This window comes from Beta vulgaris, chromosome 6 (assembly GCF_026745355.1).
Source record: "Beta vulgaris subsp. vulgaris cultivar EL10 chromosome 6, EL10.2, whole genome shotgun sequence".
NCBI lineage: Eukaryota > Viridiplantae > Streptophyta > Magnoliopsida > Caryophyllales > Amaranthaceae > Beta > Beta vulgaris.
This window is the reverse complement of record NC_079207.1, coordinates 49946037-50018125: the sequence shown is the minus strand read 5'-3', so window position 1 is coordinate 50018125 and position 72089 is coordinate 49946037. Positions and strand designations below refer to the sequence as shown.

The window sequence follows — 72089 nt, the reverse complement described above, 5'->3', positions numbered from 1 at the left end:
CTCTCTTGTTTCCCTTTGGGGGTCTTCCTTTTGTCTTTACCACCTCATGATTTTCAACTGTCTGTCTTCGTAGTTCTTCGTCTTCGATTTCTTGTTGATTTTCTTGATCAGTCTTGAAAACTTCTTTTACCAATTTGTATAATTCCTTCAACGAGTTGTCACATAATTTTCTTGCTTCTTCATTTGATTGACATATTGACACTAGGTTGTAGAAATTCTTGGTTATTGCATGTCTCCATGGTGTCCATAACAGTGCATTTTGGCTTTGGTCCTTGTCTGCTGTAATAACATTTTCTTAGTCAATTATTTCATTTGGCGAACAAAACTTTTCAGCTAGTTGATAAAGTGTTTCAGTTGGAGCTTTACTTTTTTCAGCTGGCTAACTAAATTTATCAGATAGTTGATAAATTGTTTCAGGTGGTGTCTTAATTGTTTCAGTTAGTTAAGTGATAAACCCCACACCCCCAAAACCCCCCTCCACCAAAATCCCCCTCCCACACACAAACAAAACCCGCAAAACCCCCAATTAATTTTCTGTTAGTAACATTAATTGATCAGTTAGTTATACAACTTTTTCAGCTGGAGCCTTTTATTTTTCAGTTGAGTAACTAAATGTTTCAGTTGGAGTCTTCATTTTTTCAGTTGGAGTCTTTATTTTTTTCAGTTAGTTACATTAATTTGTCAGTTAGTTATATCGATTTATTTCACTAACCTTGGACATTCTCCCATACTGCTGACTTTGCAAGTCTTGTCCATCTCTTAAGGATATATCGTTCTGGGATTTGAAATATGTTGAACATGTGCATGACCCTTATGATGTGAAAGCAAAGCATCCCGGTCTCTGTGAAGCATTGACATGAGCACACTACTTCTGTTGTAGCCTCATCGTATGCTACCGTATGTGAATTGCTGAAATCTTCTTCTGGTGAGACTTCAAACAACTTCAGCTCTGAGTTTTCTGTTGCAAATGCTCGTAAAAAGGATGCCATTGCCCACTCATACTCTGTTTCAAAGTCATTATACAGTGCTAGTGTGTATACATCAGCTGCATGTTTCAGAAGCTTTGACTTGGATTTGACAGCTTTGGGACGTTCGGTTCTGTTCCGGAAGTTGTCACTAGTTTCCATCATTTTCGTGATCGAACCATTCCTTTTTCTCGTGTCCATACATTTCCATCATTTTCATCCATAATTCTTCAAAGCCTGATTCATTTTGACACCCCATCAAGCAGTTCTTGAACATGTTCTTGAAGTCTTCATTGGTCTTAAGGGATCCGAAGTGGCTTACAAAGCTCTTCTATATGCCAAAGGCAAAGCCTGTGTCTTGAATTTGGGAAAACCTGTTTTAAGATAGTACATATTATGCTACAAATCATTTTCATTTTCATTTGAATGTTTGTGAATCTAACTGAAAGAGTAAAGAAATAATATGAAGACCAACTGAAAAATAAAGAAGTTGAACTGAAACAGTGTAAATGCTAACTGAAAATTTTTAGTCTGATTGGAATAGAATGAATCATTAGACTAAAGGAAGTAATATGAAGCCCAACTGAAAAATAAATAAGTCTAACTGAAACAATGTAAATGCTAACTGCAAATTTTTAATCTAATTGGAATAGAATGAAATGAAAGAATCATTATACTAAATGAAATAATATGAAGACCAACTGAAACATAAATAAGTCTAACTGAAACAGTGTAAATGCTAACTGAAAAATTTCATTTGAATGCTTTTTAGTCTAAGTGAAAGAGTAGATCTTTGAAATGAAACAATAAGACATGCAACTGAAATGATAAGAATAATTACAAATTGACATCTTTGTATTCAGTTGTGTTATTTTATGTTATTTATACCTTTTCAATTGCATTGCCCATGGCCTTATCTTGATCAGTGAAAATTGTCTTTAGCTCTTGTTGGCACATTGCTCTCTTGAATGTTTCTAGTAGTCATTCAAAGCTCTCTTCCTTTTCATTAGTTATGAAAGCGCATGCAAACATTGTTGTTTTCCAATGGCAGTTTATGCCAACAAATGGTGCACATATCAGTCCATATTTGTTTAACCTATAAGTGGTGTCGAATATCATAACATCTCCATAGGCTTTGAAGTCCTCCAACATCATGGAATCTCGCCAAAAGTAGCTGACAATGTTGTTATGTTCCCCAAATTTCAGCCTGTAGAAGAATGCAGGATCATCATCCGTTCTTTGCTAAAGTAGGTCCAACACACTCTGCATATCCTTTCCTTCAACCAATCTTGTTCTATACTGTGTGATATAGTTTAGATGGTCCCTTTTTGTGTGGCCCACTACTTCCTCTGATCCAGCCTCATGACACAAAAAGTTGTATGCATGCATTGGCTTTATGCCAGATTCAACCATTGTTTCTATTAGTTGGCCTTTTTGTTCAGTTATCTTCCTTTCTGATTTCAGATGATGTATTTCTTGTTGTATTACGAACTCATGGTTGTGCTGCAACTCATGAGCTACTACAACAAAGTCTTGGCCAGGTTTTTCTTGCTTAAATCTGACCATGGCTTTGCATGCTGTTCTTGTCTCATTGACTACTCTTTCTTTTCTTTCCTTGGTTGGCTGCTCAACATCTGGTATCTGAACATGATCTTGTTGTGTGTCTTGTTCTTTTGGTTCTGTTATTTTGTTTGTTGATTTTGAGGCTCCTTCCTTTGAGCAAACCAAGTAGAATTCGTATATAGAATTATCAATTCTCCTCCTCCTTAGAGTTTGTTTCCTAATACTAAATCCTAATGCTCTTGAGTGTGCTTGATACAAGTTGTAACCATCTTTGTGATCTGTAACATGTCTCCCTATTAAACTGCTACTGATATTCTCGTCATTGATGTACTTGAGATATTCATGTTCAGCTGTTGAGTTCATTGACAAAAAATAAGGACACTAACTGAAAGAACAGAAGCACTAACTGAAAACTAAACAAGTGTAGCTGAAAATAATTGTAATAGTATTAAATGAAAGAATCATTATACTAAATGAGATAATATAAAGACCAACTGAAAAGCAAATAAGTCTAACTGAAAAATAAAGAAGTCTAACTGAGAAATAAAGAAGTCTAACTGAAACTTTTTAGTCTAATTGGAATAGAATGAAGTAAAAGAATCATTAGACTAAATGAAATACTAAGTAGACCAACTGAAAAATAAAGAAGTCTAATTGGAAATTTTTATTCTCATGGGTTATACTAAATGAAATCATATGAAGACGAACTGAAAACTAAATAAGTCTAACTGAAAAATATAGTTGTCTAACGGAAAAATTAAAGTATCATTGGTTATACTAAATGAAATCATATGAAGACAAACTGAAAACTAAATAAAGCTAACTGACAAATATAGAAGTCTAACTGAAAATTTTTAGTCTCGTTGGTTATACTAAATCAAATCATATGAAGACCAACTGAAAACATAATAAGTCTAACTGAAAAATAAAAAAGGCTAACTAAAAAATAAATAAGTCTAACTGAAAAAATATAGTTGTCTAACTGAAATTTTTTAGTCTTATTGGTTATACTAAATGAAATCATATGAAGACCAACTGAAAATTAAATAAGTCTAACTGAATAATAAATAAGACTAAGTGAAAATTTTTAGTCTCATTGGTTGTACTAAATGAAATCATATGAAGACGAACTGAAAACTAAATAAGTCTAACTGAATAATAAATAAGGCTAACTGAAAACTAAATAAGTCTAACTGAAAATATTTAGTCTCATTGGTTGTACTAAATGAAATCATATAAAGACCAACTGAAAACAGAATAAGTCGAACTGAAAAATAAATAAGGCTAACTGACAAATAAATAAGTCTAACTGAAAAGAGAAGTAACGTTAACTGGAAAAAGATATAACTGGGACAATGTAAATGAAATAGACTTTTGTAAATGAAAATTCAGACATACTAACTAAGACAATGTAAATGCTAACTGAAAATGAGTAAATGCAATTGAAAATTATTTTTGTTGCACCTGTTTCTTTGTCGTCTTTTCCAGGTGATCCTCCTTCTAATTTCTTTCTTTTTTTTCCTGATCCGCTATCTGTATCAAACAATTTTTGATATGAATTTATAAGTTGAGTTACTGTGTGAAAGTTGTTGATTAATGTGAGATCTTTGTTACCTTTTTCATTCGTTAGTTCATTTTTTAATGAACTTTCGATTTGTGAGTTCAAATCTTCGATTGACATTCTTTCTCTAACTATTGAGAAGTCGAATGTCGAAGTGAGATTTACTTGCAGGGAGAAAGCAGATGCGTACAATAATTTCCCGTTGAACAATGGCGGATGAAGCTGTTGTTTTTGTTTCTTTTTTGTTTTTTTTTTCGGCCATTATAAAACGCGTGGTTTTTGTTATATCGTTGTCCGACGAGAGTGTTGTGTCGGACGAGTCCGACACAATACATTCTCAATATTTTTTTATACGTTACTTTAATATAAAATTTAAATATAGTGTAAATGGATCTTATTTTAATATATATATTAAAAGTTATAATTAATTTACTATGCCTAAGTATTTCAATGCGAACCCAACTCTATTTCTTCTTATCCTAAACTTTATATATGTATTTTTTTATGAATCTTGAACTCTGTTTTTTATCAAAAATAATGAAATGTCACCTATAAGCGTAGAAAATGGCGTCTAATTAGGACTCCAAATGTCGCGATCTCATGAGCTAACATTTGTACTCTACTTTATATTAGTTACTAGTATTAGGACCCAGGCAAATGTCGGAGCTTTTTCGTGAAGAAGATGTAGAGTTTTTTTTAATATTGATACCCCTATATTTTTGCTCTTATTTTTGTCTAACATAGAACAACTAAAAATTATATGATTTTGTCATTATCTAATTCTAATTGAATCGCTAATTTTAATTACAGTAGGTTACTTTAATATGTTAGTATAGCTAATATTTCCTTTTATACGTTACTTTAATATTGTTGACCCTAAGTTTTGAAGATGACTTAACCACAAAAGACATACTTGTATTATTTCATGTGTGATGCTGCTAGATTATTCATTGAAGAACAAAGAGAATACTTGATCGAAGATTAAAGAAAGTAGAATTAATCAACATCGAAGTGAAGATGTACCTAAAATGAAGAATCAAGCTTGGAATGAAGATTAGAATACATTAGGGTGTATTATATTCTTCATGTTAAGGTTGAGTAAAGGTACTAAGTTATGTTCCCATGACAGGAACAAATACTAGCACAGCTTAGGAACTACAATAGGGAACTGACTTAGAAACTAAATTAGGAACACCTGAATATAATGGATGTTAAGCGCCTAAGTACTGTTAAGCATGTAAAATAAATTTTAAGAGTCCTAGTTTATTTAGGCTTAAATCCACTATTTTAGGGAATAAGTTAGGAAAAGATTTTTAATTAGTTTATTTTAATTCGAAAATAAATAAAAAGATATTATTTTAAAAATATTATCTTTCCTATTTTAATTAAAATCTGATTTTCTTTTCTAGTTATTTAAAATAGATGGAAAATTTATTTTTCCTAAATTAGATTATTTTTTAAATTGTTTAATTATTCCCCAAGTAACCACTTATCACGTAATTTGCATTGTTACACGTTCTAAGTGAGTTAGTGGGTTAGTGGGTTAGCTTCTTAGTTTCCAAGTAAGTTAATTAATGGAGATCATGGGATTAGTGGGTTAATTAGTGGAAAATTAATTCATGGCTACTTACTATAAATAGGCGCCTAATTCCAAGATAAATTTGTGTCTGACTTTTATTAGTCACACCCACGTGTGTCTGACATTGCTTAAAATCCTAAGTTGTCTAAGTGTCAGTTTCGTGTTCCCAAGAGAATTCATACTTACAATCGTTTTTTTTACTCTTCCATTGTTATCAGAAATTGTATCTGTTTGTTTAATGGGTTTGAGTGAACTCATGTAAGTGTGAGAAAGCTTTGAGTGAAACAAGAGAAAGGGAAAAAGAAAGTAACTTCGAGTGAAATTTGAGAGAAACAACAGTTAGAGGGAATTGTTGTTGGGAACATAAGCTTAGGAACTTAGGTTGTGGCTCTAGAGAGTTAATAGGTTTGTAACAGAGTTGTTGGCCTATTATAGTTAAAAATTTGAGTTAAAATCCCTTGTGGTCGAGATTATTTCTTCCTAATTGGGCCTAGGAAGTTTTTCCTCGCTAAAATCTCTTGTGTTTCCATTGTGTGTTCCCTAGCTAGCTTTTAATTCCGCAAAAAATTGTGCTTATTCTCTCACTATAATTCACCCCCCTCTTATAGTGCTCATATTATACAATAATTGGTATCAGAGCGGAAACTCTAAAATACAGGAAACCATGTTGAGTTCAAGATCTTGGAAAATATGAATACTAGAGAGAAACTGGAAGAAGGGTATTCTACTCAGAGGCCACTGATGTTCAATGGCAAGTTCTACACCTACTAGAAGAACATAATGGAGATCTTCATCAAAGCTGACAACTATCAGGTATGGAGAGTTATAGAGGTGGGTGATTTTGAAGTCACTACCACTAACTACAAAAGGAGGTAATCCCTAAATCCATAACTGATTTCGAAAAAGAAGATCTCGAAAAAATGGAAATTAATGCTCTTGCTATTAAACTGCTTCATTGTGGTCTTGGATCTCATGAACACAATCGTGTCATGGGATGCAAAACCGCAAAACAAATTTGGGATCTTCTTGAAGTCACTCATGAAGGTATGAGTGAAGTTAAGAGATCAAAGATTGATTGTTTAATGAATCAATATGAGCTTTTCCAAATGATATCTAAGGAATCCATTCAAGAGACGTTTACATGCTTTACTAATATCATTGATGAGATAACTTCTCTTGGAAAAGAAATTACATCTGAGGAACGGGTACAAAAGATCCTAAGGAGTCTTCCTAAGGATCGTTGGATGGCTAATGTTACGGCCTTACAAGAAACTAAGGAATTTACGAAGTTCAATCTAGAACAACTTGTTGGTTCCCTTATGACTCACGAGCTACACTTGGATACGGAGAATGGTGACATGTCTAAACACAAGTCATTGCCTTGAAAGCAGTTGAAAGTGATGACTCGGAAACTGTGAAGAAGAATCTGCTCTTATGGTCCGAAAATTCAAGAGAATTTTTAGGAACATTAAGAATGGAGATTATAAAGGTAAAAATAAGAAATATATAAGTGTGGCAGTTCCGATCACTTCATCAGGATTGTCCTCAATGGAAACAAGACAAAGGCAAAGGAAGGGAACGAAGCAAAGATAGGAACAAGGAATACAAGAGTTCCTATACCAGATCTGACATAAAGAAAGTTATGGTTGCTGCATGGAGAGACACTAACTCCGAGGAAGAAGATGATCCTCAATCCTCTGAAGATACAACAAACTTTTGTCTCATGGCTATTCCCGAATTTGACAAAGAGATTGAATCTCTCGAGGCAAGTTTAGACACTATTAAATCTCGTCTTAAATCTATAAGTAAAGAGCAATTATTTGATTTTATTGTTGATGTTGTAAATGATTGCAAAGATGAGTCTACTAAATTGAAGCAAAATGAACATGCTTTAGTAATTTCAAAGGAACATATTTTTTGGCCTAAAAGTATTCGAACTGATATTGAAAGGAGATTTTTTGAATTGTTTGATAAAAATCTTATGTTAAATGAAAATTTCGACAAAGTAAAAAATGAGAACTATTTATGTAAGCCTTGAGTTATCTCAATTAAAAGAATTTGTTCCTGAAGTGAGTTCGTTTGACATTAAGTCCGTTCCCTTACAAAGTTTTAGATCTGAAATAAAAGAACTGAAAAATAAAATCTCGTTTTTAGAAATTGAAAACAAAGAACTTGAGGGGGAATTGAACTTAAGTAGGAACAAGAAAAAATATCTTCCCATTCCCCATTGGATTAAAAATCCACAAACAAAACGTACTGAAGGTCTTGGCTTCAATCACAAAAAGAAATTTGAAAAACCAAAAAAGAGAGTTGATTTGCCACGTGATAAAGTTTGTATGTTTTCTGGGAACACTGGTCATTATAGGAACTCATGTCCTATAAGACTTGGTCTTTTTAAAAAGAATTTGGAAGCAAGTAAATTAAATTGGAAAAAAAAACCTATTGTTCCTGAAGGAAAGGAACCCAAGAAAGATTGAGTTCCTAACTCTAACAATTAATTTTGTTGCAGGCTAGAGTGAGGGGGAACAACACATGGTACCTAGACAGTGGTTGTTCTAAGCATATGACTGGAGATAAATCAAGATTTCTCTCACTCTCTGCCTATGATGGTGGAAGTGTGACTTTTGGTGACAACATGAAAGGTAACATAGTTGTCATGGGCAAAGTTGGTGAGTCACTGTCATATTCCATAGATAATGTCTTTCTAGTTGATGGATTAAAGCATAATTTGTTGAGCATTTCTCAATTTTGTGATAAAGGAAATTATGAGAAATTTAATAGTGAAAAATATTTGATCATCAACAAAAGCACAAAGGATGTTGTTTTGGAAGGAACAAGGAGAGGGAACATATATATTGTGGATCTTAACTAAGTTCCCAAAAATAATTTGGCATGCCTTAGTGTTATTGATGATTATCCTCTCTTATGGCATATGCGTCCTGGACATGCTAGTTTTTCTTTGCTTGACAAACTTCGATCAAACGACCTAGTCTTCGGTCTACCTACAATTAAGTTTCAAATGGATCGTGTTTGTTATGTTTGTGCTAAAGGTAAGCATGTTAGATCCTCTTTTAAATCAAAGAATGTGGTAAGTACCACAAGACCATTAGAATTGATTCATATGGACTTGTGTGGACCATTGAGGATTCAAAGTAAAAGTGGTGAGAAGTATGTGCTAGTTATTGTTGATGACTTCTCTAGATTTACTTGTTCTTTCTAGCAAGGACGAGAGTTATGATGAGTTCCTTGTCTTTGTAAAGAAAGTTCAAAATTTGAGTGGTCAAAAACTTTTGCACCTTAGATCGGATCATGGCAAGGAATTTGAAAACTATAAATTTGATGACTTAAGTAGGAAACATGGTTTGGACCATGATTTTTCACTCCTAGAACACATCAACAAAATGGGGTTGTGACCCACTTTATATCTTGATATAAGAAAAAATCCTCCTACCCACCATTTTTGCTAAGTTGATAGACAAAAGGCAGAAGACCTCTCTCCCAGACATGACTAGTTTTGTAAGCAAGACTCTTGTGAGGTTTCATGAGAGAAAATTTTTCTAATAACCATAAATGAAGGGCTAATGGACATCCCTTCACAAAGCTTTGAAGGTTTATTTTGAGTTCATCTAAGCCAAGGAACATTTCCCCCAAAATAAGTGGTCCAAGACGACCCCCGCTAACAATTTGAGGAATAAGTGAAAGACATCGAACATGGCATGTATTTAAAGACCATTTAGTGAGGGTACTTCCCAAAATCATAAGAATGCAAGCATTTTCTCTAGCAATCCTATAGTTGGCATTGTTAGAAAATTGCCAAGTGCCAAATTGGAAAGTCAATAATAAGTTAACAAGAAATACGTCACCATATTATATGTAGTTTCCATGAAGACTTTTGGGAAGATGTAAAATCGTTGATAAATCTCCCGAGATCCTGGTAAGAGATATAGGTGTGATAACTTGATCATTGGATGGTAAGCCAAGTAAACCTTCAACCTCTTCAACAAGAGGCACAATCTCGCGGTCTCCGAAGAATAAGACATGGCGAATTTCATCCCAAAATTTGGAAGCAGCATAAATCATGTCGTAACAAATAGAAAGTGAAAGCAAAGGCATAAGCACCTTAGTGAAGCGGGAAGAGGAAAAGGATTGCTTTGGTTGCTCCAAGTTTCTTGTGATCCCCGAGAGTTGTTTTTTCTCCCGACTCTGCATTTCATTAACTTCTTCATAAGTAAGAACCATTTTTGGTGAAAGGAAAATTTAGAGAAAAGATTGGAGTAGTGGAAGTGGTGCATTTGAAAATGAAGAATCTGCCCCTTTTATAGATGGAAAAGATGATCATCCATGATTCGTGCCATGGACAAAAGTTTTGAGTATTGTCCACATGATAATAAGCAGCATCCTTCACAATGGTTAATGACCAAGCATTTGTTGTATGGCAATATTTACTAAAGCCGAACATAAAAAAAAAAAATGTGTCAATGATGAATCAAGAACGTTGATACAATCCCTTTTCCTAATGCCATCCAAAATAATGACCTTGATCAATCTATTTTATATAGTGATCATCATTTTCTAATAAAGCAAATAAGCATTATGCATGAAAAATTTTCTGAAAGATTTCGGAAAAAATAGATAAAATTTTGCCATATGAGGTTTCGTCCACCATAGAAAATAATAACCTTTGGGGAGCCCTTTTAAGTGACGTGACCTGACAATGCGTCACTCTATGGTGACATGACCTGACAATGTCATAATTCAAGGTGACATGATAATACATAGAGTCATAAAAAGTAGGAAAAATTGATAGGAACAATCCCAACTATGGGTGTTCCGCCATTTTCGGTCCCAACTAAAGATTATTTTTGAGCGGTCCCAACTATGCATCATTTTTTGCCGAAATTGGTCCAAAGTGACTGATTACTGTTAAACAGGTTAAAAAAAAATTTCTTTTGAATTTCTTAACTCGATTTCCTTTTTCATTTTTCTCTCTCCTATCTGCTTCCACCCCATCTGTAACACCCCAAAACTTTGATTCTAAAACTTTATAAAATATTCTCTTTCCATTAAAATATCTGACCAAACCTTTAGGGTGTTACCGCCGCATCTATTGTTCAAAATAAATGCAAGGCTAATTATTAGAAATAAAAATTTAACTTACAAACCAAAGTATCAAAATAAACCAACTAAGTTGTCTAATTTAAACCAATCCAAAGCTAACAATCCCAAATAACAGTACTATAACATTTATTAAACTAGGTGAACTTAAAAACTATAAATTCACTCATTCCTGCAACGTAGTCCCTTTCACCAACTTGCACAATATGAATAGGAAGGGAACAAAGGAAAACAAAACCACAAAAATTAACGAAAGCTAAGTAATTACAACTTCATCCCGTAAAATAATAATAATTATATTTTAAAAATAGTTTTTATAACATACATAATATAATACAATGCAGACAAGTATAACATAAAACAGACATGTATAATGTAATACAAACAAGAATATAACACACTTAGTCAATTTATATACTCCAAGTTTACATGATTCACACGACATCAAATTTAATTATTAGAGGGGAATCAAACGTCAGTAGGCCGGGACTAATCCCAGTAACCACCTACTTCAACATGGGTCGTCACCCAATCATTTAAGAGCAATGGCCAATATCGTTTTGCAGAACGTCCCTAGTGTGCACACCCGGCCCCTCACTAATCTAATGGGTATCCGCAATGCGCACCAATAGTATTAGGAGGAAGACAATAAAGAGTTATAACAGAATAAAAAATCAAGTACTGTTCATCACCTATGGAGGATCCAAGTTCACAGGATAATTCCCTCAATATTATTTCCACTTTACGTGATTAATATATTTTAATAGTTATGGCACAGCAAATATCACATTAACATTAACATGAACGTCTTTAGTTCAAATAATATTTTCACAACTTAGCCACTTAATAAAATTATAATAATAATAACGTCCATAATTTATAGTATCCAGTACGTCCATTATTAGAGTCTCATAGAGTCATAATATATATTAACTCATAATACCATTCGTTACATCATTAACACACTAGTTATACCCATTAAGTACATTGTCAATATTAGTATAATTTTAATACGATGGTATAATTAGGTACATTAAAAATCCAAATTCATAACAACAATACCAGTAGATATATATATTATACGCAGGGATAATAGTACTATAGTAATAATAATAATAATTTTAGTCATAGAAAGTACTATACTATTCCTGTCACATAATATACATCTAACATAAACATGGAATCACATAACCACATGTATTACACATAGCACATACAATTCGTAACGTGATTCTAGTTGTTGATGGACATTGTGAATTACCTCAAACGCTTCCTAAGTATAGCAATATCAACTAAAAGTCGCCTTCTACGAAATTTCCGTCTACAACAAATAATATTACTTAAAGTTAATAACTTGATATAATATCCCGAAAGAATAATTAATCAAAAGTTACAAAATTAATAATAACAAAATCCGAAAACAAGAGAAACAACTAAAAAAAATTCTACTAGAAAAAACGTGACAATGTCACTCGTGGAAGGAGAAAAAAAATTTTACAAGAGGTTTTGATGTGTGACAGCAAAGTCACAATGCCTCGTGACTTTTGCTGCACACACTGACACCAACTTTTTTTTTTTTGGTTTAAAGAAAATCAAAGCTTGGAGTAAATAAATCAAACAACTTACTGGGTACGCAGAACCAGAGAAAAGAGAAAGAAGAAGAAAGAAGAAAAGAGAAGAAGAAGAAAGAAGAAGGAGACTGCCGGCGTCGGACTCCGGCCAAGTCGTTAGAATCGCGGTGTCGGGTTTTAAAAATATTTTTTTTTTCTGGTTGAAACCTTCAAAACACAACAATGGTGATTTTAGATCTGAAATTTATAACTTACCAAAAAGATGAAGAAAGTGTATTACGTGGAGATTTTTGGGTGTTTGTGGTATATATATATTATGTAAATCTAGGGTTTCACTAAAAGATAAGTATTTACAAAAATCTAATCCTTTTCCAAAACCAACTCAAATTATAATTTCAGAATTTTCTTTTCTCTCTATTTTTCTTTTTGGACGAAAAAATCTAATTTGAAAAAAATCTGATTTCGAATTTTTTTTTATATAAAAGATAAAATCAGATTTAATAAATAAAAACAGTTTCATAAAAATCTGATTTATTATGATTTTACTTTATTTTTCAGAATTTTATATTTATAAAATCTTATTATAACAAAATAAATTTTATAAAATAGTTACAAAAATTTGGGATATTACACCATCCCACCTTATCCCCCCCACCCCTCCCCAACTCCTTTCCTCTCCCCTCCACAGCTGCAGCTCCCAACACCCTCCCCCTTGCCAGCACATTCCCCTCCCCCTCCCCTTACTCGTATCACAAACAGAAAAGAGGAGCTCCGGTAAGCTGAAGTAACCCTCACCCATCCCCCTTCAAATTACCCCCTCGCATGCTCCGGGTCTCTCTCTTTCTCGTCCTTGCGCCTCTCTATCTTCTTCTCTACACCTGCAGAATTTCGAAACCATGGTTTTAGATCTCTCGCTTGAGCTGCAAGAATTCGAGGATGGGGTAATAGGAAGGGGGGTTACAGAAATTCGTCAAGTGCGAAAATTCGTGGAAGGGGGCTGCAGGATGCCGGCTGCGAGGGTTGGGGGAGACGGGGGGCTGCGGGAGATGGGTGAGGGTAGGCGAATTCGAAGGGGAGGGGTGGGGGCTGGGAAATCGACTAGGAGGGGGTGGGGCTAGGGAAATCAACGGGGACGGGGTGGGGATCGGTTGGCTGGGGGAGGGGTGAGGGCTGCGATGGTGGAGTGGAGGGGAGGGGTGGTGGTTTCTGCAGTGGAGAGAGAAAGTGTTGGTGGTGTTGGGTGGTGGGGTGATGTGTTGAGTGGTGGCCGGGGTGATGTGTTGGGTGGTGGCGTGATGTTAAATAGGTGGTGGTGAAAAAAAAAGAAAAAAAGCATTTTACCTGTTGTAGCAGGTCATTGACCTGCTAGGACCAATTTCGACAAAAATGATGCATAGTTGGGATCGCTCAAAAATAATATTTAGTTGGGACCGAAAATGGCGGAACGCCCATAGTTGGGACTGTTCCTATCAATTTTTCCTAAAAAGTAAGTGATGGTGACTTGACAACTTGTTTGTCATCAAGACCATAAAAAAAACTGTAAAAAACTGGAATCGACCTGTTGATTGCCGGAATTTCTCACATTAATAAAAGACAAATTCAGAAGACTAAAAAAAAGAAGATGATGACGAAATCGAATTTTCAAAATTTAGAAAATCAATTGGGATTTTCTACCTAAGACGACATTAAAGTCGCATTTCAAATTTTAGAAATTAATTGGGATTTTCTACTTAAGATGACGATAAAGTCGCATTTTCAAAATAAAATTAATTGGGATTTTCTACCTAAGACGACGATATACTCGCATTTAAAACTTTTAGAAAATTAATTGGGATTTTCTACTTAAGACGACGATAAAAACGCATTTTCAAAAGAAAATTAATTGGGATTTTCTACATAAGACGACGATAAAGTCGCATTTAAAACTTTTAGAAAATTAATTGAGATTTTCTACTTAAGGCAACAATAAAGTCGCATTTTCAATTTTAGGAAATTAATTGGAATTTTCTATTTAAAGACGACGTCAAAGTCGCATCTCCTATTTTAGAAAATTAACCGGGATTTTCTATTTAAAGCGTTAGCAGAAATCATAAGTCATGATAACTATTTTTTACGGAGAATATGTTATCTCAAAAGAGATTTTCTGTCGAAATTTTGTGTCTTTTCAAACATTGGCCATCATTTCTCCAAAATTCGACCAATGTAGGGCATTCTGTAGATACCAAATTTCGAACCCCTATTCGGATATAACCCTTTTTTCGGCTAAATAAAGGTTTTGAAAAATAAAAATACCAAAATCATCATGCATCGTGGAGCGCGAGTATCAATTCATCGCACGATTTTTTTTTTTACATATTAATCATACAGTTTCGGCTTAAAAGTATAATTTCGTGAGTCATAGTCAATAACTACAGCCACCGTTTTAATAAAATGATTAATAATATAATTATGCTCGTCTTCATTAAGTTAACGAGTTTTCGTTAATTGTCTTAAGTTAGTCTTTCAGAAAAATGAAAAAACGAGTCGCGATTAGGCGTCGGGATTTTAGTCGTATCCTAAAATCGGCATTAATCAGTTTTTTTGATGGTAAAGTCATTTTTCATTTGATAAAGAATAAGAATATACTCCTTCCGTCCCAAAATATAGTTCTTGTTTCTATTTTGGGAGTCAAATTTTAAAAACTTTGACCAAATATTATTACTAATGTAAAAAAAACATATTCATGAGGGGTCTTCCTAAATTCTTCTTAATGTGTAAATTCGTAGTATCAACTTTTTATATTTTTTTTGAATAAAAAATAAAAGATATCTTAGATCAAAGGCACGTCTTGGAAACTGTGCAAAATAAAACAAGAACTATATTTTGGGACGGACGGAGTATTCTTTATCTACTAAACACATCCTTTATCCATTAGTTAGAGAATAAGAATCATGAAAAGATCTGAGAATAAGAATATTTGTGTTTCCAAAGAGATATGATGATGTCATTAGGGTGAGGTCATTAGAATAATGTCATTAAAGTGATTAAGGATGAAGAAAATCAGATTTTTTGGATGAAAAATCTGATTTTCTCCCTCTTTGAAACTAGTGATGGCCACTGGTGCGAGCTGGACGGGACGGACTGTGGGCTGTAGCGGGCTGGGCTGAGATTTCATGGCCCAGGACCAGACCGTGAAATTCATGGTTGGGTGCGCTGGTCCGTGGGCTGAAAATCTTGGCCCACACTGCTCTGTTAACGGTTCGAAGCGGTTCGTGGGTCTGGTGCACTGGACCGGGCTGGCGGACCCACATGAAATTTTTTTTTAAAATTATTTAATCATTGAAATTATTCATTATTGTTACATAAAATCATTAAAATAAATAAAAATATATACAAATATTAATATTAATGAATAATTTCATTATTTTAAAATTTGATTGAATTATAATGTATGCAATTTGATTAAAATATATATAATTTGAATAAAATATACATAATTTGGTTCAATATTTACTTGGATTGGTCTGGTCCGGTTCATGGGTCGGGCTGCACCGGTTTCGTGGTCCGGGTTGGGCAGTTTTAGTAGCGGGTTTTAGTGGGCTGGGCTCAAGAAATCTGGCCTACAGACCACCCACCAATTTCACGGTTTGGGCTTTTTATTGGCCCGACCCACACGACCCACGAGGTGGGCTGGGCTGGATGGGCTGGATTGGCCCACACTATTGGCCATCTCTATTTGAAACCCTATTTCACCTCCCTCATTTCTCTATAAATACCCTCCAAAATTCTCTTCAAAACCAAGTTGAAAAGAGTTCAACTTAAAGTCACTGATTCTCTCATCTTCTCCACTACTCTTCTCCTCCCTAGTCTTTCCATCTAAGTAAAAGTCTTAATTAGTAAGTAAAATAAGTTCATCAAAAGGAAAAAAAACACAAAAAGAGTTTAAGTTAGCAATTAAGAAGATTTAGAAACTCACTTAGAAATTAAGAAAAAACACAAAAAAAAATATGGAAAATTTTGCAAAAAGGGAAGTGCGTCATTGAGTTAGCAAGATAAAGTTGAAGTTCTTGTTATTTTGATTATCTTCTTAATCATCTATTAACTCTTTCCTTGTTTTCTTCTTATCGTTTTTTAATCTTTTGAGTGATTTGGGTATGTGGAAGTCCTATTAGGTTCCCAACCTTAAATCACCCCACCTATAATAGTCACCTCTAATGGGGTGACTCTTAGGAAACAATGTGATTATGTGATTTTCCTTAATCAAGTGGTTATTCATCACCAAAAATAATTTTATAAAAAAATTCAAGAGTTATGCAAAAACATCTCCATATAAAAATGTGATGCTGTAATTATAGTCAGTTTTACTTTCCTATCTTATTTCATTTTTTCATCCGCATTAACTAATTAGTTCATAGGATTTAATATTTTTCCTATGAAATTCAAGATGTTTCCAGCAACTGGGCTTTGGAATTTATAAAAAAAATTGTAAATAATGAAAAATCATACAAATTTGTTGTGCAAAACTGATTTTGTCTAGTACCACCTAAGCTTGTTCTGTCAATAAATTGAAAATAAAATCATTTAGATAAAACTAAAAACATTAAGTTTGAATAAAACATCAGTAGCTTTTCAAAAATATAAAAATCATATTCATATGAATTTTATTCAATTTTACATCATTTTTACAAAACTATTCACGTAAATCACTAAATTTCAGAAAATCGATTTTCTCTAAAGTTAAGAAAATAAATAACAATGGTCTTAAAAGTATCCAATTCAAGTGAAAATTTCTAGTCTAGTTCCTCAAAGTGTCTAGAATGTTCATACCAAATTTCAATTCAAAATAAGTTTAATAAGATGGATCTCAAAGAACAAGTTGAATAAAAGTCATGTTTGACCAGTTTGAGTATAAAATTCACTTTAATTCAAGTGGTCACTAAAAACTTGTGAAATTTTGATACAACATAAAGAACTCACTGATCTATCCATAGATGTATCATATGTTTATTTTAACACTTTTTACACAAAGTTATGGTTTTTGCAAGTCGGTACAAGAACAAAAAGGCAATTTGGAAATTGAAATAAAGTGATTAACTCAACTTTGATAAAAAAAATGTTTTCTTTTCATACGAAAACTAGTATTATGACCCGTGCATAATGCACGGGAGTATTTATTATTTTATTATATATTTAAAAGAAGTCACATAATAACATTGATTTAACTTTCCATATTACACAAAATCATAAAACATAAAAGTATGAGTGGTGATGAACAAAAATTACAAATGAGATTTCCAAATCAATTTATATGTTTGCGAACACTTCCTTATAGACGACATTTGGCGTATTTGCACACAAACAATGTTCTTCATCCAACAAAAGGATCTCGAGACCTTTTTTCCTCGTGACTCTTGAAATGACAACATAAAATTGTCCATGGTTGAAAACAGGTATCGAAAGATACATGCCTACATGAGACAGAGTTTGTCCTTGAATTTCTTTGATAATCATAGCAAAATAAAACATTAATTAAAGGAAATTGCCGTCTATGAAATCTGATAGGAAATTTAGTGAAGTCAGCCGGGATCAGTGTCATTCTTTGGATAAATATTTTTTCTCCGACATTGTTTCTGGAAATAACAGTAACTTTCCTTGCATCGTGCATACTGCACGAGAAATGTTTTGTCTTATAAATTGAAGATTTTAAGAATTTTGTCCAAAAATCATGGTGGTGAATATTAACTTGTGATTTATGATTTCATAACCATGTATTAGGATTATTTTAGAAACTGACTAATAACCCGTGTGTTTAGTAGCTATGTAGTTAATGCCATGGTGGATCATATATTTTATTTAAAATTTGATAGAAATAATATTTGCTCTATCTATTACTTCCCATAGAGTCTCAGTTAAAATCACAATTCGCACCACCAATAACACTGAGTCATACGTCGGCTTCCGCAACTACTTATGGAAGTCTTATTCTACCTTCTTGCACCATCGATGAATCATATTTGGCCACCCACTGGTAGCTGCCCACTTAGTCATAATTTTAATTTTATACCCGTGCAGCTGCATGTGGAGTTTTTTCTTTTATAAATTTAAGATTTTATGTTATTTTTCCTAAAATCAGGATGAAAAGATTTAACCCGTTCATCTATCAAATAGATGATATAAAAGTTAGGAATAAAAAAAATAAGTATATACATAAATTGTAAATTTTAATTTGCTATTAGACTCGTGCAAATTGTACGGGAAATTTTGTTCCATAAATTTAGGATTTTATGTTGTCTTTCGTAAATCATTTTATAAATAGTATCTTGTGATTTTATGTTTTATAATCATGTTTTTATAATATTATTGTGGATCACGTGACCCATTATTAATCTTTTAAAAAAAATTGATTGAATTTTTTTCGCTTTGCCTACTACTTCATTTAAAGGATTAGATTAGATCACATAATTTGACCACATCTCGTACTCAGCCATTGAGCCACTTTTGTTCCTGCTACCTATAGAGTTCCTCTCACCTCCCTATCTTGTTGCCTTGCACCATCATTGCATTAGGCCACCCAGTGGACACCATTGTTTGCAATAATCTATATGTATCCTTTTTTTTCATTCACTTTGCATACATTTTTTTGTTGATTTTGTAATTTGTTGATGAGTTTTTGTTAATTTGCAAGGAGGTAATGTATCCTACTGAGTTTTAATTAATAAAATTAGAAAAGTTTAGATGGCTGTGGTGAAGAACTTCAAGTTGTGGTACCAATGTAGCCATTGGCTTGGAATTAGCTAATCTTTAGTTTTATATTTGAGAACTCATGTTTTAAGTATCTTGTATTAGTTCGTCTTTAATTTTATTATGGTTTCACACATTTTTTATGAATATGGTTTAAATCTCGAAAAAATGGATCGGAGCATTACTTAAAGAGTGAAACTTTTTATGAAGTTTTGAATCCATATATTGATCATTGATTGACATTTTGTTGTGGACGGTGGTGACTCGCCAGCTGTAAAATCCTCGATCCGCCACTAAATGTGTTATACAATTTTGACTTATGACTTATGACTTATTTCGAATAATAAGTATACTACTCTCTCATATTATTTTCTTAATACATACTTATTTAACTCATCACCTAATTGACTGCTAACTTTATTTAACTTAATAGCTGCCTATCTTTTATCTTGTTGAGATTCAAAGAGTTCCCTAATGATATTATTTAACTGACATGGCATATATGTGGTAAAGAAATCAAGCTGCATGAAAAATGTCTTATGTGTTTTTTTTTTTTTTTTTTGCAAAATAGCCCGTAATCACAAATCAACATATGATAGATCCTTATAATTTTCTAATTCCGATAAATGAATTATTCATAAAAAAAAGTTAAATTTTCAAAAATAAATATTGTATGTAAATCCCAGCTCCCTAAAATACATAATTAAATTGCATTCTTTACTACTTGTTTCCTTTTTAGTCAATAAGCAATACGTCAATTATATCATATATGCAAATTATTTCCTTGATTGATGGAAGCTACATAAGCAAGTTATGATTTTTTTTTTTTTTTTTTGCATAATTTGGAACTTGGCTTTGCTCATAAACGAAGTTCAATCTATATGATGATAAATCCTTCCCTAACTTTGCTCATTATATCATATAGTTTGAACTTCGTATATACATCCTTCTAGAGGTGAATTCTCCTATTAAGTAGTACATTTTGATTTTCGAACATTATAGTATAATTTATTGTTAACTAATATGCAAAGTCCGAATCATAATATAAATTATCACATAAATAATTTTGGATAATATAAAATCCTTGGTATTAAAAAGGCAAGATCGCGTGTGCAATAATATAAGTAAAATAATTATTTTTGTTAGATTTAATTTATAATCACATAAGTAGGAAACTATATGCTTTCCTAATGCCTCATATGAATAAAGGGCAATTTATTATCGATTTTGCTCCTAATTTTAAAATATTATTATACTTTATTTATGAATAAATGATAGATATCATAGTATATCGTATAAAATGTACCGATTAAATTATACTCGATTGTTTTTACATTATTCTGTCATGACTTCAAAATAATTATTTTGAGTTCGTATGTAATAAAAATAATTTATCTAAATGATCTCCTTATGTATCTCCTACTTTATCTACAGTTTCTGCCAATCTCTACAATTATACGGAACATATAGAATATTTGTAAGAAAGCTAACATGTATGTGGTAAATTTTTCCTTCCTTGCTAGCTATCAAAGGAATATGATTACCTTTCACGTTTTTTTGTCAATATAAGCTTCCTTTTTTCCTAGTATGATGTTGATATATTTATTTTGACAATAGCTCATTTAGTATTCCACATACTGATGCAAGAAGAGAAAAGTGTATGGTTAATATGTCGAACCATTATTAGATTTATTAACACTATAGTTCAACCTATCTAATGAAAAAGTATTGGCTTAACACATTGTTTTGTTAAGAGCTAAGGTTCAAATAAAATGACAATTTGCACTATTACTTGCACTCGTTAATGCAAGTATTGTCACTCCTGAATTTCGTAGTCTTGCTCAACTCTCTCTTTTCTGATATAGTATCAATTAACCCATATGATGTTCGGGTACACTTCATTGACTGGACATCGCGCATGTTATCTAAGATAAAAGATATTCGTGACAATTAATTATTGTTGAACTAATAACACTTATAGCTTTTGCCATCCTTGTTGTATTATAACTTTATACATCTAACTATTATATATAAGGAAATTCTACTAATCAAGTTTGGATTTATGAATGTTTTAACTTATATAGTATGATTAATATGATTCCTTAAATTTCTTAACAATATAATCATCAATTTTCTTACATTTGAAATAAACCTACCCTTTTGAACTTATTAATCATTATTAGACCTTAATCAAATTTATTTGAACAAAATTATACGAATTGATTAGACCTTATTTTATGAGTACGTCGAACTTTATTTTTTTACTTATTTTTGCTAAACTGACTTTTTCTAAACTTATCCAAACTTATTAATTTTTATTAGATTTCATGTGAACTTATATGAATTTGACTGAATTTATTAAAAAAAAATTTTGTTATTAATAATAAAAAAAAAAAATAGAATGTTATTGTATCGTATTCTGTACCACTTTGGTTGTTCTTTTATTTAAGTTTGTCGAACCATTTATTAGATTTTCTAACACTCTAGTTCAACCTATCTAATGAAAAAATATCCGCTTAACCCATTACTTCATTAAGAGGTTCAGATAAAATGACAATTTGCACTATTACTGACACTCGTTAATGCAACCATTACCGCTCCCGAATTACGTAGTCTTGCTCAACCCCTCTCTTTTGTGATATGGTATCAATTAACCCGTCTGATGTTGGTGTACACATCATTGATTGAACATCGCGCATGTTATCTAAAATAAAAGATATTCGTGACAATTAATTGTTGTTGAACTAACACTTATAACTTTTGCAATCCTTGAGACCTTTACTTGTTACATATTTCAATACTATTAGTCTCTTTTTACTTGATACATTTCTTTATTAAGTAATCATGACCCACCAAAATTTACCAATACTACCTTTTATTTTTTCATATATCTTCTTACTTATAACTCCCAAATATCTATTTCTATTATTATTTTTTCTACTCTCATAAATACTTGTACCCACAACAAAGTAGTATATATATATATAATATAATATTATTAATATATATATATATAAAATTAAAGATGAATCAAATAGTTTTTAGACCCATGCATAATGCAAAATTATTTTTTAAAATGTAAAATATGAAATTATAGTTTTTTATAATATACTACTTTGGTAAAATATCTCAAAAATTCTCCTTTATAGATTGACATTTTGGTCCATAATAATATGATATAGATACTTCATGTCATCTATCCTAATACCATTTTTTTTGAATTTTGAATCATCTATTATATTAATCATATACTTCCTCCGTTCTGAAATAAGTGAAATACTCCTATAAAAAAAACTCTCATATGAAAGAGATTAGTGTTTCATTTATTTCATAACGAAGAAGTATATGTCTTTTTTGATATGGTATAATATCGTCATGTTAAGACTCTGTTTTTTCAGCTTTATTTTGTTTAACTTAACTTCTTTTTACTGAATTTAACTTATTTTTGTTGAACTTAACTTATTTTTGTTGAAGTTATTTTTTATTGAATTTATTTTTGCTGAATATGACTTGTTTTGCTAAATTAATTTTACTAAACTAAAATTATTTTTGTTGAACTTATTATTATTGCTGAACTTAACTTATTTTTGTTGAACTTAACTTATTTTTACTAAAATTTATTTTAATAACTCGATGAGAACATACTCTAATTAGCTAAATATTTGCAATTTAATTTGTTTACCTTTTATTTAAAACGGTTAGTATTTTTTTTTTTTGTTTGACAGGTGGAAGTTGACTATAAAAAAGAAGTATGTTATTAAGATAAACATTAAGAAAAAAAACCTTACCCATAAAACTAACCATAAGAAACGGATAAAATTTCCTGTAACATAATCGCCAGTTTTTTTACCCAATACTTCCCTTTGTTTCTTTGAACCTTACTTCCTAATTTCTAAACCATGAAAAACATCAAAATCCCATTGCAGAAGCAAACCTAATCTACTTTCATTTTATGTTTTGAAAAAATTTCTCCATACTACAAAACTGAACACCATTTCTCATTATATCCTTTGCATAATCATGAAGCAAACCCATTTAATTTTTTTCGGCTAGTCGATCTTCTAAAAAACATCCAATTCTTAGTGGTGGAATGATTTATACACTCCAACAAAGAAAAATACATAACTCAAAGAAATAAAGAACATGCATGTATGTGAAGGCTAATATATCGACCATATCAAGTGAATCAAGGGTTGATTTTGGGGGAAAATTTTGTATATGCATGTATACGAAATTGCATTTTCATCACCTATATAATTAGGTAAGTTTATATTTTATATCTTTTATCATTAAATATGGCTTTGTGAAGAACTCTTTTTCTTCACTTTTTTTCAATCTACAATTTACCCATCATTATATAATAAAGAACAATTAAGATGTATGCTTCGATAATTGTAATCTGACTATCATTTGTATGCTTGAAAACAAAAATAAACAAAAACAAAAATGTTTATATAATATTGATATATATGAAATTACAATACTGATAGAACGACTTTACTTTTTTTCCCCATAAGATAGTCATGAACTATATAATTCTTGTAAAAGAAATGATGAACTATATCATTAGAAATGCTTGGGTAATTTTCTGTAAATGATAATTCTAGAATGATATATTGCATTTATATCGACATAGTATATAGTAGTATAATACAACCTATTGCTATCTAGGATATATAGAATATAGTACAACCTACCACTACGTAGGATAGTTACAAATGATAGAGATATTTACAAGATAAAGTAGGAATCTACAATTATATATAGGATAGAATATAGTAGAAGACTAAGTAAAGATAGTTACATAAGAGTAGCAGTACGTAGGCTATGTTCAAAGAAGAGTATGCATAGTTTGGGTTTGACCATGATAATTTCTCAAGTAACACCTACAAAAACATATTGCACAATCTCCACAAATAAGTTAGGAAAAATGATTCAAGCTTCCCCAAATTATCTATATTTATCATGCATGTCGGTTAAAGATATTATACTTTACATATGTAGCAAAACTAGAATTTTTTGCACGCGATGCGTGCTTGAATTTTTTTTCAAAACAGAAACTCGATTTTTTTAGGCATAAGAGTCAAAATTTGAACATTAGACATACGAAGTATAAATATTTTTAGTTGCAAAATTTGATTGGTTTAGTATGTCACTTAAGTCTCTCGCCATTCTTTTTTTTTTTACTTTTCAAAGTTAAATTCTATGAGCAAAATATAAATTTTAGTGAATTTATTTATAATTTCTAATATTCTAGTTTTTTGGTTGATTTTTGAATTAAGTACAATACTTCATAAATTGTAAAGAAAGTGGATACTTTGATTTCAAGTCAATTTTTTTCATAGGTTGTAGTTTGTAAGTGAATTTTTAAATTTTTGTAAAGTTTTCTTATTTTAGTGATTTGCATAACGTAAATTATGCAATTTTATGATTTTAGTTGACTTGTGAGTGATTTTTATAATTATAGTTTTGGTATTTTTGTTTGAAGCCCTCTTTGATTTGTAAGTGAAATTGTGATTTAGAATGGGAAGGGGGTAACGTAGTCTCTTCATTTGGGGACACCATAGCTCCCCCCTTCCCTTATATAATAGAGATATGTTGTACTTTAATTCTTCAATGATATTTTACATAAACCTTTTTACCTTGATAATTAATCGCTATCATTTAATAGAAAAAGATAGTTCCAAATATATGTAAAAGTTTTATTATATATCGGAAATACTATAAAAAAGTAAATAATATTTTCCTTGTCTAACTTTTAAATTATGATTTCACTACAAATACACCTCTATTTTTTTTTATCATGACCCACCATTAATTGCGAATGTTTCTTAGAATAGTGATTTGTAAGTAAATTTTTGTAAATGTTTTTGTATGTATTGACGTTTTAGGTTATTAGTTTTAGTTTGTATGTTAATTTTAACTTTTAATAAAGTTTTTCTGGTTATTTGAGTGATTTGCGTGATTTTTATAACGTGATTTTAATTTCTCAATTGTATGAGTGATTTGTAAAGTTTCTTCTTTAATTTTAAGTGATTTGTGAGTGAGTGTTGTAAATTAATTTTCGGTAGTTTTCTTTGAGTGCCGATTTTGATTTTTACATTTCTTTTGTAATTTAGAAAGGGAAGGGGGCAAAATAGGCATTTCAAAAAAGGACACCATTGCCCCCCACCTTCCCTTATATAATAGAGATAAGCTACTCACAAATATAGTTAAATTAGCCATGACTTGCATATAGACAAAATATGGTGGGGAGGAGTAATTAATTAAAAAAAAAAAGCAATTTGATCGAATTATATTGTGAATCATTAACCATATGCAAACATTCTCAATCTTTCCTACACTAACTATTCTATCTCTCTTGAACATTTATTTCTCTCTCTTAAACTCTCTTTAACTTTCATTAATAAGTTAGAAGAAAGCTAGTCACCTCCACCATTTTATTTCTTTGTTAGTTTTAGTTAGAAAATTTTAATACAGTTAGTAATATCTATGAATATGCTTCCATTCCTGATCAAAAGCTCGAAATTAAAGACATGCAAACTGAATTTCATGGATTTGTGAATGAAATTAGTAACTGGAATTCAAGAAGGGTTTAATGGAAAGATCGAATTAATGGAGCAACTGGAAATCAAGAAGGTGAAGAGGATATTTTTGGAAGAAGAGGATATATATAACTTATATACAATATATTTGATATTGTTTGAGGCAGATATCGAGCTAAAAATAAGTAAAATAAAGTACAACACATTTGTTTTCTTTTGTAACTTGCATGCATGTATTGATCTAATAGTATGATTTTTTTTTGTATTAATCGATTATTTTATATCAATTAATAAACTAATATAAACTACTAAGAAATAAGAATCCATCAAAAAAAATCGAAATAAAAAAAATTAAAGTGCAAGGTCAGATTTACAATTTATTTTCTTTGACCATAAAATTGGGAAAAACATTTGGATTATATTTTTTAGTTATGATCATAAGCTTTCTTTTTCCACTATGAGGTTGAATTTGGATTTCTTCGTTGCTTTTCAATTATTTTTTTCCTAATTTCGTGTATGTAAAAACAACTTATTAATAAGAAAACGAAATATTGAAATTGCCTCATACATTTGTTTGTAGTTGGCTAATTATATAGTATAATATAATTACAATGTGTGCAAATATTGAATGTATGATGTGTAATTGCGTTATTGGAATCTTAATAAAAATGAAGAATTTGAAGTAATATGATTGTTTGAGTCTAGAATAACCTTCAAATTGCATAAAGAACAACCAAAATGTATCAAACCATTAATCGAATTCGAATATAAATATGACAAAAGAATAAAAAGAAATGAATTTATTATTATTCAATAGGGATAAGGATTACATTTGATGAATTAATATACAATAAAATACATTAAAAAGAATGACAGCAAAATAAAAAACGGAATTTACAAGATGAATTAAAAAACAATTAATTCAAAAAAGTCTATTCCTATTATTCAAAAACTAAAATATTATACAAATAGATCGATGATACTTTCATAAAAATACTCAAAACCTCGATTGTGATGTTTTATGATGATGATTATGAAACTTTCTTCCATCGCGTTTGGAGAATTCATCCATTATTTTTCGAATTCGGATAATAAACACATTTAACAATCTTCATTCATTCGAAATTAGTAAAATCGTTCCAATATTATTGAATGATTTCATTGAATGGAGCCATGTTTTCGTTTTGAAAGAGAAATATTAAGAATGAGAGAGGCTGGTTTTAATTTTAGGGAAAACTTGTCACGTAGGATTTAGGATTTTGATTTAGATAATAATATAGATTTTGTTGTAGCCCAAAAATCAAGGGCTATCAAGATGACAAGTGGCCTCATCGGAGCCCTACACGTGGCACGTGCTCATGGAGGTAAAAGTACAAAGGGCCAGAAGGTTGCAGGGTTGAAAGTATATTTTCCTGAAGAAAGTGTACTAAAGTCCCTCTCTTGGCCCAAAGATTGTACTTAGGCCCAGGAAAAGTAGTCTGCACTTTTGTATGAAAATGAGGTGTACTGGCCAATCAATCACTGGCACGTGTCACCATTTTATTGATTAACCAATCAGATGCTCCCAAATTAGGGTGACATCAAGGTACAGCAGTCATTTCAAACAGTATAAATAGTCCTTAATTTCAGGGTGAAAGGTACGTTTTTCAGAGCATAGTACTGTTATTCTGCCATAAATTCTTCTCTCTCTCTTCTCTACTTTCTCTCTCTAAAAGTTCCTTCACATCCCTGATATCTGACTTAAGCATCGGAAGGGGAAATACCACCCAAACCTCCAGGGTGGTTCCCTTTTTTGCAGGTTGCGGTCAGAAGTTTGCACCGGGATCCGAGCCAATCATTGTTGCACAAGTCTCCAGTTTTAGAACCTATCTTTGGGAGTTGTTATATTTAATTACTAGTTTTACACTACGTAACATTTGGCGCCGTCTGTGGGAAAACGCAGCAATGACGGACTGTCATTCATCGAATGTCGCAAGGAACAGAAGTTTTAGAGTTCAGGTAGAAAACACTGTGGATGACGAGAGGCCACCTCGTGGACGAGATCATGGCCATGTTGTCGTCCATCTGGAGGGTAGGACTGTGACTCCAGTCATTCAGGAGAATCTTGACCGTCCGGTGACAGCTGGTCACTTGGAGAATGTGTTGAACGACTTCCAGGCAAGAATGGCCGCTGTTATGGAAGAGCAGATTAAGAACAATATGTTGTTCTTTCAGCTGAGTCCAGGAGGAGAGGAGCAGCGCCGCTCAAAGGGAGATCCCAAGAGGGTTGTCCAGGACCTAGTCGGCCACCTCGGCCAGAATTGACCAGGCCGCTTTCCAAGGGAAGGGCCAGCTGTTAGTGACTCTAGGAGAAAGATGGACTGGAGGTTGGTAGTCCGTCCAGGCGACAATATTCCCCCTACTGGCCACAAGATGGAGACTGATGCTAGGGAATATTTGGAAGCCAAGAGGGCAGCAGCTCAGCAGCGTTCAGCCTCTGGTTCCACTCCTTATATGAAGGATCCGTCCTTAAGACTTCCGTCCAGAACAGTGGCACGAAGCCGTGGACCATCAGCTTTTCAGCCAAGGCAGGAAAAGACAGTTTTGCAGCCAATGGTGTACAGGCGTCAAGCCTTAGCTAACACCTCTTCTAATCCGGTACTAAAGGAGTACCGTCAAGAGCACATACCCATTGAGGGTCAGGTTGCGGCACTCCAGATCAATTGGCCAACTCCTTTCTCGGTCAGGATTATGGAGTCCCCTCCTTTCCCAAAGGTTAAGCTCCCGACCATTGAACCTTTCGACTGAACTACTGATCCAGACGATCATCTATCAGCCTACAAGCATCAGATGTATGTCCAAGGGGTGGACGATGCTACTTGGTGTAAGAATTTCCCAGCTACTTTGAAGGGGGTAGCGCAAAAATGGTTTAACAACTTGCCGCCTAACTCAGTGAACAATTTTACTGAACTCAACATTCTATTCACCAGTCACTTTGTGGCTAATCGTCAAGAACAAAAAACAAGCATGCACTTGGGTAAAGTCATCTAAGGCCCTAAGGAGGCATTGAGAGGTTATATGAAGAGATTCAATCTAGAGGCATTGCAGATCCAAGATCTAAATGCGGGAGTGGCGTTCGACGCCTTCATCAGAGGTTTGAGACCAGGAAGTTTTAAGTTTTGTTTGTTAAGAAGAGATCACTACTTTGACGGAAGCTTTGAAGGAGGCTGAGGCCTTCATTCATGCCACGGAGGTTTGTGCTGAGGCAAAGCAGCCAGAGGTGAAGAAAGTTGAAGAGGCTGTTCAGCCAAAGAAGAATCCGCCCAAGAAAGCTGAGACTTGGGCAATGACTTCTCTGACCACCTCGTCCAAAAGAAGTAGGCGGTCTGAGCCGGCGGCCTCAGTTGAACCAATAGAGTTCAACAAAGATCAATATTCCATTTTGATGGAAATAAAGGATCAGCATGAGCTAAAGGCGCCGGCTGAAATGAAGACGCCATATCGAAACAGAGACAAAAGCAAGTATTGTCACTTCCACAAAGATTGTGACCATGAAACTAATGAATGCAAGCACTTGAAGAGAGCGCTAGAAGAGTTGGTTCGAAAGGGTAAGATGAACAATTACCTACCTTCGTCAGGAAGGAAATTCCAGAAAAGAGATAACCATTAAGGAAGAAAGATGGACGGAGATAGCACAGATGATGATGTAGTAATGGTCATCTCAGGAGGATTTGCGGCAGGAGGTCCAACAAATCGCGGCCACAAAAACTATTTAAAGGAGCTCAGTCAGGTTATGCTCACTAACCAGGCCGAGTCTGATCCTTTCCCAAAAATAGTGGTCAGCGAGCTGGACCGAGGAAAGATAAGGACGCCGCACGATGATCCACTAGTTGTGGAGATGAAGATTGCCAACCTTAGGGTTAGACGAATTCTGATTGATACTGGAAGCTCCACTGATATAATCGATGTTGATTGTTTGTCTCGGTTGAAGTTTGATAAAAACGATTTGCTGCCGGTAAATCATCCTATAATCGGTTTTGGCGGAGGGGTCATCCATCCCATGGGGACTGTCACACTACCCGTCAGGGTTGGAGAAAAAGATGCTGCCAGGACGCTTTTTGTGAAATTTTTGGTAGTACGAGACTTGACCGCTTATAATGTCATTCTCGGACGACCTCCTTAAATCACATCAAGGCTGTCATTGTGACCCACCTAATGTTAATGAAGTTTGAGTGTGATGGGGGAAAGATTGGATCTCTTTATGGAGATCAGCAAGCTGCTAGAGAATGCTACCTCACCACTCTTAAACCATCATCATGGAAGGAGAGGGTAGAGCGTCCAAAGGACGGTGAGGATGATCCGGCCGAAAAAGTGAAAGGCCAAATTGTTGAGCTAAAGCAAGAAGTTGAGAGAGTTCAAGAGCTACCTCTCCCTGAGAGCAAGCCGTCCATGCTCTTACCCAGCAAGAAGAGAAAGCGTTTAGCAATTAAGGAAGAAAAGCATTCGTCTGAGGAGGTCATGGCTATAATGAGTCTGGGACTAGAACATCCAGAGCCGGTAGAAAGTCCGGTAGAAATTTGCTTAACTCCAGAGCGTCCAGAGAGAACGCTGAAAATAGGATCAGTGTTGAGATCCGAAATCAAGGACGCCTTAGTTGCGTTGCTGCGAGAATTTGAATACGTGTTTGCCTATGCTGTAGAGGAAAATGGGATAGATCCTGAGGTGGCCGTCCATAAGCTCAACACTGAGCCAGGACAGAAGCCTGTTCGGCAGAAAACAAAAAAAAAAAAAAAAAAAAAAAAAAAAAGGCATCTAGGGCCGGCCAGAAATAAGGCCGTTGATGAAGAAGTTCAAAAGCTGCTCAAGTCTAAGTTCATCCGGGAAACTTATTATCCAGATTGGGTAGCAAATGTTGTGATGGTTCCGAAGCCGAATGGCACCTGGAGGATGTGTGTTGATTATAAGGACCTGAACAAGGCTTGTCCTAAGGACAGCTTTCCGTTGCCCAAAATCGATCGTCTGGTGGATTCAACAGCCGGCCATGCATTGCTGAGTTTCATGGACGCTTATTCCGGCTTCCACCAGATTCCCATGTGGCCGGATGACCAGGATAAAACTTCCTTCATAACTGAGAAAGGGTTGTATGGATGGCTCAGAATGCCTTTCGGCCTAAGTAATGCACCAGCCACATTTCAAAGGCTTATCAACACGGTGTTTCAGCCGCAGCTTGGGAGAAACATGGAAGCCTATATCGACGACATGATCGTCAAAAGTAAAGAAGAAAAAGATCATCTAGACGATTTGAGGGAAACTTTCCTCACTTTGAGGAAGTTTAAGTTGAAGCTCAATCCGCAGAAATGCGTGTTCGGCGTAGTTGCTGGGAAATTTCTGGGATTTTTGGTTGATCAGAGAGGGATTGAGGCAAATCCCGATAAAATTCAAGCCATTATGAATATGTCCTCGCCGTCCAAAGTCAAAGAAGTTCAGCGATTGACGGGCTGTTTGGCTGCTCTTGGACGATTTCTCTCAAAATCAGGGGACAAATGTCACCATTTCTTTGCAACTATTAAAAAAAGAATGCCAAGTTTGAATGGACGGAAGAGGCTGAGGAGGCGCTTCAGCATGTTAAAGAGCATCTTCGGCGATTGCCAAGATTGATCAGTCCGTCCGAAGGGGAAAAATTGTTCATTTACCTGGTCGTGTCTCCTCTTGCGGTAAGTGCTGGTCTCTTAGCTGAGAGAGACTCAGTGCAAATACTAGTCTATTTTGTGAGCCATGTATTGAAGGATGCGGAGAGCAGGTATTCGTCCATTGAAAAGTTCTGCCTACCTTTGTTGATGGCCAGCCGGAAGTTAAGGCCTTACTTCCTAGCCCACAGCATTCTTGTTTATACTGATCAGCCGCTGAGGCAAGTGTTGCATAAGATGGATGCATCTGGCCGAATGTTGAAATGGGCCGTTGAGCTCAACATGTTTGACTTAACATTTGAGCCTCGAAAGGCAATCAAAGGACAAGCTTTAGCTGATTTCATTGTAGAGCTTACCCGGCCTACTGTAGAAACCGTCCAAGATCCAGCAGAGGGAAAGCGTCATTGGATCCTGATGGTGGATGGATCCTCAACTGCGAATGGACGTGGGGCAGGGATCATCTTTCAGTCCTCAGAAGGAGACAAGTTTGAGTATGCAATGAAGTTCAAGTTCCAAGCGTCCAATAATGAGGCAGAGTATGAAGCTCTCTTAGCCGGCATTAAAATGTGCAAAGCGGCTGGAGCCTTGGAGATTGAAGCTAAAACTGACTCTCTGTTGGTCGTCAGTCAAGTAAATGGTGATTTTGAATGTAAGGAAGCATCCATAGGCAAATATATGAATTTAGTCAAAGAAGAGATCAAGTCTTTGAAGAGGTTCGTCCTAGATCAAGTGCCCAGATCTGAGAACCATCAGGCTGATGCCCTTTCTAAGCTGGCCAGCTCGGCTGAAGGAGATGTTCCTAGAACGGTCTTCTGGGAGGTAAAAGCGGCCAAGAGCATTGAGGTCGGGGAAGTATTGTTTCTCAGCCGAGAAAATGAGTGGATGAGCCCAATCATTGAGTTTAAGAAAACTGGTCGGTTACCTCTTGATCCTATTGAAGCTAAGTACGTGAAAGCAAGGGACAAGTGGTTTGAGTTGTGGAATGACGCTCTATACAAGAAATCCTACAATCGGCCTCTTCTCAAATGCATCAGCCGAAAGGAAGGTTTGGACGTTTTAAAGGAGCTGCATGAGGGAGCTTGTGCTTCTCACATTGGAGGAAGGGCATTGGCAGAAAAGGCTCTGAGGACGGGCTACTTTTGGCCGTCCTTGAAAGAAGATGCCTTGTTGTATGCCAAAAAATGTGATAGTTGCCAGAAACATGGAAACATCTATCAGAAGCCGTCCAATTACTTAACTCCAATTCTCTTCCCTCTCCCCTTTGCTAAATGGGGGATGGATATTCTTGGTCCCTTTCCTATTGCTGCCGGCCAGAAGAAGTTTGTAATAGTAGCTGTGGACTACTTTACAAAATGGGTTGAAGTTGAAGCATTAAGAGGCATCACCACTAATGAGTCAAAGGGTTCATCTGGAAGAACCTGATTACAAGGTTTGGAATGCCCCAGTCGATAGTCTTTGATAATGGGCCGCAATTTGAAACACCCGAGCTCCGTCAATGGTTGGCTGATTAGGTAATCAAAGCTCACTTTGCCGCAGTGGCTCATCCACAGGCTAATGGGCAAGTTGAGGCTTTTAACAAGATTCTATCGGCCGGGATCAAAAAGAAGTTGGACAATGCAAAGGGGCTATGGGTAGAAGAATTGCAGCTGGTCTTATGGTCAATAAGGACAACGGCCAAGAATTCCACAGGAGAGACTCCTTTCATGATATCTATGGCTCTGAGGCGTCCTTCCTATTGAGGTTGAAGAACCCACCTTAAGGTGATGATGTACTCAGAAGATGCTAACTGGGCAGCTCTTAAGACGGCTTTGGACTTAGTTCCCGAGGTCAGGGGCAATGCCTTGCTGAGAATGCAATTATACAAGTTGAGAATGGCAAGGGAGTTCAACAAAAGAGTTGCAAGGCGTCCGTTAAGCTGGGAGACTCGTCTTAAGGAAAATGGAAGCGGTCGGCCGAGCCAAAGAGTTAGGAAGCTCACCCAACTGGGAAGGACCCTACAAATAATCGAAGTAGTTCAGAATGGCACTTTCGTCTGGAAGGCTGGACGGACGTCCTTCTAGGACGTGGAATTCTGACACTTTGAAGAATACTTTGTTTAGGGTGTTGCAAAATTGTAATCTTTTGCTAATGCATTACAATGAAAAAGTAGAATGTATACATGTACTTGATATTCGTCAAGCAAACTTCATATAATACGCTCTACTTCTCTATGACTTTGTTTGATTTGTTTGATTAAGTTATATACTATCGTCCAAAACTAATTAATTTAACAAAGCACAAAGACAATGCACCTTTCATTAGGAGGTTGGCTGAACATGTTATTGTCCTAAAGTGGATAAATACATAGATTTAGCCGATTGTTTACTTAAAGAGTTAAACATCTCCTAAACAAGGTCGGCTGGAATTAGGACGCCTTAGTAAAGGTATCTACTTTCTCAGAGCAAAACTTAGATAACAACTTAGTAAAGGAACAAGTTATCTCGTAATTTAACAAAGATGGACGAGTGGCAATCACTCTTAGAAAAATGTCCAAGTTATTTAAAAAATTATGCTCTTTACTCTTTCTTGAACAGAGGAAGGATATAAGTATTCCTCGTCCAAGAAGGGGGGGCATATAGGGGCATAATTTATAAATGACTAAGTCTTTGTCCAATGACGAATGATTGTTCAAGTTCTGGTCGGACAAGTTATTAACTTAGCAAGCTTTTAAAACTCAAAATTTAAAACAAGTTTTTGCTTTGACATCTGGTGATGAATGTCCAGAAAAGAGCTAATGGGTCAGATAAAAAATGTTGACGAATTGATTTTATACTTATCCATTTAAGCTGGGACGTTATAAAGGCTTAATTGCATCCGGCCAAAAGAGCTGAAAGGATCGTCGGAAGTATGTTATGACGAGTTGCTTTTGTACTTGGCATAAATATGGAATTATAATGCAAGGCGTCTTAAACAGTAAAGTATGGCACAATAGAAATTGAGAAAGATGATTTTCTATAAATCAAGAAGAAGTTACAAGCTAGTCTAAGATAAAAAAAAAAAGTACAAGTACAAGTGGCTCACGGCCAAAATAAAAGAGGAAATTAAGCGGCAGGAGGGCCATTGTCATCTTCGTCCTGGGCCTCCGTATCTTCTTCTTCTTCTTCGTCCTCAGAAGATTCTTCGAAGACGGGAGGCTCTTCCCCTGATATTTTGGCCTTGTGCAAGCTTTCTTGGAACTCCAGCCGGCGAGCATATCTGGGAATATCCTCTTCCTCGGCCATCATACCAAAAGCTTGCACAGCCCACTTCTTCGAGGTATCTATGATGGTATTTATAGTCTCTTTGGCCGCTTCAACCGTGGCCGCCACTTCAGCTCTGAGGGCTTGGTTTTTTACCTTCAGGACGAGATTCTCTTTATAGATATCAGCCGTCATTGTGGTGACTGCGTTTCTCTCATCCGTTAGGGCACGTTCCAAGGATGCCCTCTCGTCCAGCATCTCCGTCAGCCGAAGGAGATAAACTTTGTTCTGGGATTCCATTTCGGCTGACCGTTTTTCCCAGGCAATCTTGGACTGCTGATGCAGCACTTGCTCGGCCATGGAATACTGAGCAAGGTCTGCGGCCGCGGTTACGTCCTGGACGAGCTTTTTATTTTCCTTTCTAAGCTCCTTCGCCCAATCTTCAGTTATCATGCTGCGAGCGAAGAGCTGAAAATAGGAGAGGGACAAAAGAGTCAGGACGAATGCAACATGGAGAATATATTAATTTAAGATAAAAAATACGAGCGTCTAAAGGAAGAAAAGTGTACCTCGGCAGCAAGTTGAGACATGTATCCTACATGCCCTGATGATGCTCCCCTCAACCCCTTAATATAGGGTTCAGGAAAGCACTTGAAAAGCTCCAGCTTGAGCTTCTCGCGGTCGGACGATGACATCCTCCCAAAGGCGGGGGAAGATTCATCGTCAGAAAGGGTTGGAGAGCCGTCAAGGGCTGGTCCTTTCCCCTTATCTGAAAGATTAGAGGCGTCAGTATTTCTCACCGGGATAACAACGGTTTTTTTGTTGGACGGACTCATCGGACGCCCGCCAACCCGCAACGTTCTAACTATGTTAGAGTAGTAAGACTCACCAGAAGATCAAGAGGCCGTCTTGTATGCCTCCGGCATCTGGGAAACCAATTTGGCAACTGGTCCCGAGTAAGCAGACCCGTCCACGACCGCGTCCGGCATGGCAGGTTGGGTCTCTGCTCCGTCCAAGTGAACATCCGCGTCCGGATACTCATTGACCTGTGGGCCGGCAGGGCCCTTATAAGTAACTAAGGCCAGTTCTTCGACCTTGGGAGGATCGTCCTCAGCAGGAATGTTAATCACGACCTTGGGAGGAGGCCGTGATGATTTCTTCTTTTTTGCTGTGAACCCCTTTGTTTTCTTTGGAGGAGGGGCTTCACTGGTGGTGGCCGGTCTTTTCTTGGAAGCCGCCTTCTCCACCAACGCTGTGGACATTGGGGCATTTTTCTGAAAAAGTTACCAAAGGAAAAAGTTAGAGATCGTCCGGAGGTTATTTAGCAGAATAATCTATTTAGTAAAAGACCAAGGCGTCCAAGGCATTATCAGGACGACTTGCTCATCAAAGAGGCAAAGCGTCCAGAATGGATCTATGACGATCTGCCCCTCGGAGGAGCAAGGCGTCCAACAAAGAATCAGGACGACTTGCCCTTCGAAGGAGCAAGGCGTCCAACAAAGAATCAGGACGACTTGCCCTACGAAGGAGCAAGCCGTCGAACGAAGGGTCAGGACGACCAACCCTTCGAAGAGGCAAGGCGTCCAATATGGTGCCAGGACGGTCTGCCGCTTGAAGAGGCGGGGCGTCCAGAATTAGCTCGTCCAGAGTCATCCCTGGACGGCAAAAATATATATATATATATATATATATATATATATATATATATACCAGAGTGTCCGCTCTTTTTTCAGCCCCAGTCTTGCTAAACTCCTTCCAGAGGGAGTCGGTAAACTTGGACGCGCTCATATCGCCTTTCCAAGATTTTCGCAACTTTGCCTTGGCCGAATCTGCATAAGAAGAGAAAACAGGTGAAATTCTTAAACTCAAGACGAAGGGGTTTTTTACTTAGAGCTTTTGAAGAATATACCATTATCCACGGCCGGCCTCAACCCGGCCGCGACCAAGAAGTCGTCGTTGTAAAACATCTCCTTGAAAGGGATCCAGTTGGACGGACCTCTAAAGAAGACATCATCGATGGAATACCCTAAGGTTTTAAAGTATTCCATCAAGTGCTCGGCCGAGCTGTCCTCCAGTTCCAGAAAGAACGTAGTTCGTCCTGTATTGGTGGCACTCCGGCTAGTATAGCGGTACCTTCTGGCTACCGCCTCGTTTGGAGCTTGGACGAACAGGAACTCGGCCTTCCAAGCATGCATCTTGGACGTTTTGTCCCAAGACGTCATGAAGCCTTGCCTATTGTAAACACTCACCCAAGCCCCATTAACAGTTTTGGGGACTTTGGAGACATAGTGTATTTGTGAGAAGGCCGCCATGGATGGCTGGACCCCCTTAAGCTCACAGACGGCTATGAAAGTTAAAATATTTTGCCACGAATTTGGGGCAAGTTGGTTGAGTCTTATGTTATAATAATAAAGAATTCTAGTAATGAAGGGATGAAGAGGAAAGCGTAGTCCGGCCTCTAAGGCCAGACGGTAAATAGCAAAATGGCCAGCAGGAGCACTAAGTATAGTGTCCTCCCGGTCAGGAAGAACAAACCGATACCCCGGCATGGGTATGGCTGAAGAAAGGTGGTCTAGATGGCGACCTACCCGTCCTATCCAACCACCTTTGGCCAGGATGTATCTAGGGTCAGACAAGGGGCCTAGACGCCGCCTTATCTCAGAGGATGTGGTGGATGGCTCGTCTGAGCCACTGCCAGCAGCAGAAGAGCTTTCGGCCTCATTTGATTCAGCAGAGGCCGCTCTTGGGTTTGACGGGTTAGGCTCAGGAGAGCCTTGTCTTTCAGACTCCTCCTGGACGAGTTCAGAAGATGGGTTTTGATTGGCAGGACGAGCGCTTTGAATCTCTCGGTCTCCGTCAGCAGGAATCCGGCCAGTTGATTCCTCCCTTTCTGAGCTAGAGGCCGGCATGTTAACCCCTCTTCTGATACGGCCGTCTGCTTGACGCGCGCCAGATTACCCTGCACAGGTAAAGACTGGGTCGTCTGAATTTGACGTCCATGGCTAAAGAAAAAGAATGCATGTCCGGCCGAGATAGGACCAACTCTAGAAGATGCCGAGGAAGTTAGGCCCTCTGTTATAGGGTTAGCACCAACCCTTGAGCGGCCGGAATTGTTCGAGGATGAGGACCAATCCATTTTCTTAAAATATGCTTGAAAATATAAAGAAGATGGATGAGGAAATACATGTAGATGAAAGCTCGGACGAATATCAGGGACGAGTTGAAGTCTCGGACGAGTGGAGTAACAGTTTGCAAGAGCTTGGACGGGAGTAATTTCTCTCTCTAAAAACTCAGTAAAAATCGCAGAGCTTCTCTCTCTAGAAAATTCTCAACAATGTTAAAATGATTCCAGGGGCGACGAAGTTACACATATATAGGGGGGTGAAAATGACCCCTTCATCCGGTAAAAGTAACCGTTGTCCTTAGGGATTGACCTGCGGAGACCGACAAAATGGCGCCTCTTTTTTGAAAAGGAGAGGGGCAGTTCCAGGTCGGTTAAAAGAGGAAGATTAACCGTCTTGGCGCCTAGAAAATAATAACTCCCTCTTTTAAGGGGCAAATGTTGTAGCCCAAAAATCAAGGGCTATCAAGATGACAAGTGGCCTCATCGGAGCCCTACACGTGGCACGTGCTCATGGAGGTAAAAGTACAAAGGGCCAGAAGGTTGCAGGGCTGAAAGTATATTTTCCTGAAGAAAGTGTACTAAAGTCCCTCTCTTGGCCCAAAGATTGTACTTAGGCCCAGCAAAAGTAGTCTGCACTTTTGTATGAAAGTGAGGTGTACTGGCCAATCAATCACTGCCACGTGTCACCATTTTATTGATTAGCCAATCAGATGCTCCCAAATTAGGGTGACATCAAGGTACAACAGTCATTTCAAACAGTATAAATAGTCCTTAATTTCAGGGTGAAAGGTACGTTTTTCAGAGCATAGTACTGTTATTCTGCCATAAATTCTTCTCTCTCTCTCTCTCTCTACTTTCTCTCTCTAAAAGTTCCTTCACATCCCTGATATCTGACTTAAGCATCGGAGGGGGAAATACCACCCAAACCTCCAGGGTGGTTCCCTTTTTTGCAGGTTGCGGGTCAGAAGTTTGCACCGGGATCCGAGCCAATCATTGTTGCACAAGTCTCCAGTTTTAGAACCTATCTTTGGGAGTTGTGATATTTAATTACTAGTTTTACACTACGTAACAGATTTGGATAGAAAAAGAATGATATAAAGGAAACTAATGAACGAAACTAATGACAAATTGTGTTACAATCAAAACAAAAATAAAGATGACAAATAATGTTAAACATTATTACAAAAACTCTAATGCAATCCCATGCAAAAATGTTAAGCAATCACGTGAGATATGATACACTCTTTCATTCAAGCAAGCCATGAATAACGAATTGATCTTCTCATTTGATGTCGCGACAAATTCACCTTCTACAGAAAATTGGATGTTCTTGCAAACGGTGAATGATGCTTGATATAATTTTTTTTCCTCAAATGATGTATGAACACGTGTTTAGGGTTTATGAATTTTGATGTTGTAGTGCAATGCAAATATGATTAGGGTATTTATAGTGCAAATTAAAAGTTGTTTTTTTACTCGTTCTTTTTTTAAAAAAAATTAATAAAATATCATTAAATCACGAATTTTCATATTAAAGCTTGATTGAATCAATCCCTAAGATCACGTCATCCAAATTAGGAATGATTTTGATTTAGGTGATGAACTTGCACATGATTGAAGATTGTAATTTCTTGTTTCCATGTGGAGTGAATCCCTAAAATTTTCTGCCAAATTTAAACATAATTGGAGATTATAAAAACCGACTTTGCCTTTTTTATTCCACAATTTACCTAATTAGCAATGATTACCTCAAATCACCCGTAATTAAGGCAACTAAAAATCCGGAATCTTTTAATGTCCGAATTCCACCTAGGAAAATCCTACGTGGACACCCTAGATGAGAGTTTTACATTCCTCATGCTCTATAATTGCTCGGTGATTGTGAGCTTGACACGTAGGATTTATCATTTTGCTTTAATTTAGATAATAATGTAGATGTGAATAAAAAATCATGAATTCCTTAAGTTTATCTTAATGACTCATTTTATCATGTAAATAAAAATCAATAAAAAATTTCATGAAAATCAAAATCAAAGAGGTTAATTAATCTTTAATTTTCCTAAGTATATAAACAAACATGAATTCCAAAGCCCATTCGAGGAGGTGAAGATCAAGGAGCATCATGGTGAAGATCAAGATTGAAGATTTGTTATAGATCATAGTTTTTGTACATGTTGTTGTAATAATGGTTTCTTTGTAAATAGTTATTGCATCACTCAATTAATAAAAAAACATGGAGATGTTTATGCATATTTTCATAAATAATTCCACAACTCTTTTTAATAAAATGAGCAACCAATGTTACAAATATTGCAGGTTGGGCCAATACATCATAATATATGAATCAAATGACCCAATCTCAATTAAGAGGAAAAATTGCAAATCTAACTAAGTTAAATTGTATGATGATCCATCTTACATTTTAAAAATGTGTTCTCCATATTCAAATGGATTAATCATATAATTTGACATAATTAGATGGTAATTATGATCTCCGAATTGATTTTAGGCCATTTCACGTGTCTCACTTTAAATGGCCAAATTTCAATTAGCCAAACACAAATTTCCAAATTCAATCTCAAATTGATCATTTTTCTCCAAATGACTTAATAATCTTCCCTCCTCTTCTGTTGATCTCCGAATTGATTTTAGAACCTCTGCTGAGCCTAACCCTGATTTTCCCTCCTATTCTTCACAAAATCCCTCTATCAAATCTACTTATACACTTGAACATGCTAAAAGGTTGGACCATTTGTTCACCTTAGTTATGGGACACTTCGAAGCAATGATGGAATTTGGGGGTGAATTAAGGGATGTACATGGTATGGTTAAAGGGTTATCGGACAAAGTGGATGTTGCTTTGAAGGGTCATGAAGCTATCTTCGTCCAACTACATGCTATGACATTGGCTATTACACAGCTTAACAAGAGTGTTACGAATTTGGAATATATCGTGTCAAAGCTTCTTGAAAAAGTCGAGAGCAATCATGTGGAGGTGATGAAGAAATTGAAAGATGTTGTGGAAGAAGTTGTTGAAATGCCCTCCTCTCCTATGTTTCATGTTTTCACTTTTTCAAAGAGAATGGCAGTGAAGCTTTTGTCTAAGTTTAAAATATAAAATAAAAGTCGAATTTAAAATCTAATTTAAACTATATATTATATATCTTGTAAAGTACTCCCTCTGTATTTTTTTATCTTTCTCACTTAGAATTCTTGACAGTATTCACAATTAGAGAGAATCTTTTAGATTTTTCTCAATATATAAGAAAAAATATAGTCATGTGGGATCTTGTTTGATTCGTCTCAATGAGTACTTTATTAATATTCAATCATTATAATTTTTATTAATATGTAATGAAAGATATTTAATGTGCAATAAGTGCATTGGTAAACGTGCAAAGTCAAAGTAGGAAAGATAAAAAAAATACAGAGGGAGTATGTATTTTGTTGCCATCTTCAGAAAGGGGAAAATTGTTGATCCCAAGTTTTGAAAATGACTTAACCACAAAAAACATACATGTATTATTTATTGTGTGATGTTGCTAGGTTATTTATTGAAGAACAAAGAGAATACTTGATTAAGATTAAAGAAAGGAGAATTAATCAAGATCGAAGTGAAGATGTTCCTAAGATGAAGAATCAAGCTTGGAATAAAGATGAGAATACATTAGAGTGTATTATATTCTTCATGTTAAAGTTGAGTAAAGGTATAAGATGTTTGGTGTTGAATTCTCAAAGGATCTAAGTTCTGTTCACATGACAGGAATAGATACTGGCACAGCTTAGGAACTATAGTTAGGAACTAACTTAGAAACTAAATTAGGAACACCTGAACATAATAGATGTTAAGCGCCTAAGTACTATTAAGCGTTTAAAAGAAATATTAAGAGTCCTAGTTTATTTAGGCTCAGATCCACTATTTTAGAGAATTAGTTAGGAAATTTTTTTTAATTAGTTTATTTTAATTCGAAAATAAATAAAAAGATATTATTTTATTTTAAAATCTTATCTTTCCTATTTTAAATAACACGATTTTATTTTTTAAATAAAATCTGATTTTCTTTTCGAGTTATTTAAAATAAATGGAAAATTTATTTTTCCTAAATTAGATTATTTTTTAAATTATTTAATTATTCCCCAACCACTTATCACGTAATTTGCATTGTTACACTAACTAAGGGAGTTAGTGGGTTAGTAGGTTAGCTTCTTAGTTCTCAAGTAAAGTTAATTAATGGAGATCATGGGGTTAGTGGATTAATTAGTGGAAAATTAATTCATGGCTACTTACTATAAATAGGCACCTCATCCCAAGATAAATGTGTGTCTGACTTTAGTAGTCACACCCACGTGTGTTTGACATAGCTTAAAATCCTAAGTTGTCTAAGTAACACTAACGTATTCCCAAGAGAATTCATACTTATAATCTTTTGTTTTTACTCTTCCATTGTTATCATAATTTATATTTGTTTGTTTAATGGGTTTGATTAAACTCATGTAAGTGTGAGAAATATTTGAGTGAAACAAGAGAAAGGGAAAGAGAAAGTAACTTCGAGTGAAGTTTGAGAGAAACAACAGTTAGAGGGAACTATTGTTGGGAACTTGAGTTTAGGAACTCAGGTTGTGGCTGTAGAGAATTAATAGGTTTGTAACAGAGTTGTTGGCCTATTATAGTGGAAAGTTTGAGTTAAAATCCCTTGTAGTCGAGGACGTTTCTTCCTAATTGAGCCTAGGAAGTTTTTCCTCGCTAAATCTCTTGTGTTTTCATTGTGTGTTCCCTAGCTAGCTTTTAATTCCGCAAAAAGTTACGCTTGTTCTCTCATTATAATCACCCCCTCCTCTTATAGTGCTCATATTATACAACAAATATAAACTTATAAATATAGTATAAATTGATCTTATTTTAGAGTACTTTTTAAACACTTTCCAATGGTACCAAAATTATAAATTTACGAACTATATCTAAAAGTTATAATCAATGTACTATATTTAAGTTATATTGTGAACCAAACTCTATATTTGTATTTTAATCAATTTAGAACTCTATTTATATTTTAAAAAATGAATGACACTTAATGAGTGCGACAAATAGCGTCCAATGAGAACGCCAAATTTCGTGACATCGTGAGCTGGCTTTTGTACTTTGCATTATATATTACTCCTGACAATCTAGTATATATAATTTTGAATATTATAATTCTAACATAAATAGGTTTTATAGAACAACCCTAGTTCTAATTGAATCTCTTAGCTTATAACAATCCTGATTCTAATTGAATTCCTAATTTCAATTACAGTAGGTTACTTTAATACTTGAATCTTAATTCTAATTGAATCGCTAATTTCAATCGCAACAGGTTACTTTAATACATTAGTATAGTCAATACTTCCTTTTAAAAGCTAAGGTTACTTTAAAGTTGTTGGTAAAAGCTCTCCTAAATGCTCTCTAGGTGCACGATAAGGTGAAGTGCTATTGTGAGCCGAGTGGAGGATGGGGAGGAAAAAGAAGAGCTCCAGCGCCGGTGAAGGGTCATCGGAGACCGGGGACTCAGCTAAATCTAAGAGTGTGATTAATAAGCAAGTTATTGGAGCGGATTTTGTGGAAACCAATGGAACAGTAACAATAGCGAAATCGAAGACTGCTGAGGTTCCAGTGATGGAAACTCCGGTGCAGGTGAGGGATTCTGAAGCTAACTTAAATGAAAAGAGTCAGCAGTTTTGGAGAAGCGTAACTCAGAGCAAGATCTCTGAGAAAGGTATGGGTCTCAACTATGTCACTCCTATGGTTGTTAATGGTGAAACAGTTGCTAAACTAGATAAAATGGAGGTAGATAGAGCTACAGAAAGCTGGCAAAATGCTTTGATTGTATATGTCATTGGACAAAATCCCAGTATTATGGCCATGATAAACTATTGTAAAGCCCAGTGGGCGCCTAAAGTTGAACCTAGAATTTTTAAACATGATGAAGGGTATTTTGTGGTGAAAATGGAAACGGTAGAAGATAGGGATGCTGTGCTGTTCTCAGGACCTCACCTCTTTTTTGGGAAAGCTATGATTGTAAAACAGTGGACATCTAATTTCAGCTTTAATCAGGAGATTCTCAAAGTTATCCCAATATGGGTTACTTTTCCTAATTTACCTTTGAACTGCTGGAGTATGGATTCGTTGAGTAGGATTGGAAGTACTCTTGGTGTGCCCATCTATGCTGATGAATGCACAACAAAACAATTGAGGATCTCGTTTGCTAGAATATTAATAGAAATGGATGTAACAGGGGTAGTGAAGGAGGAGATTAATGTGGAAGATCCTAATGGAAGGGTGTTTAAACAAAGAGTTAGCTATGCTTGGCTACCTCCATTTTGTAAAAAATGCCAGAAAGTAGGGCATGTGTGTGAGGAGGAAAAAAGACAACCAAAAAGGAAAATCACTCAGAAGTGGATACCAGTTAACCAAGCTAACAAACTTCATGATCCAATTCCAGTCTTAGAGGTCGATATTGGGGATGAAAGGGTTACTGAGAGGGTTCCTTCACTTCTGTAATCCTAATAATCCTTCTAATGTAACCCCTGTGGTTACGCCAATATCCTCTACTCAGAGACAGGAGTTAGATGAGGAAGGGGCTTGGAAATTGGTCACAAGGAAAACAAAGATAAGGGTAAACAAGTAGCTTTCCAAGTAGCTAGAACTGCAGGAATGTCAGAATTACAGGCTGGTGGAGGAAGCTCAGCTACTGGTGCTGGGTGCTAAGGGACCAAACCCTTATTTGTCCTAGATGAATTGCATCTCTTGGAATGTTAGGGGGATGAATGACCCCTTTAAAATAAAAGAGATTAAGAATGTTCTGGTAACTCACAAAATTGCTGTGTGTGTGCTGTTAGAGACAAGAGTTAGGGAGCAGAATGCAAGCAAGGTGCATAAGAAGCTTGGGAAAGAGTGGGTGTGGGTTAACAATTACTCTCATTCCACAAGGGGAGAATATGGATTGGCTGGAGACCTGGTTGGGTTCAACTTACAGTTACTCAAGTGCATGAACAGTTCATGGTGTGCACTTTGAAGAACCAAGATCATCAAATTACCTTGGTTGCTGTTTATGGGTTACACATAATTGCTGATAGGAGAGCTTTATGGAGTGGCTTATCTCATTGTATTCAACATCAAGACCCTATGATAATAATAGGGGACTTTAATGCTGTTTGCAATGCAAATGATAGGCTTAATGGCAATTTGATCACTGATGCAGAAACTGAAGACTTTCAGAATTTCTTACTTCAATCTAGCCTTATTGAAGCTAGGAGTACAGGAGCATTTTATTCATGGTCTAATAGCAGTGTAGGAAGTGATAGAGTTGTGAGTAGGATTGACAAAGCTTTTATCAATCAAGCATGGTTGAGTCTTTATACTGCAGTTGCTGTTGAGTATCTAGCTCCTGGTGTTTCAGATCACTCCCCTCTAAAGTTTGCTTTGATGGCTGGCAATGTTCAAGGGGGAAGACCGTTTAAATTTTTCAATATAATGGCTGAGCAGGAGGATTTTCTACTAACTGTTGATAATGCCTGGTCCTCTATACAAGGCAGTTCTAGACTTCAATCAGTTTGGGTGAAACTTAAGGCTGTCAAGAGAGATTTGAAGGTGATGAAACAGCAGAAGATAGGAATAGCACAGGACAAGGTGGAAGTGCTGAGACATCAAATAACTGAATTACAGAGTCAGGGGGATTATGACAGTAATGCTGAGATCCAACTCTCTGTTAAAGGGCTGCTGAAGGACCTGAATTACTAGTCTCATGTTGAAGATAGTATCCTTCATCAGAAAGCTAGGCTCAACTGGTTAAAGCAGGGAGATGCTAATACTAAAATGTTTTTTACTGCTACTAAGGCCAGGCATGGTCAGAATAGAATTGATTTGATAGTAGCTGATGATGGGAGAATGATTCAGGATGTAGGAGCTATAAGAGAGGAAATCTTGGATTTTTATAAGAAGCTTGTTGGGAACAAGAGCAACAAGACTCCAGGGAGTGGATCTTAATGTTGTGAGGGAGGGTCCAAGTCTGTCTAATCAGGCACAAGAATCACTAATGAGAGTGATTACACATACTGAGATTGATGAAGCCCTTGCTGGAATTGGGAATGATAAGGCCCCTGGGATTGATGGCTTTAATGCCTACTTTTTCAAAAAAAGTTGGTGTAAAATTAAGGATGATGTATATGCAGGAGTTCATGAATTCTTTGATACTGGTAAAATGTATAGACCTGTGAATTGCACTACTGTTACTTTGCTTCCCAAGATCCCAAATGCAACTAAGGTTAAAGAATACAGACCTATTGCATGCTGTACAGTAGTATACAAGATTATCTCAAAAATCTTGACTAACAGGATGAAAGGTGTGATTGGAGAGGTGGTGAATGAAGCTCAATCAGGATTTATACCAGGGAGGCATATCTTTGACAATATTCTATTAGCTACAGAGCTTATTAGAGGGTATACTAGGAAATATATGTCTCCTAGATGCATTATGAAAGTGGATATTAGGAAAGCCTATGATTCAGTAGAGTGGTTTTATCTGGAAACATTATTGAAAGAATTTGGGTTCCCTAATGTGTTTACTGGGTGGATAATGGAGTGTGTTACCACTGTATCTTATAGTGTATTGGTGAATGGTATTCCTACTCAGCCATTTCAAGCTAGAAAAGGTCTAAGGCAGGGGGATCCACTGTCCCCTTTTCTGTTTGCATTAAGTATGGAATATTTAAGTAGGTGCTTGAATGAATTGAAGAATTCTCCTGAGTTTAACTTTCATCCTAAGTGTGAAAGATTGAATATCACTCATCTGATGTTTGCAGATGATTTGTTGATGCTTTGTAGAGCTGATAGGAGTTCCTTGTAGTATATGGTTAATGCTTTTCAAAAGTTCTCTGAAGCTTCTGGCTTATCTATTAGTCAAGAGAAGAGTAATGTGTATTTCTGTGGGGTTCATGATAACACAGCAAAGGATTTAGCTGATAGTATACAAATGCAGGTAGGGGAGCTCCCTTTCAGATATCTAGGGATCCCTCTCACTTCAAAGAAACTCACAACAGCTCAATGTAAGCCTTTGGTGGAGAGGATCACTAGTAGGGCTCAAACTTGGTTAGCTAATTTGCTATCTTATGCAGGGAGGCTTCAATTGATAAAGAGTATACTCAGTAGTATGCAAAACTACTAGGCTCATATTTTCCCCCTCTCAAAGACAATCATTCATGCTGTAGAGAAGGTCTGTAGAAGATTCCTTTGGACTGGTAAGACTGCAGAGTCCAACAAAGCTCCTGTTGCTTGGGATACCATTCAGCTTCCAAAGAGTGGAGGGGGATGGAATGTTATTAACATGGTTAATTGGAATAAAGCTGCTATGCTCAAGCTGCTGTGGGCAATAGAGTTTAAAAGGGATAAGATGTGGGTGAAGTGGATTCACTCCTATTATATTAAAAGGCAGACTATCTATACAGTCAACCTTAGTAATCAGGTGTCATGGGTTCTAAGGAAGATTATAAAGGCTAGAGAGATCTTGAATGCTGGAGTTGATTGGAGTGATGTGAGTACTGGAGGAAAATTCTACATAAACAAAGCTTACAGGAAGCTCAATGATCCTGCTGCAAGAGTGAGTTGGAAGAGACTAATCTGTAACAACCAGGCCACTCCGAGAAGTAAATTCATCTTGTGGATGATGCTGCATCAAAGACTTCCTACAGTGGATAGAGTAAGGAAGTGGGGAATTAATTGTGATCCTAGGTGTAGTCTATGTAAAAATGAAGATGAAACAGCACAACACTTATTCTTCTCATGTACTTATGCTAATGGAATCTGGAGCCAAATTTGCAGATTAATGAATGTTGCAAATGTAGGGATGAATCAGCAGGAGGTGATCTCAAGCATGAGTAATCAGGCTAGGAAGAAAAAGGGGAAGGTGTTTGTTATGCTCTTTACTGAATGTGTTTATGCGATCTGGAGGCAGAGAAATAGCCAAATTTTCACTGGTCATTGTAAAGATGTAAAAGTAGTCTTTAGGGACATAGTCTTTACAGTGGCTTCGAGGTGTATGGATAGTGACAGGAGTAAGCTGATGCTATAAATCTCCTGGTGTTTGTTCTGACTCTCTGTTTCATGTGCAATGCTGTTGATGCACATGTTTTTTTGGTATTAAATACAACTATTATTTGCCAAAAAAAAAAAAATACTTCCTTTTATATGTTATTTTAATATAAAATTTTAAATATAGTATAAATGGATCTTATTTTAAAGTACTTTTTAAATACTTCCAATGGTACAAAAATTATAATTTTACGAACCTTTTATATGTTATTTTAATATAAAATTTTAAATATAGTATAAATGGATCTTATTTTAAAGTACTTTTTAAATACTTTCCAATGGTACAAAAATTATAATTTTACGAACTATATATTAAAAGTTATAATTAATTTACTATATTTAAGTTTTTCATTGTGAACGCAACTTTATATTTGTATTTTAATCAATTTAGAACTCTATTTATATTCAGAAAAAATATGACATGACACTTACTAAGCAAGACAAATAGCGTCCAATGAGGACGATGCCCGTTTTATTCGTAGAGAGGATGCAGAATTTTGAAATTTTTACATATCCTATTTGATAGTATTTTTTGTCCGACATACAATAACAAAAGTTATAAGTAATAACTTTGAATATTCTAATTATAACATGAATAGATTTTGTAGAAAAACCTAAATTATAATTGAAGTCCTAATTTTTAATTGCTGTTTGTAACTCTAATACATAGTATAGAAAATATTTCTTTTCTTCAGTTACTTTAATATAAAATTTTAATATAGTATAAATGGATCTTATTTTAAAATATTTTTTAAATACTTTCCAGTAATGCAAAAATTATAATTTTTCGAATCATATATTAAAAGTTATAATCGATTTACCATACTTCAGCTTTCTGTTGTGAACCCAACAAACTCTATTTGATCTTATCCTACACTGTATACATGTATTTTTATTAATTTAGAACTTTATTTGTTTTAAACAAGTTACATGACACTTAATAAGTGTGACATATGGCATCCACCGAAGACACCAAAAAATGTAAGCAATCTCGTGAGCTGGCTTTTGGGACTTAATTCCCCGATTTTTTAGTATTTGGGATGGTTTTTGGGCAAGTCAAAAATATATTTGAGCCTAAATTTTGACATGTCCCAATTTTGACCTGAAAAGCCCGCTCTTCTAGCCCAAAAAAGTGGGTTTTGGGCACAAAATGGCCCGAATTTCAACTCATTCCGACCCTACTAATAGACATTTTGATGTGTGGCCTGGCCTGAATTCGATTCGACCCACTATTTGATCACCTCTATTTAATTATATACATGTATTTTTATTAATTTGGAACTCTATTTATTTTAGTAAAAGTGACATGACACTTAATAAGCATGACCATGAAGACGCCAAATATCGCAAACTCGTGAGTTGATATTTCTTTTTGTACGTTACTTTAATATAAAATTTAAATATAGTACAAATGCATCTTGTTTTAAAGTATTTTTTAAATACTTTCCAATGGTGCAAAATTTATATTTTTCAAAATTATATATTAAAAAGTTAGGAAAATTTGTTTTAAATAAGTCAACATTTGGACGATCTTCCCATTTTTAAGTCTATCTTGTGATTATTCCTGATTGAGTTAAGCTTGTAGGGCCATGCTTTTCTAATGAGTCAAAAATACTTACAACCTAAACAACAGGTTTTTTGTTTTAGTTAAATTTTTTTACTTCTTATTTTCTTTTCATTTAGACCCACACCTCCCTCCAACAACCACCACCCAACACACTAGCATTACCACCCACAAATTGGTCCTCCAATTGAAAACCCCACAATAACTATCCAATTCACCATCCACCCAACCCACGACCTTAAACCCTAATCGTGTTCAGGGTGGATTAGAGGGAGCAAGACAAGTGAATGAGTGAAGCAACGGTAGGAGAAGACTTTACGAATGTGAGTAAGGGAGGACAAATAAAGTGGGAAAGAGGAATTAAATGAGCAAGGAATCGAACACGACACCGAAATTTAATTTGATGATATGGGGGGAGAGAATGGTGTCGTTTTGGGTGGTAATGATTGGGAAGTAGCTGCAAACGACGTCATGTGGGAGGAGAGATAGAGGTCGTCTAAGAAGAGACTATGACATTAGGTTTGTAATTTGAGGTATTCGAAGTGCTTGATGCGGTGGTTGTTTGTGCTGGAATGAAGAGGCTTAGGGAGGACAATAGAGGACGATGGAGAATGAGTGATGTTCTTCATTTTAGGGTTTTTTTTTTTGGAGTTTCTTATTTTTAGGGGATTTTGATTTGGGGTTTTTTGATTTTTGGGGGATTTTGAATTCTTGATTTGGTATTGATGATGATTAAGATTTTTTAATTGTTGGTTCTTAATTTTATTTTTTTTATATAAATTGAGGATAGTATTGTAGATTCACTATTAAAAATGAACGGAGAGTTAACTACCACTAGTGTTTGCCTTGCTTATAAATTATTTTCAATGAAAAATTCTTTCTTTTAACATTTATGCAAATATCAGAAATAAAATTAAGGATATGAAAAAAACACAAAAGAAATAAAAAGCGAATCAATCACATTGTAACACGCATCACATGTAACCTACTAAACAGGTCACAAACAGGTTGAAACTCAATAGAAGAAAATATTAATACAAGCTTAAATTAGTTAAATAATAAACTAAAACCCTAGCCTCCCTTACCCCTTCTTCATCAATTAGGGGGCTGCCATGGATGTTTTCATCCATGGTAAGCCCCTTTTCCCTTTTATTTTCAGTTTTTAGTTCATTTTCTTGTTTTGTTCAATAAATTAGTATCTCTTTATGAGATTTTCTCAAATCCTTTTATGGGGTTTTTAGTTTCTGTTTTGGAAATCTCCTTCTCCCCTATGGGAGTTGTGAGTATGGTTATTTTGTTTTTAGGTATGAGAAATTATTCTCATTGGTTGAAGTTCGAGATTCAACCTGAAAAATTAGGGTTTCACAACTTCTGTAAAATTATGGAAGACTATTGGAGTACGTTCATCCCAAAATTTCCGCATTTGCAGATCGTATGCCGAACCAGAGCGAACTCACAGATTGCATTGCTTCAGATGAAGATTTTTATTAAGGCAAAATTAAGTCAAATCTGCGATGTTTACATTTCTAGGGTGATATGTATTTCTATTAGAATTTTATGTTTTTCAGAAATGACTTGTAAGTGCCGTTTGGCGAAATATTAATGAAATCCCTTTTCTTTCTTTCAAAAAAAAAAGTTAAATAATAAACTAAAGTCAGAGTTAATTTGAAAAAACCGCACAAATATTGGCTTAATTTAAACAATTTTTTCCTAAAAGTTATAATTGGTTTACTATACTTAAGTATTTCACTATGAACCGAACTCTGCTTTATATATTAGTTATTATATGATATAACATTGATTTTAGATGGGATTTTTAACTTATCTTTTAGTCATCGAATATCGATATACTAATTTCAATCCTAAAAATAACAATAAAAATATTCTAATATGATTTTAGAAGGCTACTTGAAACACAACTCAATTAAGATATGATATTGATTTTAGATGAGATTTTTAACTTATTTTTTAGTCATCGATATTCTAATATCAATCTTCAAAAAAAAAAAAATTATACTATGATTTTAAAAGGCTAGTTAAAGAACAACCCAAATAAGATATAATATTGATTTTAGATAGAATTTTCAACTTATTTTTTAGTCATTTATATTCTAATCTCAATCCTTTAAAAAAAACAATTACTGCTTAAAAAATAACCCAATTAAAATATGATCTTAATTTTAAGATCAGATTTTTAACTTATCTTTTAATCTGAATAACAACCCAATTAAGAAATTGAGTTAGCTTTGAAAAACTCTCCTCCGTGAGCAACTTCCAGTTGTGTATATTTCTATTTCATCACATCACCGCTCCCTCTCACCCCACCCTCTCTCTTAATCTGAGTATGTATGTGACTGAACAAGTTCAAAAAAGTTGGAAACCCCCATTTGAATTTTCTCTCTCTTCTTATTTCGATCTCCTCCTTCAATTCAAAATCTTCCTCCAAATTTCTTCAATTTCTAGGGTTTCTCTCTCTCTCCTCCACATCTTTCGCTTCGATCTCTATCTCTTTCTCTCTCCTCTGCGTTTGATCTACTCTTTCTTTCTTCGATCTCTTTCCTTAGATTCGATTTTGATCTAAAACAATGGAGGCGATCGAAGAATTGTCTCAGCTTTCAGATGCGATGCGCCAAGCTGCTGCTGTGCTCGCTGATGAAGATGTTGATGATACTTCTGTGTCGTCGTCTCGCCGTAACTCCACTTTCCTCAATGCTGTCGCACTTGGCAATGTCGTAAGTTGCTTTTTCTTTAATGTGCTTCATTTTAGTTGCTAGATGTTTGAGATCTGCTGCTTGATTTGGTTGTTTTGATTCCTCAGTTTAAAGGTTTGATTTTGCGATTTTTGTTTTTCTGGATAGTTTGATGATGTGAATCCTTAAAGACTGTGGGTTGTTGAGAGGATTCCAAAATTTGAGATAGTGTCGGTGCCTGGTGCAGTTTTGTAGTGGTTGAGAAATTATCAGTCCTACAATCGATAGCGAGTCCTGGTTGATGCGTTTGGTTTATTATAGCGGCAATAAGTCATAATATTGAATGTTAGGTTGAAATAGTTGAATTAGTGATAATGGCTGCTTTTGAGAGCTTGGAAGTGAAGAGGAGCTATAGTTTCTAGTGATTCAGTAAGAGGACTTATCTAAATGGCTTGATCTAGATTCATTTATAGGGCTTCTTTTTTCACGTCTCACCCATTTCATAGTAGCATTCTCTATTCTGTCAGTGCTGTGCTCGCTGTAAATACAATTGACACTTCAAATAGATGGGATTAGTGGACAATATCTTTTACTTCATCTGTGCGGCATCAAGTTAGAGCAGTACGTTGAGTTTTTCCCCTGTCTTAATTACAATAGTCTAAAATTGTTGAGTGGTTGTAATGAAGGATGATGTGGAGGGTTTTCATGTAAACGTCTTTCAGTAGATGTATTGATTAACTAGTTTAGTAGTTTTGAACTTCATGGGATTTACGCTACTTTCTCAATACTTCCTCCTTTCACCTTGTCTAACAAAGCTAAACTCCAAAAGTATGGAAATGATAAATAGAAGCTTTTTTTTTAAAAATCTCCAGTGGGAGTTTTGTATTAGTTTCATGAAGTAATAATGATCATTTAGTGGAGAGTCAGTTTGAAATTTTCTGAAATGTAAAGTGGGAGACTCAAGGTGAAGTGTAGGAAAGTTCTTCTCTCGTATCCCCCCTTATTATATGAAATTTTTAAAATTTGGTTGGTTATTGATTGATATTAAATGTTAGTTTCTTTTGAACAACAAACTGGAGACTTCGAATGAAGCCTTGTCACAATTTGACATTTTGACTTAAGAAATCAGTATGCTGCAATTTTGCTATAGTAACTTGTTTGTGAAAATTATTGTTTGAATTTCGAATGAACGACATAGTTCAAAAATATGGTTTCGATCGCGATCGCGGTTACAATCACGATGGTGCGGGAACAGGGATGATGCGGTTGTCATACCGTCAAAATATCGGTTCAAACCATGAGATATCCCTTGAACTCGCCTAAAACACGATTTTTTTACACCTTTACAATGCGGGTAGTGTCGGTTCGCTATATATGAAAACCTTTATGAATTATGACATGGGCAATACGATATGATGCTGCCTTGTTTTGATCATTGTTACATGGAACGTAGAATGTTCCGGAACGTGGTACGGATATGGGAACGCGGAACGCATCCTCTAGAGTAAACCAGATGGACTCCTAGACCATGTACCACGTTCCGGGACGTGTCCCCTAGAACGTGGAACTTGGCCACGTACCACGCTCCCGGCATCAATGGTTTTGACACTATGATGAACAAGCCATGAAGCACAAAGAAATAAGTTTTATATGATTATCTAATCACTTCCGGAGGTTACAACATTTAGGTGCTCCTTGGATGCACATGCATGATTTTCTTTATTTGAGATAGTGAATAAGTTCTTTGTTACATTTTCACATAGGGAACATGTTATGGAATTGAAACTGTTGAATGGCTATATTGCGACTCTTTGTAGCCTATTAGATTCTTAGTTTGCAAACTCACAATATGTATTATTGTGCCATTAGGAAAATGAAGTAAGGATGCAAATAGTTTCAAATCCTACGAAGAAAATATTTGAGAGATTTTTCGAGGAAATGATTAGTGAACGCAGGTTTAGTTTTATTATGGGAGTTCATGGACTTATGATTTAAGTTTATTATCATGTTAATGATTTTAGGTTCAATTGGCTATCTTATTCCCCACTAATGCCTTGGGAATTCCATCTAGAACTCAAATTTCTCTCTCCATTGTGGCTTGGTGAAGGACTTGGATCTTAGTTTTCTATGAAACATGTAATCAAATTTTTGCGAAATCAGGCCTTGAGCTCTTTATCTTGATCTTTCTTTGAGAAAAACACGCACTTATCCATAGTATTAACATCATGGAGCTGAAATTTGGACATCTCCACCACTCAAAATTATTAAGGGACTAGCATTGCTTTTAGGCTTGAGTTAGATTTAATTTTTATTTCGGTTCTTTTCATGGCTAATGATGTATTCTAGGAATATTCCCTTTTGGTAATGTAACAGATATCTTGGCTTTGTTGGCTTTGGTCTCGTTCTTCATGTCATCATAACATCTGTTTTCCTTGTCAAATAATTAAATTTTTTTTGCACCTCCTCAGATTAGAACTCTTGGTTTTCTTATATGAAGTTTTTGACTAGATAGATGTATGAAATAGCAACAACTAGTAAGTATCCTTTGCTAAGTCTTTTAGTCATTTCGGAATTGGGTAAAATATTAACAGATGCGAAGCTGTCCTAAATGCAGAATTTGTAATGACTCTAAGATTCAATTATCTTTTATTGTTTAGCATCCTATATATTGATGCGTATTTTTTAGCTGTATCTTTCATGATTTTTCGTTGTCCCTGCTTTTGGTCTTCTGCTTGTGCCAATACTACGTTGATAATGCATTCGAGGGTTAGCCTTTTGGTAATCTGATTTTTGATGGTTACTGATGTGTTTTCATTCGTCACGTGCTTAATGTTTTTTTTTTCGAAATAACTGTCCAGGGTGCGGGTAAATCAGCAGTGTTGAATAGTCTGATTGGACATCCAGTTTTGGTAAGAATTTTCTGTGAGAAGTGATTACCCTTTTTCTTCATAACTAAGTGCTTGCTCATTGAACTGTTTAATTTTTTTTATTACTGTGGGCAGCCAACTGGTGAAAATGGTGCTACACGGGCTCCCATAAGCATTGATTTAAACAGGGATAGCTCTCTAAGTAGCAAGTCCATTGTTTTGCAAATTGACAATAAAACTCAGCAGGTGTCTGCAAGTAAGGCCACTTAGACAAACAAAACTATTTGATTACTGTTGGTTTACTTCAAAATCTTGGTTGTTTGTATTACATCTTGTGGGCCTCAACAAATGGCATGCCTGCCTCCAGTGCTTTTATCAAATACTGCTTGCAACTGATCTTTGTTCTTGTCATCTTTGGCTGACAATAGGTGCTCTTAGGCATTCACTTCAGGATAGACTCAGCAAGGGCTCATCAGGAAAGACTCGTGATGAGATATATCTGAAGCTGCGCACTAGTACAGGCTAGTTTCTACCCCTGGCTTCCTCTTTTGGTTGGTAATAAATATGAAAAGGGGTTTTATGACCCTCTGGCTTCAGAACTTTGTGGGTGATATTAAATGATGAATAATTTTAGCAACCTGGAACTGGTTCACTATTCTATTTTTGTTGGTCGGCTGGATTCCTTAACAAAGATGTGAAAGTGAACTTCAGATTTATGGAAAATAGAGGCCCAATTTCTGATATAATTATGTGTGCTAATATTACAAGTTGAAGAGATTGAGCGATTGATATGTTAAAGAGATTGCACTTCTTCCTTTCTCATTCATTGTGTTGTCTTTTGACGATTTTGCATTTATTCTTCAGCTCCACCTTTGAAATTAGTTGATCTGCCTGGGTTGGAACAGCGGATTGTGGATGAGTCTATGGTGAGTTGAGTAGTTTTTGTAAAGTATGTGTTTAGGTCGTTAATATTGCAGTAATATGCATATTTTTCTAAATTTGCTTATTATTCGGTGTTGGATGGGTGGTCTTATGTTCCTAATCTATCTTTCATTAGATCAGTGACTATGTGGCACACAACGACGCAATTTTGTTGGTGATCATTCCTGCCTCTCAGGCGCCAGAAGTTTCTTCATCAAAAGCTCTCAGACTTGCTAAGGAGTATGATTCAGAAGGTGAGTTTGAGAACTGTATTGCATTATGCTCTTAAAGGGAAGAAAAAAGGAAAATAATGGAAGAGAAAGGAAAAAACCTTAACTTCCCGTGTTTGGTATAAATTTTCTCTTTCCTCCCAACTTCCCCCACTTTTTGGAGAAAAGGAAATTGAAATTTTATTAAAGAGTCTTTCCTTCCCATTCCTTCTATTTCATTTCACTTCAAAAAATTTTAATGAACCAAACATTGGAAAATAAAAATTTCCTTCCCCTTTCTTTTTCTTCCAAATCCTTTCTACCAAACAAACTCTTAGAGGAATTCTTATAGAATCTCTTGGACAATATTTTTGCTTGCCTGTCGGTGGTCAGTCTTCTTTTGTCTGATTGATTGTAGGAACGAGAACAATTGGAGTAATCAGCAAAATAGATCAAGCTGCCTCAGAACCTAAAGCCCTTGCTGCTGTACAGGCTTTATTGTTGGGTCAAGGACCAAGAAGTACAGCTGATATGCCTTGGGTTGCTTTGATTGGCCAGTCTGTGTCGATAGCTACTGCTTCTGGAAATTCTGGAACAGAGAACTCCTTAGAAACTGCTTGGCGAGCTGAAAGTGAGAGTCTCAAGTCTATCTTAACCGGGGCTCCACAAGGCAAGCTTGGTAGGATAGCTTTGGTGGAATCATTGGCTGCACAAATACGCAATCGCATGAAAGTCAGGCTTCCAAATATTCTTTCTGGGTATATCTTCGAGCCATTGCTTATGATCCCCTGTATTGAGGAAAGAAAAAGTCGGGCTTTTAGTTTTCTAGTGTCCTGCCTAGGGTCTATATCCCTTTTTTTTGAAACAGCTTTTCATGATTATTTGCTTATATGCATGATTATTTCCTGTTTTCACTGAGACTAGCAGAGAGTTCCTTCCTAAGAGAGGTGATAGCCTTAACTGAAAATTAATTACTTAATTGATTAAATAGTTATATATTTAACAGAAAGCGAGCTAATAGTTCTCCAACTCCAGATAAAATGGTGCATGTGTGGAAGTAGAAGGATGAGAGAGACTGTAGGCAGTTACGTTTTGAAGACTTTAGAAAAATTGTCCATAATAAAGAGTACAATGAGCAGTGGAAGTAGTCTGGAAGGCTACTAGAGCTGACTCCTAATGGATAGCAGTAGAGCTGTTAAATACTTAAGTATCATCTCTTTTGTGCTTATTTCTTGTTTGGGTAATTTTTACAGACTTCAGGGCAAGTCCCAGATAGTTCAGGATGAACTAGTAAAACTTGGGGAGTCAATGGTTTCTAGTGTTGAAGGTACGAGAGCTCTGGCATTGGAGCTTTGTCGGGAATTTGAGGAGAAATTCTTGAGGCACGTTACTGGCGGTGAGGTAAAAAAGTCATCGGATTGCATGGACTATGCTAGTCATAGAAATTTATATATAGAGCTATGGCTGTTACCTTCTCATTTTCCTTGGTATTTGATGTGCTAACAATGCAATTTCTAATATGGATATTTGTTAGGACTGCCTTCTAACTTAAAATTGTATTCTTCACCTTTCTTAGGGTAATGGATGGAAGATTGTTGCCAGTTTTGAGGGAAATTTTCCTAACAGGATCAAGCAGCTTCCATTGGACAGACACTTTGATATTAACAATGTCAAAAGGGTACTTGTCCTCCTTAGGATTTTCTTTTTCTGTTTTAAATGTTTTAAATTACTTCATATAGGTGTTATTTTTCAATCTAATTGTTCCTTTGGTTGTTTTTTTTATCAGATTGTTCTAGAAGCAGATGGTTACCAACCATATCTTATATCTCCAGAAAAGGGGTTAAGATCCTTAATAAAGAGTGTCCTTGAAATGGCAAAAGAACCATCGCGGCTTTGTGTTGATGAGGTGAATCATGCTTATCAGTATCATATAAGTCATCACAGTGTTTTTAAAAATCTAAACATTTTATTCCTTAGTCAACTTGTTGTGGATACTCTTTGCTTACTGTAATCGACTGTACATGCTGGCTCTATCAAATATATTAGGCTCATTGTTACCAGTATGTTATACTTCAGTTTGGACCTCAAATCCATCTACTGTTCTAACTCTTTGTTAAATTAGGTGCATCATGTACTTGTGGACATAGTGTCTCAAGCTGCAAATGCTACACCGGGCCTTGGAAGATACCCACCATTTAAGAGAGAGGTAGTGTGTGCAATACTTGTTGATTATCATCCAGGTTTCTGGAATTCTCCATTTTTTTTATTATAGGGGCAAAAGGATGAGTGTAAAGAAATCAGAAAAGGAAAAAAAAGTAAAAGTAAAGAAGGCTGAACCAAAATATCTTTGTTCTGATTTAAAAATAATTGAAACAGGTAATTGCAATTGCAAGTTCTGCGCTTGATGTGTTTAAAGGTAAAGCAAAGCAAATGGTAGTTGACTTGGTAGATATGGAGCGTGCCTTTGTTCCACCACAACACTTCATTCGTTTGGTGCAGCGGAGGTATGTTCAACATATTGATGTTTTATTTATTTATTTCCATTTCAATGTCTGTCTTCTAATTATATTTACCACCCTACCTTCCAGGAGCTACCCTTAGATCAGGTAGCTTGACATGATATTTATAGTTTATCTTACGCCTTATGGCTGGGTCATGCACCCTCGCATACTAAAACAGGATCAATGGTGATTTCTTTTCTTTTCAGTTGTGTGATTCGTCCCACTCAGACCAAGATAAACTTGTTTCTTTTTCTCCTTTTTTTTTTTCTTTGTGGGCATAATATTGCTTAGGGAATAGGGACTACAGGAATAGGCATTAGTTGATTGTTGTTAATATGGGTCCGTAGCTAATAGTTGAGGTGTATGTTAGTATTACTGATTATGGCCCTATACCTTCTGTATGGTTGTTTCAATGTCACTGTGAACTTCATGCCGTAGGTTTAGATTTACTGGTAAAAAAAGGCGTTTGCAGCTGTTTTTACATCCTGTTACCATTGTTTAGCTGAAATTTGCATGTACTAAGTAGTTTATCATAACACATATTCCTTTTTTACTCTTTTGAGCTGCTAGGATGGAGAGACAAAGGCGTGAAGAAGAAGTGAAGAGTCGATCTTCCAGGAAAGGGTTGGATGCAGAGCAATCGATTTTGAATAGGGTAGGATCTCTGTCTGCTTTGAATGTACTTCTTACGAGTTCTAAATTTGATGATGCTTGAGGGGAGCTATTTGCAAGGGCCTTTTGAGTGTGCCAAATTTCGCTTTAAAAATTCTGAAGGTCTTTATCCTTCTATAGGCATCAAGTCCTCAGACAAGTAGCCAACAAAGTGGTGGGAGCTTAAAAGCAATGAAGGAAACAAAGTCTGATAAAGAGAAGGACAAAGACAAAGACAAAGATAAAGAAGGACAAGAGGGTTCTGGTCTAAAAACAGCTGGGCCAGATGGAGAAATTACTGCAGGTTTTTATCCATCTCAAATGAAAAATAAAAATGAAAAACCCATTTGTAGGAGTTCATGAGGTGTTTTTACATAGTCATTGATACAATTAGGATATTCTTTTCTTTTTGACCCAATTTCATGAAGAATCAAAATTAACCACCATTATTAGAAAGTTTGACCTTGCATTTGTAAATACAGTTGACCATAGCCTAAACTTTGATGAATATATCAATTATCATATGTTAACAATTTAACATGCTATGTTGTTATTACTCTCTATAACATGCTATTAGTTTATATCTATGGACTTGCTCATGCAAAATTAGTCTTTTCCTTTTTTGACTTGCTTTGATGCTTGGGAAGATTTCTCTTAAGTTAACATTCGCTTCGATCTAATCCATCAGGGTGATTCTGTTTTCCTTTTGTGGATGACTGGAATAGATAAACCTGACATTTTATTTGAAAACCCAAAAATTGGTAATGTAAATTGTTTGAGCAAATGGTGTGAATTTCTCACCCCCCCTCCCGCAGTAACTTTCTTTTATTTCTGCTCTCTCTATGTTACTCTGTGAAACCAAATCCATCTTGCAGTTACTTCTCTGAAATGACCCCTCTACTTTGCCTCTTCTTTTCCGATGCTCTGTCTCCCTCCACCAGTGGAAGAGATTGGGTGAAGAATTTTCTTGCTTGCTAGTCTTAAGGGTGAGGACGTAGTGAGTGCTTTTACTATCTTCTTTAGGAGGTTGAAGTTGGAAAAAATTTACTAAAACTTTTGGAGTGGGGGAGAGAGGTGGACTGGGGAGGAGTTTGGTAGTTATGATTTTGATATATGTCGAGATTGTGAAGACGGCAATTCAGATCCCAAGATATGTTATCTAATCGATTGGAGAACTTGAGAAAAATCTTACTTTCAAAATAAAGGTACAAAGGGACAGGAATAAATAATTGTATTTGTTTAATGAAGTAGGGGCATAATTTAAAGATATGTCATACAAAGTGAGAGAGTTTGGGACTTCAGGGGAGGAAGAGAAGGTATTTTCTGAGCTTTCTCTCTTTCAGAACCAGTAGAACTTTGATGATTGAATCCTTGATTGATGTGTCATGTTAAGTGCATACCATTGATAATGGAGAGTATGAACAATTTTCATTAGTTGAATCATCTTTTCTGATCTCTGCACTGCTTCAATAGCATGCCTGCACTCTCTAATGCCTTGGAACAAAGGGATGTATTCACTTTTTAATTGTATTTTCAGGTTTCTTATTGAAAAAGAGTGCTAAAACTAACAGTTGGACTAGACGATGGTTCGTGCTGAATGAGAAAACTGGAAAGGTTGGTATATCTACTATAGAACCATTTAAGGAGTTCGTTAGCCTTTCTCTTATGTCTCTGTTGAAGAACTCTCGTTTTGAAATTTGTGTTTTTTCATAAGTTTTGGTTGCCTGAGTGTTGTTGCCTAGTATCAACTATTTGTTCTTTTGTACTTCCTTATGACTTCTGTGCAATATATTTTGATCTGTTGTGGTCTTCAAATATTTATGTCTCACAGTTCGCCGGGTTAGTGGCTGAATGAAATTTTTAGCCAAATTTTGACTCTTTGTACTGTTCCTTCTTTTACATGAAACACAACTCTGCATTTTGACTTCATTAAAATTTGCCTTCAATATATATTATGCGTTTATTGATTTCATGTGTTTTCTTGCAGCTCGGGTATACAAAGAAACAAGAGGAAAGACATTTTCGTGGTGTAATCACTTTGGAAGTAAGAAGTACCAATATTCCTACTATTGACTTTAACTTTTCTTTTTAAATTTTCTGGGGTAATTTCTGCTGTTTGGCTCTTGCTTGGTAATCACAGGAATAAAACTTAAATCTATCTAATCGTATTAACTGAATGAAAGAATTTCACGTCGTAATTTTTATATTTTTTTGCAAAGAAATAGTATCATTAATCAGTACAGGTCTGTGCTTATTAAAATCATGTTTGATTCTCAGTTATAAATTGTTGCTTATGACTTCTCATAATTTGGACTCTGGATATATGAAAAGTTCTTGGTTACATTTGATCATTATAATATTTGCTTAATTACTGCAAGATGCAAATTTTATTATTGTCAAGATGAGATGCAATTCATGTCTTGCATGATAGCAGCTACTAGTCACGTGAGTCGTAACATGCTGCTAGCTTTTGAGTATGTCTGCTATAGTATGTATGCAAGTAGAAATGTTTGGCTTGATCCCTAGCCACAAGCCTTGCAATAAACTACTTGCTAATGTTTCTCAGGAGTGTCATATTGAAGAAATTGCTGATGAAGAAGAGGCCCCTCCAAAAAATTCCAAGGACAAGAAATCAAATGGGCCTGATAAAGGTCCCAGTCTGGCATTCAAGTTGACGAGTAAAGTACCATACAAGACTGTTCTCAAAGGTGTGAAAAGTATTGCACGGTGTTTCTCTTTAAGTTTGTCTGGCCAAGTTTATGCTCTATAAGACTCTGTTCATTTGATGTGCAGCACATAGTGCTGTCCTGTTGAAAGCGGAGAGTCCGGCGGACAAGGTTGAGTGGATCAACAAGTTGAAAAACATTGCAACACTTAAAAGTGGTCAAGGAATGGGTGAACCTGGACTCCCAATGCGTCAAAGTCATTCTGATGGTTCTCTTGTGAGTTTCTTTCTCTATCTCACTTTGTTTGGGGTTTGGGTGGGGTTGGTGTGGCATATTGTAGCTGGCGTGTATTAGCTTATAAATTAAAATTCTTTTGAGATCTTTCGCTGCGTATATCAAACTAAACATTATCTTCAGGAACTTTTGACTCTTTTATGGAACCTTGTTTTTCGTGGACTCCCTTGTACTCTTGATGAATTGTTGGACGGTGGAATAGGACAGCTCTACAAGCGAGCAAAAAAACAGATGCCACTGTACATTTGAAATGTCCTGGGGAATAGAGTGGCAAAATTGTCACTTTACATTTGGAATGTCTTGGGGAATAGAAAGGCAAAATGGGTAAAAATGAAAACAGGTGCGTTGATTGTATATTTCTAAGTGAAGATTACTTATAGCTTCCCAGTCTGGAAGAAAGTTAATTTTTCTCCGAAAGGGTGCCATTAAATGCCAAAGAATGTTAATAGCAGCCTTGTACTCACAGTGTATGATGCTTGAATTCACATTATACCCTGGCCATATCCACGTCAATCGGATCCGGGTGCGGACGCGGGACATGGGTTGGACAAGCCAGGGTGAAAAGGAATGTGAGTACGTGACATCAAATAAGAGAAAGGAGAATTATTGTTGGTTCAAAAACCCTAGATTTAAAGATTGAGTCATCAAATGTATAGGAAGGAGAGAGAAAAGATGGGGATCTTGGTTGCCTAAGTCCCTAAATGATGCGAGCTGGGATGGGCATGAGTCGGATATGGCCATATGGGACGGGTCCAGCTAGACCCAGACCCATAAATTTTGATGTGGGCCCATTGAAATCCAATGGGTATGGCGGTCTTGGGTCCAAAATGGGTCTCAAGTTTATTAAGAGTTTCCATTATTTTTTAACTCGTGTTTCTTTTGCACCCGTTTTTTTGAAGCTATTAAAAGGATAATATACCAAAATAATAGTTTGGGTCTAAAATTTCTAGACCCAAAATGGGTTGTCCAATCGGGTCGGTCCTGGGTCCATGCCCATCCCTATATGCGAGTTGCCGAGTCCACCAGATTGTTTGCCAGCTACCAGTGCTGTTGCATGTAACAGAGAAAGAGATGTAGTTAGGATGCGTGGGTCTAATACAGTAGTATGGGGTTAGGGCCTAGGGGTGAAATACCAAATCCCCCCCCCCCCCCCCAAAAAAAAAAAAATATTTTGCTTGTGTACAAAGTATAAATTTCACTTTTTTCTTATTTCATAATTGAGAAATTCTTTTTTGGTGTTCTCCTATGTTGTACTTGTACCTTTGTGTTTTTTCATTTTCTACGTTATCCCAACCATTTTAATGTACCACAAGGTACCCTGAAATTTATTCTTTTGAAAATACATTTGTTTTTGAACTGATGTGTCCAAGAGTCCTACATCCAAAAGTTTGTGAACAGATGTGTCCTGTGTCCATATATTAGGGATTTTCCATACTCTAGTCCTCCACGTGTATGGTTGTATCTGAGTCTGGGCATCAAAGCTCACACTCACACTAAGTAATGTGCTGAGAATTCATCCTATGCTCTTCTTTTTCTCATGCTAAAGCTGCAATAGCTCCATGTTTTTCAGTGACTTAAGGGGTGTGATATTTATTCAATTTCAGATTTTCTCCCACTTTTTTTTTTTTTTATTACTTTGTATAACTTAGCCAAGCTATTTCTCCCTGCTTATTAGGTCGATTATGCATCAGTTATCAATCTAATTTATAACTTCAACAGTTTTGGATGGCTTTGACATCAATTAGTGTGCCCACAGTTGGCTAATATATACAATTTTCTAGGATACAATGGCCAGAAGGCCTGCAGACCCAGAAGAGGAGCTGCGCTGGATGTCTCAAGAAGTCCGTGGATATGTAGAAGCCGTCCTAAACAGCCTTGCTGCAAATGTGCCAAAGGTCTGTGATCATCCCTCTTTCTCACCTGACTCCCACCATGATAGGATTTCATTTTTCAATTTCATCTTTCTTAGACGTTTTGGTGATCCTGGTTGAACAGGCTGTTGTTCTTTGCCAAGTGGAGAAAGCTAAAGAGGATATGCTAAATCAATTGTACAGTTCCATAAGGTTAGGCCTTCAATGTGATACTCTGATGACTTTAATATATTGCAGTTCATGCCTATTAAGATCTAAATAATCTATCTTTTGCATAACAGAATGCTCAGAGTTGGTTGTATTGGTATTTGGTAAAGGATAGAGGATAGAATGTACCAGAAATTATTGTATTCTGGATAGCTCCCATCTATTGAATATGGGCAATTTGTAAGGGAAGATCATTCTGATAAAAGCAATACATACATTCTGTCCTTCTCCCTCTTTATTATTCTATCTCTTCATTCGCACCTTAATTTCCATTTTCCTTTTTCCAATCAACCCAAAATGACCCGGTTCATACAATGTTTTTCTTTATCTTGATTTTTCTGTTTCCTTATTTTGTTTTTCAAGAAGTGAAGTATCATCAAGGGGGTGATATTTCTCGTAGACGATCAGAGGGTTAGCGATAATATTGAGAGTGCCAACTTTCTTGTGCAATATACAAAATATGATAGGAGTAATGTTTTGTAATAAATTTCTTTTTATCAAAAATATCAAAAGGGAAAGATCATGATGTCAAGCTAATAGAGGGTTATGGTTCATTGTTATAAACATTTAAGCTGAGATTGTCTTTTCCTTCTATATATGAGAAGCTTTTTCTCCTTCATTTATCCTGCAAATAATTTATTTCTGTTAAAATTTCTCGCATCTTCCTCTTTAAATATCTATTTTTATAGCACCTTTTGTCACTTGAAAGGTCTATTCTACTTCCTTCAAATTTATTTGGTTGTATGCAATTCTATGTTCACAGTGGCCAGAGCTCAGCAAAGATTGAAGAGCTTCTTCAAGAAGACCAAAATGTGAAACGTAGAAGAGAACGTTATACGAAGCAGTCAACTATTTTATCAAAACTCGTGAGGCAACTAAGTATTCATGATAACCGGGCAGATGCTGCATCTGATGGTGGTAGTGGTCCAGGTAATTTTCATCTCCCTGTGCATTATTCCATTACAGAAATCTCCAACATACTGTGTCTACCTTCCTACCTGTTCGAGTACTAGATCTTTAATGTTAATAAATTAGTAGTAATATATGTTTTAAGAACGATCAAAATAGCAAGCTCTTCTAATCAGTTGCAGGGATTCCCAAGCTGGAAACAGTGTTGTGTGTGAGGAGCTTTTGCTTCCCGACTGGCCTAGGAAGTATTCTGAAATTCTATATACAATACATGCATATAATAAGAATCAATATCATAAAGCTGCTGGTGTCTGATGGGATAATAGGCCACATTTTCTGTATCTTTGCCGTCCCTAATTGTAGTCCAGTTTCTATAATTAGCAAGTCTAGTTGGGACTTTCTACAGTACACTTCTGTCTCGTTTGGTAAGAGACCATAAATGGTGGGAATGGTAATGCATTATAGTGCAAATTTGTTTCGGCAATTATGGTGTTGATGGTGATGAAATTATTTGGAATTTGTGAAGAAATTATCATACAAAATTTATAACCTCCGTCCCTATTCTATAAGATTGCTCTATTTTCCATTTTAGTTTGTCCCTAAAAGATTGTTCCATTTCCATTACCTTATTTACAATGACTTCGGAAATTTTAGAGCATTCTACAACAACTCAACAAGTGATGGGGTGAACTATGAAGTCAGGTTGCTCATTTTTATTGATTCTGCAACTGCAAGTCTTCATAGAAGGCACATCATTGTGGCCAAAATACCTCCATGAAAGGGATGAATTCGGGATTCTTTCAATCAGGCACATTGTTTTGATCTACTTTTCAAATACGACCTCCATAACGGGTTTCACCATTCTTTTGGGGTTGATCGCTCATTGCCTGTCGTTATCCCAGTCATAAGTGTGCTTCTTTTTTTTGATTGGGAAATTAAGTCAGCCCAAGGGCTACCCCCTACCAAGGCTACTAGCCTTGTAGGAACTACCAGCACATTGGCTGGTAATGCATGCAAAGCATGCTAAGGAAATACCCCAACATAATGCTGGGGGTAAGGATCGAACCCCTTACCTCAGAGATCAGAGGGGAGTGCTCTACCACATTAGCCTTGTAGGAACCCAAGGGTGTGCTTCTAGTGTACACTTTACTGGCCTGCTTTTTGAGTTTGAAATCTTTGTTGAAACGAAATATTCCTTTTTGCCTTCAGGCTCTTTGAATCTGTCACTCAAATCTTACTCTTACATGTGTGCAGAAAGCAGCCCCAGAACAGGGGGCGCAGGGGCTGGGGATGATTGGAGAACTGCATTTGATGCTGCTGCTAATGGGCCTACAGATTTCTCTAGGACTCACAGTCGGCGATATAGTGATCCAGCGCAAAATGGTGATCTGAATGGCGGATCTGGTTCAAGCTCAAACAGCCGTCGCACGCCAACACGATTGCCCCCTGCTCCACCTTCATCTGGTAGATACTAGATGCTCAGTAGAATGAAGGTAGACGGAGTTTGGATGACTGAATTGATGATTCATGTAATTCTTGCTGGGGGTGGGTGTTTTGATCATGTTCCCTGATATTGAGCATTTCTTCTGCTCTCCTTATATGTTATAATAGTTTTGTAGATTGGAAAAAAAAAAAGGCGATTCTTGTAGATAGATTATGGGCGGTGTTTATTTTCACCATTGACGACTGGCTTTTGAGATGTATTGGCAGTTTGTTCATTTCAAAATTTTCTTGTTTCCCCCCCCCTTTCCTTAGGGGAAATGATGTCTTTTTCACATTAATTATTGAAGTTCTTTTTGCACGAGATTATAAAAAAATATAGAGGTCATAACGAGTGCAACGTCAGCACTTTTAAGAATGTATGTCTTGGTATGAGATATAGGAAAGATGATGTTCCGATGCCCAGCTTTTTTTAATTTCTTGATCTCAAATTGAAGTAATTGTATTAAGGTATTATCTAATTGTTAGACTATATACTGTTTCTGTAACATCAAATGTTAGAAATGTATAGATAGCACATTCTTTTTTAAACTATGAAAATTTACACTGTAGTAAGACTCAATAATCAAATAATTGAAAAAATGCTATGATAAGATTTTGGAGAAGATTCATTTTCTGGACGGCTCTTTTCTTTTTACTTCCATTCCTCGATGGGTTTTTTGGGGGGGCTTGTGATGGAAGCTAAATTTTCTTATGATACAAAACTAACAATTTAGAACATGGTTGATTCATCAAACCTTTCTTTGCTTATAGCTATTCTTTTGGGATTATTTTTATTTTTACCCCTTTAAAAGTAACTTGTTTAATGTTTTACCACCTTAACTTGTATTTAGGTAACTTACTAAAATTATCACTTAACTTGTGCTTCAACCAAAAACCTGACGAGAGGAGATCCACACAAAGGATTAAGATAATCCCCCTCCCCCTTCCCACTATCTCTCCCTATTTTCTCTTTCCTACTCCACCATTCCATTTCCTTAAAAGCACCATTGTTCATGATTTTTAGAAAATATCATCCCACAACATTTTTAACTTTCTCTCTCTAAAAGGTATCACCCTGCAATCTTTCCTAATCATCCCCCTTAACTATGAACAAGAAAAAAGATCATCCCATTTACTTTTTTTTTCGCTTTTTCTCTCTTATTTTTTTTATCTTATTCAATTACTTTTTCTCTCTTACTCCCTCTGCTTTTATTTATTTGCTACATTTTCCAAAAAGGATTGTTTTTTTTTATTTGCTACATTTCCTTATTAGGAGACTTGTCCCACCAAAAAGTAATATTATTATATTTGTTTCTCCTCTTTTTCCACCAAAAAGTACTACTTTTTCCTCTTTTCCCACCCTATTTAATGCTAAAGGGGTCAAAAAGTACACTAAAAAAATGAAAATGACATCTCCTAAATTCTTGTGTAAACCAAAATGTAGCAAATAAATAAAAGTTGAGGGAGTATCACCCAACTATCATTTTACAATATTATTTATAATATATATTAATTTATAACCAATATTAATGTGATAATTTTTTTAAGCAGTATTACTTTAAACTTCCATAATTATGATAATTTCTCAACAAATAAAAATTGAAAATAAAATATTTTTTTATATAAAATAAAAAAAATTAGAAGCAAATTAGTAAAAAAAGATGAAAAAAATGTGTCCAAAATATTGATAAACGGGTCTCTATTTATAGAGTTCGAAAAAATATAGCCATGATATTTTTGTTTTTGTTTTTATTTTTTGCTTTGTATTTTTTAAAATATACCCATTTCAATATTTGCAAATGTCACAATTCCTCTTTCCTACTAGAGGCCGCCAAGTGGCAGCACGGTATAGGCTTTGATGTCCGGGTCGAAGTACCAATTTTTTCATATTTTTGTTGTTGACTTGCACAATTTCTTCCAAAACTCGTCGTTTTGGAGTTCCAAAAAAACTAAGTTGAGCGGATCAGGCTTTCTGAGTACCCACGCCTGATCACCATTTCACTCGTTCCATGCCCTAGAACAAACTCAATCGTGCCATTATCGTTTTCTCACTCATGATTAAGGCCCAAATATTAAAGACTGATATGACAATCTGAATTTCACTCATGAATAAGGATGTTCTAACTTTTCACATTCTTATCTTGAATCTCATCTCAACAATCTCTCTACAACTCATCTTTGATTTGTTTTACAGAGATTCTTTTACTCTCTCTCCTCCACTTCACCCAAAAATCTAGAACATCAAGCTCCTTGCTCTCCTCTTTTATTTCGACTTTCGCAGCAAGAGGACAATTACGGGGATCAATAAGTTGCATCTGCATCACTCTCAATCACTTGAGGGGACCAAATCAAGGAATATGAGGTGTTGTAATCCCCCGTAAATTTATGAATTTTATAAATATATTTTAATATATAGTTATTTATATTTAAGTATATTTTAGTATTTAAATGATTCATTTCTTTAAAAGTTGACTATTTGAAAGCCAAAGGAATTATTTTGATGATTTAAAGAAGTTAAAATATTTTGTTTAGGCATGCTTTGAAAAATATTTGAAAAGCTTAAAATACTCTTTGGATTTAGAAAAGGATTTCTAATTGGGTATGAGGAACCAAACACTATTCGGATTAAGAAAAAGACTCCTAGTTGGGTATGAGGATCCAAACACTAATTTCATTAATCATTAAACTCTATTTGAGCCCAATCACCTTTTCCTAAGCCCACGAGGGGACACCTATATAAACCTCCATAAACCCCAAACTTTTCCTAAACAATTATTTTCTCTCTCCTCCTTCCTCCCATATTTTCGTCCCCCTCATTCTTTTCTCCTCTATTTTCTTTTTCTCTCTCTTCCTCTTCGGCACCTCCCTGTCGGCTGCTGCACGCCATCGTCTACCGTCGTTCCTTCCTCCCTCCTCTTCTTGCTTTGGTTAATTTCTTCCTCCTCAAGTTATTTTCAATGCAAAGCTTATATTTTTAAAGATTTATTTTAATATTAGGATTTTTTGTCCTAAACCACCTTAACTTTTTGCCACTTTGCGAGAAACTACCTTAATGAAATTGTCCAAAACTACCTGAAATCCATAAAACCATTATTGACCAATACCCAAATGGTTTTCCAACCAATTGACCATGGTTTTTTGGTCAATAATAGTCACGTGCCAAACACGTGAGTCGAATTTTTGTCATTTTTTGTTTCTCCTCTTTGTGACCACCACTCATCACCACCCAATGTCGTCACCTTTGCCTAGCCACAACTACCAAATACAAGCACCTACCATTGCTCGCCACAACCACTAGGACCACCATTTGCAACCCAAAGCCACCTAGTGCAACCCGCAATCACCAATATGAGCATCCAACACAAACACTCGACACAACCACTACAACCACCCACCGCGACCCACAACCACCAATACGAGTACCCACCACAAGCCACATCCATATACATCCACCAACTGTACAACCCATACGACCACCCACCGTAACCCACAAACCGCCCAACCCAGTTGCCACTACTCGAAAACCCAAATCTCGAATTGAAAATCCACAACCAACAATTGCCCCACCCATACCCTACCACCACCATTAGCACCGAAATGAGGGAATGGAGGGAAGTGAGGGAAGTGGATGAAAAATGGCAAAAAAACGGGTCACGTGCCCAACACGTCGTTATCATTGAATTGGAAACCACAGTCAACTCCCCTTTAAACCATTTAGGTAGTAGTCAACAATTGTTTTTCTATTTAAGGTAGTTTTGGACAATTTCGTTTACTTAAGGTAGTTTCTCGCAAAGTGGCACAAAGTTAAGGTGGTTTGGGACAAAAAAACTTAATATTATTATGTTTAAAGATTTTATTTTCAATTTTTATTTGTTGATCCAATAATGCATTGTCCATCTACATGTTTGAAGATGATGCATCATTGGGTACATGATTGGATGGAGAGCTTGTGTAGTCTACTTATCATACATTGAGTTCATATTTTTCGTAGTTGGTTTTGGTTTTAAGTTTGACTTTGACCTTAGTGGTTTGACTTTTGGAGTTGACTTTGTAGTTGACTAAGTTTTATATATAAAGTTACTTTTTATGTTTTTCGCTGCAAAATTCTGAATAAGTCGATATCTTATCACACAGGTGATAGTGCTATGATTCTCTAAGTTTTATATCGAAAAGATATTTTGAAAAAGAGAAAATTATCGGGGTGTTACCTAAGGTAATACCATAATCCATATGTCAATTTTTGACTTCTCTTTAAAGCTTAATTGTTAAATTAAAGTAGAATTAAGGTTGGAAATTGTGAAATTTACAAGGGGTAAATTGAAATTAGTTGTTTATTGGCTAACATTGGATTCTTGTTGAAGCATAATATACATTAAATTAATTAAAAAATGGGGCATTTGCAATGATTTTTTTTTTTTGAATTACTAGGTTTTATGTTCATGTTTTGCAGAATTATAATGGAAAGTGCAAGAAAATATATTTACCCTAATTATATTATCATTTTTTGCATTAGGTTGGGTGGGATTTTTGTTGACAAAAATTTACAAAATTAGAAAGATGGTTTCATATGATGGTGAGTGGATTTTATTGAAGGAAATTAATACAAGGCTGCTTAGGAACCTTCTATTTAATACATATGATTATGCAAAATCACCTTTGCCAAGTGGATTGAAACTATGATTTAGGCTTAATGAAGGAGATTAACTACTTGTAAAAGGGAGTTGGTCAATGATGAGGATATTCCTCTAATTCGAAGGAATATGTCCTTAGACATCCTCGATAATTACGAAATATAAATCGAAATTAATTATGAAAATAATTAGTTAATTTTTTTAGTAATCTTATTTACTTGCTAGATAATTGTGATTAGTAGGACAACAATGATTAAGATTACAACTAAAATGCATTAATCCTACTAGGTCACATATTGTAGCACCAATTAAACAAAAGCATCACAATCCTAGCATCAATTGCACCCTCGTAAAGCTCCTGACTTGATGGTATGCATGCTATTTTTTCCATCAGTTTTGGGATATTATTTGTGATGATGTTATTTTTATGTTAGCAAAACTCTTCATGGTATATCTTCTCCTAGCTATACTAATAGAACCAATGTTGTCCTGATCCGTAAAGTAAATGAGCGTATTGTGCAGCTAAGCTAAGTCTCGTCCTATCCTCCTCTATAATGTCCTCTACAAGCTGGTTCTAGAAGCTATTGTGATTAGGTTGAGAGAATATATTCTTGATATTGTCACAAAAAATAATAGTGTTTTTCTTCTAGGTTGTCTAATCACATATAATGCTCTTATTGATATGAAGATTTTTCACTCTATGAAACGCAAACAACGAAGTCGCCATGGTACTATTGCAATGGAACTTGGCATGAGTAAAGCCTACGACATAGTAGAACAGGATTTTATGAGGAAGCTACTTCTAACTATGGGATTTGATAGTCGTTGGGTGAACATAATTATGGATTGTGTATCTACTATTTCTTAATCTTTCAA

The 72089-nt window shown here is 35.5% G+C and overlaps 1 protein-coding gene across 1 annotated transcript; it reads left to right on the top strand.

Moving 5' to 3' along the window:
- Nucleotides 1–51611: 51611 nt before the first annotated feature.
- On the top strand, nucleotides 51612–66962 carry LOC104897029 (dynamin-2A). Its single transcript, XM_010683839.4, has 22 exons — nucleotides 51612–52046; nucleotides 54863–54913; nucleotides 55007–55127; nucleotides 55300–55392; nucleotides 55736–55797; nucleotides 55929–56046; nucleotides 56420–56759; nucleotides 57255–57402; nucleotides 57578–57679; nucleotides 57788–57907; nucleotides 58124–58207; nucleotides 58378–58505; nucleotides 59073–59157; nucleotides 59295–59457; nucleotides 60691–60767; nucleotides 61141–61197; nucleotides 61720–61861; nucleotides 61947–62095; nucleotides 63895–64008; nucleotides 64109–64176; nucleotides 64955–65121; nucleotides 66355–66962. The coding sequence occupies exons 1-22, from the start codon at nucleotides 51900–51902 to the stop codon at nucleotides 66573–66575; spliced, it is 2757 nt and encodes a 918-aa protein (XP_010682141.2). The 5' UTR covers nucleotides 51612–51899; the 3' UTR covers nucleotides 66576–66962.
- The last annotated feature ends 5127 nt before the right edge of the window (nucleotides 66963–72089 follow it).

Excerpts from the sequence above, each read along its gene's own strand:
- LOC104897029 (XM_010683839.4), top strand. The coding sequence starts at position 51,900 with ATGGAGGCGATCGAAGAATTGTCTCAGCTTTCAGATGCGATGCGCCAA. Across the intron at positions 54,914-55,006 it reads TGATTGGACATCCAGTTTTG|CCAACTGGTGAAAATGGTGC; the intron begins GTAAGAATTTTC and ends TACTGTGGGCAG. Across the intron at positions 58,506-59,072 it reads ATTCGTTTGGTGCAGCGGAG|GATGGAGAGACAAAGGCGTG; the intron begins GTATGTTCAACA and ends TTGAGCTGCTAG.